This window comes from Vigna unguiculata, chromosome 9, assembly GCF_004118075.2.
Source record: "Vigna unguiculata cultivar IT97K-499-35 chromosome 9, ASM411807v1, whole genome shotgun sequence".
NCBI lineage: Eukaryota > Viridiplantae > Streptophyta > Magnoliopsida > Fabales > Fabaceae > Vigna > Vigna unguiculata.
In genome coordinates, this window is record NC_040287.1 from 37,546,540 (window position 1) to 37,618,628 (window position 72,089).

A 72,089-nucleotide genomic window follows, 5' to 3' on the forward strand; every position below is an offset into this window, starting at 1 on the left:
AAAAAAGAAACGTACAGAAGGACGGACCATCTTATGCAGTGGAGTTGGGTTGGGGAATAATCTCTTTATAAGTCAGAATCAGAATCCATCTTCCTTATCTGATTTCAGATTAGCACTTCCCAATTAACGTTATCTCTCACATCCAATTGCTCTATCTGCTGTATCAATTATAATAAACAAAGAAAACACATTTTGTTAAATTCCTCAAAACCCACCTCTAATGGGTAACTCCACCAATATTATTTTCTTTTGTTTAATTTCAATCGTGAGGTACTGTTAGGTGCTTCCACCATCCATTGATTGTCCCTTTTATGCTGAACACGAACAAATTAAAAAGGAACACGGAGTTGAATTCATTATTGAGCTACGTTGATCAAGATGGGAAATATATCGAGTTTTGTTCATCAGAAAAAAAAAAAAAGAGAGCTTAACAGTGACCTTGATATCATTTAACACTCTCAAAATAAGACGTAAGTAAATCCTATCTACCATGTTATTTGGTATCTAAAGAGCATAGCATCTCCTTGAGCTACTGACACAGATGAAAAGGAACAGTAACCGTTCAAATTTTCACAAAAGGACCTTCATCCTAATATAAAGACACATTAACTTAGGTCTTCATTATATTTGTTGTTTTTGTTCTTGGACAGCACCAGAGTGGCTTCTTGAAGATTGTCCAAGCTTCTTAAACTGTGTAATGCTGTTGGATTGTGTCAATGTCAAGTCCTTTCAGCTTCACCACTGACTCAACATGTCCTTTCAGAGTATGAAGCTCCCTGAGTCTGTAAACCAATATAAGAAATATCTCTGTAAGACATTATCACTATTTGATAATTACCACTTCATGAAGGACAACTTACATATAGCTCCTTAGGTGCTTTTATTGATGTTTTCCAATTACAATTAGAGTTTCATCTAAGTGTAATTCCTGTAATAAAGGTTTAATGCAGATTACCAAGATGAAACTCTAACTATGATTGGAGAACAAAATAAAAAAAAGTACTTGTGGAGTTATATGTTGTCTCTTCATCAATCATTTCACACACAAATTTATGCCACACAATGGCACTGTGGAAGTGGATTCAGTGTCTTACCTAGCAACCTCAGCACGTCTCTTAGCTTGTTCAGCAATCTCTGAAAGCTCCCTGTAACTGTTCTTGTCATTGAAAAGGTTGGTTGTTTCAGGTGGCTGAAGACCGTGAAGAGTTCTCTGTGCAGTTGCCCATTGTGCTTCTCTCTCTTCTTTTCCATAGTCTTTCTTTGTAGTGAAGGCAGTCTGTGATAAACAAGTTTTGAGTTTTGAAGTTTCTGGTTTAAAGATCAACAATGCCATTAGTAATAAAAATAATAATAGTAAAGATGAACATATTACCTTGTTCTCTAAAAGATTGTCCCAAGCCTTCCCACTGAGAACATAGCGGATTGCGAATTTAAGTATATCAAGTGGAACATATGTCACTAAACTGTAGAGCCAGATTACACCAGCCCAACCCCATCCCATTCCCTCAATTCTTGCAAAGCCCCAGTTAGCATATACTGCTAGAAATGTTGCCACCTATCAATCATGAAGCAAATTATTATAGCCACAGAAGAAAGCCAAAATGCCAAAATATTTTTGAACTGATCAATCACATAGTGGAGTACCATTGAATTGATTTTCATTCCGTTTCAATGCTAAGTTTAGTTAGAGATGTGGTTATTTTTTCTCTTGTGGATGTAAATATTTTCTAGCTACATGGTTTTAGTGCTTCAGTTTATATTATTTTAACAATGATGGATGTGGATGGGAAGTGAGTGACATGTGAAAGATCATGATGACCAGGTTCTTGACAAAACGCAATGACACTGCTCTTCAATCACACAATCAGAAGATAAAGTAAGAAACAACTATATGTACTAGGTGCTGATAATAGGAGATTCTAGATTACCAGCTGTGCAATCATAAAAGCACTCAGTAGGAGAAGACCAGGTCTTTCAACATAAGACCAGCTGCGGGACCTTGTGACAAAAATCAGTGCTTGACTTATAATACTGACTTGTAGGTACAGGGCTGCCATCATTTCTCCGGGGCTATTTCTTATAGACCTCACACCAAACTTGTCCTGCAATTGGGAAAATTGTGCTTATGGCTCTTACAGTTTTCTCCATTTGGTGGTGATAATATTGAGGAAAACCAAAACTATAAACTATTACCGAGAAGAAACTGGTATCCTTAATGAGCCAGAAAAATACCACTGTCATTAGTGCCAAGTAACTACCTAGCACAACACCAGTGGCAAAAATCTCCCTCAGCTTCCAGCTGTCTGGCAGTGGAGATGGTTTCACTCGATCCTTGGAAATTGTCATGATGGTACCTATGTAATAGGGGTGAATGAAATCAAATTAAACTTTTTCACAGAATAGTCTATATAAACAGCCTGAAGGTTAAATAAGGATTATCTTACCATCGTTTAGTATTGCAATAATCAACACCATGAAGGGTGCAAAATCAAATTTCCAAATCAATGCAATAAACATGAAACCAAACTGCCACAGAGAAGTAGATCACATAAATTACATGAACCACGTATATATATGTGTTTGTAAAAATGTTGACATGTTTTTTGAGTTAACATTTTCTGCACTTACCACTATACGAATGGTGATGGACACTGCATAGATCTGCCATAATCAACACTTCTGAGTTAGGTTGTTAAGATATTAAATAAAGTCAATCAATCAAATTATGCATGCAAGGAAACTAACAGTATAATTCTTCATCCTTTGGAAAATTGCCCTGCTGGTCAGCACTGCACTAATAATGACACTCAGACCAGGTTCGGTGAGGACAATGTCAGAAGCACTTCTAGCAGCATCTGTGGCATCAGCAACAGCAATTCCAATGTCTGCTTTCTTTAATGCAGGGGCATCGTTGACACCATCACCTGTCATTCCACATATATGCTTCCTCTCTTGAAGCCTCTTCACGATTTCATATTTGTGTTCTGTCATGTCATAGTGTGAAGAAAACATGAATAAAATGTTGTTTGATATGAAACATGTCACCATGAAGGTTAGTATTGTTAAAGTAAGTACTACGTAGTCCCATTTCACCAGCTTGCAACGAAGCCATGAACGTTGAACAAGAAAAAGGATGTCTAAAATGGATTAAAACAAAAAAATGTGTGACAGTGTGATGCTATCAAGTACCATGATGATTATTATCCTGGACAAGGACCTACCAGGAAATACTCCAGCAAATCCATCAGCTTTCTCAATCAATTCATCAACTGGAAGAGCTGAAACAGAAGCATCCTTGCTTTGTCCAAGCAATGAAGAAGATGGGTACATGTTTGTTCCCATCCCAAGCCTTCGGCCAGTTTCCTTGGCAATGGCAAGCTGATCACCTAGAGAACAAGAAGCCCACAAAGAGTTTCTAAGCTACATGATTCTATTTTTAGTATGAAACATGAACTACAAGAAATAATGGTCTCCCTCCAATCTTACCAGTAATCATCTTAACATTCACACCAAGGTTCAGAGCTCTTGTGATGGTTTCCGCACTGTCGTGCCTTGGAGGATCGAAAAGTGGTAGAAGACCAACAAACTGCCATGGTGCACCAGGACTATCCTTGTTTTTCTCAGGTACCTCCTGTTATGCAGAGACCATGCAAACAGCAATAGATGAAGGAGGGTAGTCAATAATTAATGGGTTGGAGAAGAGAAATGTTAAATATCAGCTTTGCTAACCTGTTTAGCAACACCTAACGAACGGAGTCCACGCTCAGCAAACTTGTCAATCACTCCATGAACCCTCTTTCTGACATCTTCTTTGCAGTTGCAGAGGTTCAATATCTAAGCCAGGAAAAAGAAGTACATTGTTCATCTAAAATGTTCACAAATGAACCAAATAGTGGTAAGGTAACAGAACACATATTTACCTGCTCAGGAGCACCTTTGCTAGATCGATGCCAATTTCCATCAGAATCAATGTAAGTTAGAGCAGTCCTCTTGTCCACAGGATTGAATGGAAGAAAGTGGACCTCCCTGATACCAGCTCGTGCCTGATAAATTCACAGTAGAAGTTAAATTAATATTTCTTTTATCTTCATTTATCCCAAATGACAGTGAGCACTGTTTTGACATATTTACCTCCTTTGGATCAGCAAGCATCCCAACAATTGCAGCATCTATAGCATCCTGATTCTCAGTCCTAGAAGCCCTGGCTGCAAGAAGGATAACATAATCCTTCTCAATACCCTTGGCAAAAACTTCAATCAGATTCTTGTCAACACTGAGCTTATTTAGGGTGAGAGTCCCAGTTTTGTCACTGCAGAGGACATCCATTCCTGCCATTTCCTCAATAGCCGTCATACGTTTTGTAATGGCACCTTGCTGTGAAAGCCTGTGAGAACCAATAGCCATAGTGACAGACAGAACAGTTGGCATGGCAATCGGAATTCCTCCGATCAAGAGAACTAACAGATTGTCAATCCCATCTCTGTACTTGCGGTGTTGTATTGGGTACATGACTATGAGCTCAATGATTATTCCAACCGCAATGGAGCAAATGCAGAAGTTACCGATTGCTGTAAGGACTTTCTGGAAGTGACCAACTTGGTTGGTGCTGTCAACCAGATGAGCAGCCTTGCCAAAAAAGGTGTGCACCCCAGTGGCAATCACCACTGCTTCTATCTCACCCTTCTTCACGGTTGATCCAGAAAACACTTCATCAGAGGGATTCTTTGTCACTGGGAGAGACTCTCCTGTCAAAGCAGACTGATCAACACTCAGAGCATCACCCTCCAGAAGACGGGCATCAGCAGGAATGATATCTCCCAGTTTGATGCTGACTATGTCTCCTGGGACCAAAATTGCAGCATCTTGTTCTGTCCATCTCCCATCTCTCAGAACCTGAATTTTTTTTTTCGGCAACAGCAAAAATTTAAGATGAGTGTAGAATTGAGAGAGTTTGAACAAGATGAAAACAAAGAAGATGAGGAAACATCTATCAATTCATTATGTTTTTCAGATTTTAAAACTTAATATGATTAACACTTAACTACCAAGCAGTTTGAAACTGTTTGACAAAACTCTGCTTAAAACCAAAAAATGACAAGGGAATCTAAGTGACCCTTGAAAATCTGAAAACACTTCATGTTGGATGCATGATATATGGTACAAATTTAGATTATTAGATTGAGGTTACCTTGGTCTTGGGAGCTAAACCAGCCATGAGTGCAGCAGCTGCATTACCAGCATTGTTTTCTTCGATGAAACTGATGGTGGAGTTAATGAACAAGAGAGCAATGATACCAACGAAATCTTGCCAATCCGGAGGCCTTCCTCCACCATTGGCCAGAGCAATGGCCATTATAGCAGCAGCTTCCATAACCCATGACAAGGGGTTCCACATGAAACCCAAAAACTTCAAAATTTTGCTTTCCTGTTCACCATACAACAATTCAGTGAGGGATGAAAACCAAACTTAACTTCTCTGTGACACAAGAACAAACATCAACAAGACAGAAAAACCTTTTTCTCTTCCAATTTGTTTGGTCCAAAAACTTGAAGCCGACTGGCTCCTTCCTCCGATGTTAGACCTGCTCTTGAACATTTCAGCTGCTCAAACACTTCCTCCACCGGAATTCGTTCCTGCAATTATGTGACACTGTCTCGTTATTTCTCCAATTATAAAGATGGTTTACTTTGCTTCAGTTTTTCAGCCTTTTAAAGCTGATTTCATGAACAATCATTTCAGAATTATATTCAGTTTTTAACAAGATTGTTCATTTTGTGACAATTATTTTGAAAGCGATGCTTAAAGATAATTTGAACTGGTTGACAACATTTAAACTCAAGAACAAATAATCAAAATTAAAAAATATAAATTCAGAATTATCAGGGGTGCACGTCATCACAATCAGAAAAAAAAAATTGAATTTTTTTGTAAGTTGCCTGCACTTGTTGAACAAGTTACCAGTGAGATTAAACGTGTTTTCTCTAAAATTAAGCATGCAACAATATTTTGATATAATACTAATTCGTATGCAAGAGAAAAAGTGCATGGAAATAGAATATGGTGATGGTGTGAGGGACACGCGTCAGAAGCTAGCTGATTCCTTTCTTTCCGTGCCACAGTAGTTGTCACTTTTTTCCGAATCAACATCTATCTCATGCTAACTATACATCCATATAAATAGAATAAAATAAAAAAAAGAGTTATTCAACTCACGTAACGTTTTTTCACTGCAATAATCTCGTATAATAAAAATACACACGTCAAAATTCAATTAAAATTTATGATAACTTTTAATAAAAAATATTAGTTCATTTATTCGTATTGTGCGTACAAACAAAGTGTTATAAACAAGGCAAGATTCGGGAACGAAAGGAACTGTTAGCGTAAAAAGAGGTTTCTGGTTCACGCGGAAAAAGGGTCCATCTTTTTCCTAAATTCACAACTCCAATAAATATTCATTTATATATATAGATATAACGTAAAACTCATTCTTAATTACAGGTAAATAAGACAAGCAAAATATTTTTTTTTTATGATCATGAAACAAACAATATATACAGTCTCTGGAAAAATCACGTAATCAAAATCAATAGAATGGTGATCATTTTGTATACTTTACTTTTGGAATTCTGACATAAAAGAAAGACTGAAAACGAGGAACATGTCATACAAGGTTGTAGTGCATGCGAGAAGAAAGTTAAAAAACATGGTGGTTGGTGCTTAACCGAAGAATGAGAAGAATGAGAATACCAGATCAACGTTCTCGTTTTTGATTTCCTCAAGGCTGATACCGCCCATGTTGGAAGGTGTGGAGTGGTGGTGTTGCAATCAGAATGGAAGAAAGAGAAGGAGAAGAAGATGTTGCAGAGGGTGCAGTGGCTTATGGGGGTGCTATATATATATATATATATATGAATGAGTAGTGAATGAATGAATGTGGTTGTGTTTGCAATGGGCAATAGGTAAAGAAGTTGTAGGTGTAAGAGATGTAGTAGTGGTGGTGGGTACCACAATCCAACACTTTTCTGCATTGACCTCCCATGTTCATTGATGCTATCAGGGGTAGGTATTTTCCTTTCAATTAACCTTATTCTACTTCCCCTTTTTCATGGAAACGTTCTTTACTTTTCCACATCACATTAATTTCCCTCTCTTCATTTCTAACACTTCTTTTTATCTTATTATCGTCTATTAAATACATAATTAATGTTTTTGGAAGTGGATTTTGTAAAGTTGAATTATGTTTGCTTAATATGATATTAGAGTCATGGATTAAAGTCTATATTCTGATCCGACTTAAGTCCGTCACGGTTTTGTCCTTAAAACACACCACAGAGGATAAGAGGAGGAAGAAATATTTAAATTGCACGCCAATATTCCTACCGCAGGTCTGACAGGCATTACTAAGATTAACCACCACGTTTCCGATATATTGTTTGCTTTAGAGGATGAAACCTTGTCGGCACCCAATAATATTTTAATTTACTTTGTTTATTTATTTATCATATAACCAAATAATATGTGCTAATTTATAATATTTTTTATTATGTAAAGTGGCATTCTAGTTTTGTTGGAAACTATTACTCACAATATATATGATTGTATTTTTAACTTATGTCTTTGTATATATATCCTTCTTACGTACCAGTTTTAATTTGTTATCTAATATGTTATGTTTATATTTACAGAAAATTTTAGATTAGAAGATGTACTTAAAAATCCCTCTTTACTAATATTTAGCAATAACATCAAAACTTAGTTTTTCTCTTAAAAAAGTAATGTTACCCTCATTTTTTTAGTAATGTTACAAGCATGTTACTTAAAACCATTTGAGAGGAAATAATAATTTCGACATACTTATACAAACCTACTATTTTTGGAACTCACATTCTTAATATTATTTTGTTATTAATATTTCTATGAACATTTATTTATTTTTAAAAATGGCATTTTTTTTTGTCACGAAATTTTAGAATCAAAGCAACATTTTTAATCCTATTTTTTCTTCAACATGATAGAATGTTTGTGACTTATATATATATATATACTATATGGATTAACAAGACATGGAATCTTTTAACTGGAAATAATTCTTTCAAATTCAAAATTATTCATCTTGAATTTGCATAATATTCTATATTTTAACCATTAAGTCAAGTGCCATTGATTATTTAACATGTGAAAATTAATTAAATAAATATTTATAAGTTAATATGCAATCACGATGACTTTAAAAAGTTTATGATGAAGTTGATTAATCAAGTATAATCTTTAAATTGTATGAAAAATGTTGTAAAATTAATGACCATTATTTAATAGTTACATATGCATAAAAAATTAATGATCAATTAATTAGGTTTGCCGACACTTGTTCCTTGATAAATGAATCCTTGTCCCTATCTATATGTTGATTTTATAACTTTCTATTAGAGTTATTCTTTTAGACTCTTGAGAAAAGGAAATCAATTGTTTTTTTTTTCTTTAAAAACTATAAACTTTTAGATATATTCTTAATTAACGATTTACAAGAATAAAGAGGAAATTATTCTATTTTAAAAGAAAAGACATAATAAATCAATATGAAGTATTAATTTTAATTTACCTAAAAAAATATATATGACTATTCTGTGCTTAAGGATCGAAAGAGTAAATTACTATAAAGCAAGGAAAGTTATGTGTATTTTTATGATAATAGTGAAAATGAAGAATAATTAAATTCTCATGCATTCACCTTAATTCTACCACTAGGGCACGCGTAAACTGGACCAATCACGTTATTGTTTTAAAATCTACGTTTTAAAAACGATTTTGATCTGTTGGTGAGAAAAAAAACTCAAAAACTTGATTATTCTGCAACATCCTTCAACAATGAACACATCATAAAAGACGTTATACATAGTTTAAGATACCATTTTTTTTTTCTTTACTAAAATTATGTAAAAATAAGTTGTCTAAAAATTGTGAAATTAAGATTATTATTTTTATATTTTTTAATAACATATGACTATCCATGTTTCTTATACATTCAAGAAAATCAAGAATGATAACAATAACTAAAATGTTGGATCGTAAGAATATTTCATGTATAAAACCTTAAAATAATAAGTTACCAAATTATTTTCAAAATCAATATTTATTTTTACTTAATGCTTGAATTTTAATATAAAATATTTTTTAAGAAAATACTATCACTACTAGAATTACATAATAAGATTAATTCCATCTTCAATTTAAAATTTTGAAATGATAAATTTATTAATATTGAAATTTCTTATTTTTATTAGACATGATATTTAAAGTTGTACTTAAATTTGATGGATGAAATTATGTAATTATGAATATTAATCAGTTGCTTAAACCGACATTCTAAACTGAAAGTTTTTTTTTTCTTGTCATTAAAGTAGATATAGATAAGAAGTTTATCCCCTATGGTTTTAAATTTATTTGAAAAAGAGAAATGAGTTTGGTTAATTGTTTGGGCATGGAATATATAGACAAAAATAGGTGTTGTCTTTTATTTGAAGAAGAAAATGGAAGCATAATTGCATTTGGAGAAAAAGTTAATGGAGGAAAATAAGTGAGAATGAAGATGAATCACGCAACACTGCAAATCATTATTACACTCTTCCACACAAAAAACCTAAATCATTGCGCAATAATCTTTTTCTTCTTTCTTAATTATTATTATTATTGTTTATCTCAAACAAATTCTTCTTTTCAATAAAACAGAACCACGTGTATGTTTCATCATTCTGCACTTTCCATGTTCTTATTCTCATAATAAAGGCTATTTTTTTCATTCACAATTTGTGTTTAGAAAATTATAAGAAGTGATGTAAGAAAATTATAAAAATCAGAAGTGAATTTTGAGTCACGTTGAATCTTAAAAGTCAGGTTATAATGTGAGATTTTGATTTTATTTTTAATAAAATGATTTTCGACAAATATTATTAATTTATATGCTAAAAATTATACTTCAAAAACATTAATTAAATGTATTTGAAATTTAAATATATAAATTGAGAGAAACATTTAAATTAATGATAATAATTAAGTGCATGGTTAGTTGAAGCAGCTTTTCAATGTAGATTAGAAATTCGCATAATTAATTTATAATTTATAAAATAGAGATTAAGAATGAGATATATTATATTTAAGTGAGGATCTAATCTAATAATGTTATATGAAAAATAAAAATTGTTACGAAAATGTAATAAATTTCAACAGAACGCGGAGAAATAGTGTAACGCAAATCGGATAGGTTGTGAAAGAAACATCCAAAGATGCAGCAACAGAACGTGACATCATTTCATTTTGTCTTTTGAGCATTTCGATGTATTTAAAAATTAAAATAGATTATATTAAAAAGAAAAAGGTAAATTTGAATATATATATATATATATATATATATATATATATATATATATATATAATAGAAAATAGATACGTTAAGAACTAATTTTATGTTTAGTGTTCTTTTTAAAAAATAACAATTGTAAATTATGCTATGTACAGTTTTTCACAATAATTACATTATAAAAATCATATTGGCTGGTATTTTTTTTTATTATTGGTTGAAATTATATATATTTTTTAATGATCATTAGTTTATATAAAAGGTAAAATATTATAACTATGATACTAAAATTAAGAGAATTAATGTTTGTTTGATATTATATCGTTGACTTAGTAGTAATAGATGCATGTCTATAGTTTCATTTAATTTGCATTTACTTACAAATTTTATTTCATTTTTAAAATTTTTTATTGAAAACCTTATATTTGTTAAATAAAAGTTAATAGCTTATTAAGTACTAACACTTTAAAGTATAAACAGAATTTTATTTTATTATTTTTAAGTCAAGAAAATGTATATCTATAATAATTAATAATAGACAATAATTTTTTATAATATTTTTATATACATTTTATTTCTTTTTACCTTTCTTATTTTTTGTTATTTTAAATTTAATTAACTTATAATTTATATCATCTTCGATTATACTAAAAATAGTCATAATAATGGAGCGAGAAAGAATGGGTTTAAATATTTTATCCTCGTTCTCGATATCTAATAGTATAAAATTGTACAAAAATAAATATTTATGATTTTTAATATTAATTTAGTAATTTTTTTATAAAAGTTAAAAACAATAATTATATCAAATATTTAATTTAAATGTTAAATTCTGAAAAAAATATATAAATATCAAATAACAATTGAATAATAACAATTGAATAAAGATAAGTATGTTAAAAATAAGTATGAAGCTACAAATCAAATAAAAGTTAATATAATATTGTAGATTATTTAGTAGATTATAGGTGCTTTAGTATTTTGAAATAGAGACAGAAACATACGAGGACAGGAATAAAACAATTCTATAAATACTCATCTTTATCTCCTTATTTAAATTAAAAAATTATGTATTATCTATACTTATATTTATACTTTATATTTATACTTAATCAATTTGTAAATTTTTTATCGATCAAGTTCATTTGACATTCCTAACGAAAAATTATGGTAAAAATAATTAATAAAAATTAAAATCTCTTTATAAGTATGTTTTTATACATTTTTATTATAATTTTCATTTTAATTATAATTATTTTTCCTTATAATAATAATTATATTAACTTTTTAATTGAATTGATTTTTTTGTTTGTTTTAGAAATGTAGATAACAAGTGTTTGTATTTGTATTTGTATTAGTATACTATAATATTCTTTATTCTTTATTTGTTTTACAAAAATATGTAAATATATAATTATATTGGCTTTTTTATGTGTTTTGAGATGATAGAGATTGAGTAATATGTTTTATATTTACATCGATGATAAAATGAATGATTATGGTGACAAATATTCAAATGACATATAGTCTTAGTTGTATTTTGTCGTGCTAAATATTGAAATCCATTCAGAAGTGAGATATATAATGACTTTACTAATGGTCATAAGTAAATTAATATAATAGGTAGTCATAAAATTAAATAAGTTCGTATAATGAATTTAATGAATAGATACAATGAATTGTCTTAATTTCATTAAGTTGTTGATGGTATATGTTAGTAGGTTTTTACATTAGTAAGATTTTTCTGGGATAAGTTTACAAATATAATATGTGTATTTGGAAAGTTGTCATAATTTTTTTTTTTTTTGAGGTAATGAATGTGTGCAAATGTGTAGTTTTTAATCCATTTGTTTAGATAAATAATGAATCTAACGATCTAATTTTTTATGATATAATTCTTTGATTCTCTTCAAATAATGAGCTTATAGAGTTTGGGAAAACAATTTTTTTCCAAATACATAATGTTAATGTGATGATAAGAGAATAAATAAAATTGTACATCTAGAAGAAGATGGGACAAAGAGTTTTCATTTAAAAAAAATAACATTTTGTACCATTCTTTTATAAATTCAATATTTTTTTTTTGTAAGATGGAATAAAGAGTTTATATTTTAAAAAACAACATCTTGTATCATTCTTTTCTAAATTCAATATCTTTTTTGGTATATATATATATATATATATATATATATATATATATATATATATATATATATATATATACCTTTTAATGATATACGATTGTCCTTTGAGTGCTATATAACAAAGAACTTTGTACTTGCACCTTGTATTCAAATGAGATTTTTTTTTATATTTAATAATAAAATAGTTGTATTTATGAATAAAAAATAAAATATGCTAAAATACATTTTACTTAGTTTGGCAAACAAGGAATATTACGCCATACATGTATTACTAAAATATTATTTTGCACGTATCTAAATAATATTGCCCTCCATTTGTAGCGGAACGCAACTAGGGAAGTACAAAACGCAATATACATTACAATAAATTTAGAGCATTTATTCTAAGTTTCCCTATTAAGTATTTACTTTTTGTTTAATTAAAAAAAAGTGACCAAGGCCTAAAATTTCCAATATATTTATTTTGGTGTAAAAAAGCGACAAATTATTTTAAGTATTTCGAAAGTGGAACGCATATATTTCTAATATCTATTTCTTGAATGGATGCATAAACCGATAAATAAAAATCACTCCTTACACTTCTGTTTAAGTTAGGCAAACACGTTAGCTTGTAATGATATTTGGATTATGTTATTTGATTTTTTTTTTAAATTGCATGATATATGCAGACATTGTTAGTTTAATTTGATTCACCAAATTTTCATATCTTCTTTTTAAAAGTGGTCATAAAAAGACTATAACAAAAAATTGACGTGCGTTTTTCTTTTCTTTTCTTTTTCGTATACCACATTTGTTGATGAACATTTTTTTAGTTCATAAATATTTAACACGATGCTGAATTTAACTAGACTTTTTACTAAGGGACAATTATACTTTTTGATTGAGTGAAGCAAAACAAAAAAAGACAGATACAAAAATAAAATAAAAGAGAAATAAAGTAAATGATAATGCGATTGTTGAGTAGACAAAAATAAAAAGAAAGAAGTTATAACTTCATATTTTATAATAATCATGTATGAAACTATAAAATTAATAAGAATATAAAACTATAAAATTAATAATAATATAAGATAAAATATGATAAAATTTATTAGGTTATTATGTTACTGAGTTTGCTGGATTGTAAAAATTTGACCTGCATAATCCATAATCTACTCGGGTCAGAGGCGGGACGGGACAAACTAGTCCACGATCCACATAAAAAAAACTTACACTTGTGTATGTTGCTTACTTCCTTCTAAACTTCTTCGTGAACATTACAAAGTCATATATAAGTGAAAAGACAAGTATTATGTATGTTTGAATGTGCTAAAATTTGAAAAATTCAACATGCACTTTAAAGTACAAATATAAATATAATAAAAATGTTGGATTATCAATTAATCATTAAGCTCTCTAAAATTTTTACTTAATTTTGTAAACTTACTAAAAATTTTCAATTGAACACCGAAAAATTTTATCATAAGAAATAAAAAAAAAATAGTGCAATATGCGAGTCAGAACCTATGCGGAACGAGCCAAACTTTTTTACCTGCAATTTCAAAACGGAAGTAACCGACAAAACTTGCATTTTATAGGTCAAGTGTGAGGTGTTCCTAATCAAGCCAGGCAGCGTGCATTACCACCCATACTTTTTTGAACATTCACTTTGTTAAACATCGGTAAGATACTTAAAATAAACTTAGTTACATACCTAATCTTCATTAAAAATAGAAACGCATTTTATAAGATTATTTGCCAACCTAAGGAGTTTATCCTTATCACTGAATGCTTATGAACGAAATAAAGAAAAAATAACGTTTTTTAATAAATGAATTTCGTTACATATGTAATGAACTTTTCCCTTCTTTTTTTTCAGCAATTATTTATTTATTTTTCATTTATAATTTAATTTATATTATAACGGATTGTCACATTCTTAGAATTTTAAATTCAAAATATTCAGTTTATTTTACGAATACATTTTATTTATTTACTTCTAGTTAAGATACATAAATGCTTGCTAATTGATTTATTCGAAGAGGAATATTTTCTTATTAACGTGACCAACCAAATTATATTTAGTTGGCTGTTAAATTTACATAAAATTATTAGAATGAAGTGACTAAGAATGCCATTTCAAACAACAATGACTTTAATCAATTTATTTAAAGACATGAGAATTATGATATTAACAAATGTTTTACCAACACCACATTACACACATAACTTTATATTTCAAGTACTATATGTCCAATCGAAAAGCTATGTTTTGTAGTTTTCATAACTCAGTTGAAACATGTCCACATGTCAAACGCATAATTAAATGGCAAATTAAGCTATAATAAGAAAATTTGGTTGACCATTGTGAGAGTAATTATCTTTGGAGTGTTAATAATGATCCTTCCACAAATCATTTATTGGCCGAAATAAAGAGCTTTCAAAACTGTGAATAGGAAGCTTTCACCATGCACTTTATTCACCGTTTCTTTCCTCTGTGCTCCATGGAATATAATATGCATTTGTGCTTCAAAGATAAAAATAAAATTGTGAATCTAGGTAATAGAATATAACCATGGTTCGTAAAAAATAAAATAAAATATATTTTTTGTCACTGTGGAAATTGAAATTATTCTCCTCTCAAAACTTTGCCCCAATTTTTAAAATACATTAATTTAGTCATTTTAATTAGATTGTTTATGTTTCTCAAATGTTTTGAAACCTCAAATAAACTTAACAATATTTGGTTAAAATAATTAAATACACATATTTTTAAAGTTTGAGAACTAAATTAAACCAAAGTTTTGAAAAGGAATTAATTCCAATTTTCACTTAAAGTTAATGGACCAAAGACATATTTAACCCAAAATAAAAGTATATGAAAATAGTATTCACGCGATCTTGACATTAAATTTATTGAAAATCTAAATTTAAGTTTTACGTTAAACAAAAATGAAAAAGTTAAATATCATACAAGAAAAACATAGATAAAATTGTTATTTTAAGATTTTTAGTTGAAAATAACATCAATTTCTTCCGTAAATTAAATCCATATATAATGAAATTATATCTCTTTGGTGATCGACTCACTAAAATTAAAGACATAAAATTTTTGGATTGAATAAGAAATTTTGAATTGTGTCTTATCATTGTTCATGTATGCAAAGTGGTCCTTGGTGATTGCATGGAAACATTACCCCCACAAAGTTCCTTAGGGTTTGTCTTTTTGACCTACCAAGTTAAATAGAAGATGGACACGGGTGGAGTATAAAGTTGAATAAAGAAAAGGGTCGGGAAAGAAAGGCAGAAATAAGAGATGCCATTAGAATAATTATTATTGGCGAAAAAGGTTGAATAAGGTGTAGTTGTGCTAAAATCTGATTGGCACACTAACCAAAAACTAATTTTGAATGTGATGAGGAGGAGCAAGTGGAGCAAAGATTCTCAATGGATTGGCTCTCAAAATTCCTGTTGGCTGGGTCAGGACGAATGTATACGATAGCAATCATTCCCAAGGACAACTACTTTATCTATGCTTCGAGCATTGTAAAATCACCACATATTTTCTTTCATTGTCACACAAGTTTAAAATTACTTCTACATGTAATCACAGTTTATTCACATTGCTTGAGACTTTAAATCTGGATTGCCATAATTAGAATTTGAGAGATTATGATTCTACAACGATAGTAACATAAAACAGAATTGAAATTGAGTTTCCAAAAGTTTAAGTGACATAATTACAATATCATGAGTAAATTACTTACATAATGATTAGGTATGATTCCTTTAAGAAATGATATCAGAGAGATATAATATTAATTAGACATAAATTCAATTTACGTGTAAAATATTGATATTAACTTCAATCCACAACATTAATCCAAAACATAAATTTTTTTGATTCATAAGTTTTATTCTTATATAATAATAAACTTTCTCACTTTTAATTGGAATTTTAACTTATATTTTGTCTACCAGAAAAGCACATAAAACATAAAAGCACAATTGTGTAGACAATGCATCCATACTCAAGTGGCAAGACATTTTTTTTTTGTGTGTGATAACTTCGAATTTTTTTCTGGTTATACGATTTTGATGGGATTGGGGAAATTACACTGAACCAACCATTTTTTTAAAGTAGTATTCTCTTCTCTTCGTATCCCCACCCTTATGCTATAGCTAGGCCGTTATATATTAGTATCTTCATAATTCATTTATTCCAGACTTTTTGGCTCCAAATATGAAGTTGCACAAAACCAAGACAACAAAGTTAGTGACTTTATACGAGGACATGACAACGCTTTAAGGAAATTTTGCATACATATTTTAACAACATAGGAGTGAACATGTATAAAGTTTTTTTTTTTTTGTGTGTTCATTGTAGTTACTGTGTTGTGAAGTGGTGATAGGATTATGATATGATATTTGATGGTGGAAGTTAGGTTTCTCACGAGAAGAGTGGTAGGAGTTGTGTGTGGAGAAGGCAAAAGAGAAGGTTGGTGGCAACAGAAGAAGAAAAGGGAATGGCACGAGAGAAATGTAAAATTTGGGAAAGTGGAAAGTATATGATGGATTCTGAAAGTTGGTTATGGAAGTAGCTAGGCCTCCATCATATATTGAGGCAGTGCCAGATTCTAGAAAGAGAAAAAAGAGAGTCCTTGGAGATGGGTTAAGTTCCATGTGAAATTGTCACATGTAAAGAGAAGGCCATTACCTTGTCAATGAAGACGTTCCTTTTTCTGTTATCCCCCAGAATCTTATCGAACGCATCTTAGTTTTACAATTGGCAATGAGAGAAAAAAAGAGTTAAAAAGAATTTTTTTGACACATTTTAGAGATCATTTACCAAAAGGGTAGATTTTTATTTGTGTGACTTGCACAATTATATAGTTGAGAGTTTATGGTAATAGTACCTAATGCTCGTATTAAGTTAAGATTGAGAGAGAATGATGAGAGGTGTAAGTTTGAAGATTGAGAATTTGACAAAGTGTAAAATGGAGGTTGATGGGGAAGAAGGACAAAGAGTACGTCTTCATAGAGGCCTCTGTTATTGGGTATCTAAATGATTATAATGTGAATTATCGTACATAAGAAAAGGACTTGCTGAATTATGGCCCTTAGACATACACTGAACTCGTCTTTGGTCTTTAACCTACTTTTTCTCAGACCCTTCCATTTTGTATCAACCGTTCATTCTCACATGATATGATGCGTATCCAATTTCACCACTGCTCTCTAGTTTCAACGATCCCAACTGGATCAAATCATGACGCTAAATCTAGGTTTTACTTATTCTGTTATTATTGTTCCATTGTGGGATGTTAGCCACACATTATTTAAACTTTCTCTTTTACAATATGGTCTAAAATCTCGAGAAGAAAATGACACGATATTTTTAAACATTTCTCTGATGTAGGTTTTCCATAGTGTCATGATAAATTCCAGCCGAATCAAGTTCCTACCCTTTCATTATAACCAATTTTAATACTGATTACTACGCTACTCTGTAAACTGCAACTATTTAATATAAACAGTGATGGATACAGTAACATTATTTAGACAACCCAACCAGTCCAACGTTTATTTGTGGTAAAGACAAAGACTGCATCAATCACAACCCCGCAGAATTTGGACCGTACGATAAAAGGCGAGAAAAATAACTTGGATGGAAGTAGTAGTAAAAGGGCTTAAAAAGGTATTTGTTAACTGTATTCGACAACGGTTTTGTTTGTGTTAGGTGAGTTCCGGTGCATGGTTAACAAATATACTAGTGCAATAAAACAAGAATATGCAGAGGAGGGCCAAAAAGAAAATACAAGGCTAGATTGACTGTTATGTGGAGCATAAGAGTTGGCCGATAATTGAGGGCATAACAAAAAAAAAAAAAGGAAAGAAAGAATATATCAATGCATGTCTAGCAGAGCCAGAATCAGCTTTCAATCATTGGTTCAGGACCAGATGGTTCAGTGTGACTTCTATTTGCTTGATGGACGGAGTTAAACAAAATGTCCTTGATGACCTACACAGAAGAAATTGATCATTGCATTTCAGAAGCAAAGTAGAGAATAATTTAATGAGGGGGGTAGCAAAGCAAGTTACCTGTGACATCAGACCATGCACCTGCTCCACAGTTATTTTGGCACTGTCACGAGTAATTTTAGCAAGAGGAGATTCTTCCTGCAAATCATGGAAATGTCGGTATCAGGTATGCAAGGAGAGAAAATTAGTGGGAGAGGGTAAAGAACGTTAACATCAACATTGAGTGGCATTCATAGATGATCATAAACAAAGTTGATACAGAGCAGCTTCAAATTATCAACAGTCAAAGACCTACTAAACATTTGCATGGTTATGGTTTTTTATCGGTTTCAATTTTCTCGTCACCAAAGTTATTAAAAAGGTATACATTAAAAAACAATCAATCACGAATTTATAATTAGCCATTGCAATTTGTCCCAGATTTTCGCTTGTGACAACTGCGTACTTTTTTCAGTATAAAAAAAAGCATTTTGAAGAATGGGATTCAATAAATGAAGAATAGTTTAGCGCCCCGCTTTTTGGCAGGGAGAATTCTCATATATGTAAACAGTTGGCCACACCACAACAGCATATATTATATATAGTTTTGGCAGTATGAATATATTCAATGGCCATATCCATCATCATGACCAAGAGGGTAATAATATACACAGAAATTTTACAAAGTGCAGGAGCATTGCTCCAACACAGAAATAACTTCCCACCATGGAAATGTGGAAATGATATGTATGTAGCACAATGATATATCATGTAAATAATCAAACATCACATAGTATTTTCCATTTAGTACATGTATGTGCGCACAAGCCCACACATATTCGTCAAGGTTAGTAATAACAGACCAGTAAATTGAGCCAACTAAATCTAAGATGTCATGGAGAATCCGATATTAAAAACTAAGCAAGCACAGTATCAGCAGTCTTCAGCAAAAAACTAATCAGGCACCTTTGAAGTCTAGTACTTCAGTAATCCCAACATTTGATTCTTTTACAAATGACTTGGCCAAACAGAAACAAGGTCACAGTGGGGACAACTGACAACCCCAGTCGGTAATGCATTAATTCAATAGTTCCAATGATTTTTTTTTTTTGGTAAAAACATCACATTTAAAGGGAAAAGTAAGAATTAAAATAAGACCGATTGTGATTCTGTTTTCTTTAGCTATATAGCTTAGCCAAACCAAAACAGGGTCCCAGTGGCAACAACCTCATTCTGAAATGCATTATCCAGTTTACAATAATACTGTTATTGTGAAAACAACACATTTGAATGGAAAAGTAAAGATCGGATATAAAAGACCAATTTTGATTCTGTTTTCTTTAGTTTTGGGGTATGGGAAGGAAAATTGACAATGGAGTGGATATAGGTTATAGGGGTTGAAACTTCCTCTTGCAAACAAAAAAGTGAAAAATACAATGAAAAATAAAGATGCCAAAGCAGAAGTTAGTCCACAAGCTCAACCATCCAACATCTAGGTCATGACTCATTGTTGTAATAAAATTGATTGATGAAAGACGGTGTCAAACAACTTTACCAGCTAAGTTGGCCAATGTCTAACAGACAGTCATTCATGAATAAAGTAAACTGATTACAAGTATGCACTTCCAAACCCCTTAAAAAGAATAAACCAACAAGGTTCATGATTATTTTAGTAGAAGGTAATGAATAAAAAATTAATTAGGATGTCATATATTATTGGTATCTATCTAAATTCTCAACCAGTTATGCTAAGTATGGAGGATCCAATAAAGCTATATCAATTTTAACACTGACATAGCTCATACATATTAATTCTGGTCAATTATATTTATTCTATTTTCTTTCTTGATGAAAAAAAAAATTATGTTGATAGGGGAACTACTACCACCATTTAGGGCTTTTTTTAATAAAAATTTAAGCAAAATTAATTTGAATTGCTGAACATAACTAGGATGTGTGTCCTCCATACTATATTTATATTGAAAGGTTTTTTCAAAGGAAAGAGTGAGAATTAATTTTCCAACACCAAAACTGGCAGGGCAATTGATCATTTATGCAAAGCCAGTAAGACCCAAAATAATAAAAAGTGAAAAAGGATGTGAGGTAAGAAAAACTCTTGCAGGTATGAACATCTTGATGCTCACATAGCACTTGAGCTACAAAACGTGTGAGAAAATCCATCCATAACATGTATGACTTTAATACTAAAATGAAATTTGGTATAATACTACAACCAAGGCATTCAAAATTGCTCTCTGGAGCGTAAGATCAAATGTGCCTACAATCTACTCCCTCTCCCATCTTAAGTCACCTCAAGGTAGTGATTTTGGTGGATCACATCGGATTGCCATTGCAGATCACAACTCAAGTAAGAATTCTGTTTCTCACAAGTGTGGGAGCAGTTGTTGTTGCAGCCCTCAACACTCCTCACTGAAGCGCCTCTCGTGGTCTCAGCATACCTTGTGGTGTCTCTCATAGCACCTACCTTTCCATATTTCTAGGTTATTTTCTTGGGTTGGGTTGCATGACCCGATTTTATGACCCAGAACTTAAGCCCAATTTTTTTCCTTCAAAACCCAGTTACTTAACCCAGTTCACCCCATTGCCTAAAAGCCATCAAGTATAACTCCCTCCGGCTAACAATTTGGAGAAATAAGGTTGGTTTGGTGGGATTTAGAAGGGAGGATTGGAGAGGTTGTAGGTTCAACTCCCCCACTAACAAAAACTAATAATTAACAATTGCCGATCAAAAGAAAAAAAAAACAAATCAATGCCTAAAAACTGCTGAGTCATGACTGCCTCTTTTCTATAAATAAAAAATGTTGCATACATGCTGCCAATGCTACTCTCCCTTTACCAAAAACAATGAATTTTGCTCTCCCTATGGCTATTTAATATCAATTCTACTCACTCCCATTCCATTCCATCTTTCTCTCTCTTTGTTTATTACCACTACTACTGATACCATAGAGAATTGTATATGTTCTGAATGTATTGTATCTAATGCAGATCACATCGTATGTATTTATACTATTTTACAGAGTCAAATATAATAAAAACACCTAATAATTAGGAATCAATCATCCTAATTTTCTAGATTATGTAACGGTTAATTTCCTACAAATCTGTAACGGCTGATTACATTCTAACACCACTGAATTGCAACATACCACTTTGCTCTTCCTTTAAAATAAACCAAATTGCATTGCACCACTGCTCACTACTAATCCTTGTCATTTTTTTTCCCCAATAATTGAAAAGACTTCAAGCTCCTTTGTACCCATGGCTCCAAAATATGATTCGAAAAATGGAATGATATAGCTTGGAAGCATAGTAATTCAGATGATGGAGTTACTAGGAAACTTCAATTCAAATACTTTTAGAAGGTAATAAAAACATGAGTTTATCAGTTGAAGCATCACTTGGCTGGTACTCACCAGGATATTGGAGCATGCAAGGGTGTTATAGTCTTATAGATGAAGTGAAGAAGGAAGTTGTGAAATTGTTATTGGTTTGCAACAAAATTTGATCAAGAAAACAAGCCTTAATAAGGAGGGGGAAAGTGCAGAAGCTGGTGACAAAAGAAAAAACAACAAAACATATAATGCTGACAGACCTAGAAATAATTTTGTTTAGTTAGCTCACAAGCCAGCATCAACACCATGTTTAAGGTGTCAGAGAGGAAGCATGCAAAGCAACTGCTAGGTTTGTCTACAACAATGATATACCTTTCAATGTGCCAAAGAGTGAACAATTCAGTGTTATGTTTGATTTGGTTTTAAGGCATGACCTTGGATTTACATCTCCATCCTATCATGAGATTAGAGTCCAATATTTGAAAGCAAGTGAAAAATACAGCACTTCCTTTACAAGTACAAAGGGATGAATGGAAGAAAACAAAATGCGCGATTATAATTGATGGCTGGTATGATAAGAAAAGAAGGACAATGATATACTTCCTAGTGAACAGCCCAAAGGATATTGTGTTCCTTCCTAAGGTCCGTAGATACATATGCTATACCCAAAACAGATGAAAAAGTCTGAGATGATGGATACCATTATTTTGAAAGATAATGCAGCAAACTACAAAGTTGTTGGTCAAATGTTGATGGCAAAGAGGAAAAGCTAATTTTCGGACACCCTGTGCTTCATTTTGTATTGACTTGATGTTAGAGGATTGTGAGAAGATCACAGTTCATGAAGAGACAATTCCAAGAAGGTATAAAAATTATGACCTTTATCTCTTCAAGAACTTCTTTAATTTCTCTATTGCAACATTTCATGGAAGGAAGAGACTGGATGAGGATGAATATTACTCTTTTTGCCACATCTTACTTGACAGTAGGGTTCCTTCATGAGAAGGAGAGTGCTTTAATTAGAATGTTTATTAGTAATGAATGTAAGTGTAGTAGGTTTGGAAGAATATCATAACTTGTTTGAAGGGTGCATTGCCTCTAATTGAAGTGCTTCAATTGGTTGGTTTAGATGAAAAATAGATCATGGTATTCATTTATGAAGCAATGTACCAAGCCAAGGAAAGATACAAAAGGCTTTCAATATTATCTAAAAAACGTATTCAATCTAACTGTCTAAATATTTATTTATTTATCAAGTTAGTGATTTTGAAACTGAAACAAAAAAATAACTCAATGTAATATATTGTGGTTAGTTATTTGCCTTTTGGAATATCATTGATGAAAGGTGGAACAAGTAACTTCATAGGCCTTTGCATGTTGCGAGTTATTCCCTTCACACTCAAATGCATTATAGTTCCGATTCAAAGCTAGTTTGGAAGTGAAAACAAACAAGGTCCAATGAAACATCCAACAAGCAAGGATGGTGAAGGATGAGGATGAACAAACTTTGATTAATGTTCAAAATGTTGGTTGTCCCTTATCTTCTAGGTCAACTAAATTGAAGACTCCAGCAGATTGGTGGAAGTCTTAAGTGATGATCATCCAAAACTCCAAAAGAAATTCATTCATGTAACGAGTTCAATATGTAGCTCCTCCTGATGTGAGCTTACTTGGAGTTCAATATATCCTAGAATAGAATTACAAATCTACTACTCGCTTATCATATTTGCCTTGCATTTGTTTATGTCCATCCACACAAAGAAGAAATAGGCTAAAGCAAAGCATAATGAATGATGTTGTTTTCATTATGCTAGAAGCAAACAAGAAAACCAGTTCAAAATAATATTGTTGATTGTTCATCTGATGAGGAGTGGATTATAGAAGCATGAGCAGAATGAAGTACCAGGTTTGGATGCAGACAACTTGGATTTGGATGAAAACTTGGATCCAGTCCAAGTTGAGGAGAATGAAATTCTACATCAGTATGATTTAGACATTACTGATTTGAATGGTGGAGATTGAACTGAAAATGGTGGCGTTAAAGGTCTTTGGACATTATGATTTTAGCTTACAAGGTTATTTGTTTCAGATAAATAATTTTGTAACTAAGATAGAATTTCTATTTGGAAATAGGATGGAGCTACTGGTTTTCTATTTTGTAACTAGGAAGGAGTTACTGGTATGTAACTAGAATGTGGTGTTTACACCTATTAATTTACTACTTTATACACACACACATACATACATACATATATATATATATATATATATATATATATATATATATATATATATATATATATATATATATATATTGTTGGCCATTTTGAACTGAAGTTCAATTATGAGTTTAAGTGAGACATGATAATTTTGTGTGTGCATATATGAATTCCACAAATAAACCGATTTACAATACATACTTCCTTTTATAATCTTGAGTGAAATCTTAATTTTGACTACCTAGCATACAACTCTTCTCTTGAATGTAGGTACAGCTGTCGAAATGGACAGTCCAACCAACCCCCACGAGGCCAATGAATCAAAAATGAGTTAGCCCCAGGCTCAGCCAAGCTGTATGTTGGGCAATTCTGTATGTTAATCACTTCAGTAGGTATCATCACACATAATTACGAGCTAGGAGGAAAACTATTTGGGATTAGGGACCTAATCTTGTGACATGGCAATGTGGCATCATGGGTGATTGAACATGGAAGCTGTTTACAAACTCATTAGCACAAGTATTGCAGTTAGTGTGGCTAATTATCCAGTATTTGTCTCAAATTTTCTCCCCTGCGGTTTAAAGACTGATAAATGAAAAAGCATGTTGTGGTACACTATATTCTAACAGCTAACAGTTAGAAACAAGCTTCAAAATTTCAACAAATTAAATTTATATCTAAATTTGCATACAGCATGAATTAGATGAGAGATAATCACCCAGAAAGAATTTCATCATCAAAAAGAGACTGTTATGAAAATTTTCAATAATCCAAATGAAACCTCAATACAATGATTCAGAACTTCTAATAAATGGATGAAGATACCGCAACTTGTATAGAAACAGTCACTCACCTCTTTCTTTCTAGGTGTCGGTGCTATTAGTGGCCCAAAGCGTGAGTGTGCCAACTGATTCTCTGCTTGTTCTAGCTTTTCAGCTGCAACAGGAATATTCCAACTTAGACACTCATACTTTCAAAACATAGCACTATCAAATACACAACATTTTAAAGAGAACTGCAGAACCATTCTAATCTACAATAAAAAATAAATCAATATATATATATATATATATATATATATATATATAGACAGACTGCAACAAAAATAGTACCTAAATCAGAGATTTGTCCAGCAACATAATCTCCATTACCCAACAGAGGAGAAGACGACAATGTATTCACCCAATACTTGTTCCACAGAAGATCCAAGAGATGTGAATCAAGAGATGACTTAAAGTAAGTAATATCCAAGGCATAATACTGCAAAAGCACACGGATGAAATTAAACAAAAACTGAAAAAAAAAAAAAAAAAAAAAGGTAATTAGAAAAAAAAATGGCAAACAGCAGCAAAAGAAGAGATACCTGTTTACAGTGGACACCAAAGTCCTCAATCTTATTGAGAGGGATAGTTTGATACTCAGAAATAGGCTCATCCGGAGGCTTATACCCTTCAGGGTAAGTCCTGAAAGCTCCAATCTCAACCTTCCCCGCCGAAACAGTCCTTGTGGGATCAATCACAACCGCCAGAAACGGCTCCTGAAACTGCTGATTCAGCATCTGCGTCGAAACATCGATCCCCGACAGCCAGCATCCATACCCAGGATGAGAGTGATACCATCCCACAACATTCTCCAATCTACCAGCCTGCAAAAAAAAAAAAAAAAAAAACAGTTCAATCAGAATAAATTCGAATTAGGGTTAGTGCTAGGGTTTAAGCGAAGGAACCTGTTTGTTTGTCTGGGAATAATCGACCATGTACTCGTACGCATCTGCCTGAGCATTAACGCGCGTTTCCGTGCCTTCAACGGGGAGAGCGAAGGCGTCCATGACGATGATGGCGTCCGCATCGGTCTTTCCCTGCATGAGGCCCATGACCTCGATAGTGCCGCCGGAGCGTGCGTGGACGACCATCTTAAGTAGCGCGAGTGCGGAGATCTTGACGCGCTTGAAGTAGTGAGGGTCATTGGCCCAGGGCTTGTCGCGCTGGAACTCGTTCTGGCCAGCCTCGTCGTAGTAGAATATAGAGTCGTCGGCGTTGGTGGCGGTTGCGGCGGAGGAGGAGGAGGCGGCTCCCGGAGTGTCCATGGGGATGATGTTGTTCTCGAGCTCCCATGTTTTCTGCGCAATCGCCGATGAAGACGACAACCCTTCCATTTCCTTGCCTTGCATTGGACCAAACCGCTTTTCTTCTCTCTTCACTATCGCACTCTCTTTTGCTGTCACTCTACACTCCAATTTACACTTCAATTGGAATTACCATGTATTGCTTCTTCTTTTCTTTTAACGTATTTTTGGCAATTGGAATCGTTTGATGCCCTCGATTTTAATTTTAAATTTTTAATTAGTTTCTATAAAATTATTCCTGATTTATGCAAATGTTTTCACTATTTTTTATAAGGTGTAAAATAAGTACTTATATTTGGTGGCCACAATTTTAGTTATGATCAACTAGGCAGTGGATCATTATTGGCTCGAGTAAATTATTAATAGATTTAAGTGAGTTGTAATTGAAATTTATGTGTTTTTTGTGGCTGTAATTAAAATTTATATGTCTTTTTTGTAATTTTGATGGTTAAAGTTCCTAAATAAGCTGAATCATTTTTATCAATGAAAAGTCGAGCTTGAGCTTTAATCAGAAATTATCTTTTTTATCTATCAGTGGGAGTGATTCAAAAACTCTTGGCTGTATCAAAAAACTTTCTCATCCTTTGTGTTACCTCTCAGTGATTATTTTCTTCCACCTTTTTTCTAATTCATCTATTTAATAATTTTTCAAGTTTCCTACCAAGTTCTAACCCTAAATATCCTAAGTTAGTCATTGTGTAAATGAGGTTCACATCACATTGTAGTATTGTTCATCTTTAATATAATTAATTTGAGATAATTTTAGTCATTTAGACCAATTTAGTCTTGACAAAGAAAGTAATTAAAGTATAAATTATATTTGTTGAAATATTACATACTAAGTTTTACTTAGATGGATGAAATACAAAAGAAAAAATTGAAAGAAAAAAGAAAAAAACAAAAAAGTGGAGTTGTTGTGAATTAGAGTGCAAAAACAAAGAAAGGAATTAAAAACTATGAATGCTTATGTGTTTTAAAACGGTAATTGCTTATGAAATAATGCTTTTCTCCTTGATTATAATATTGTTTTAAATTTTAAATTTAAAAAATATCGGTAAAAGTGTGTGTAGGTGTATAATTAATTATTTTAACATTCAAAAGCTTCAACTTAATAATTAAATAAATTCATAGTTTAATAACATTGGGGCGAATATTTACATTGTGTTGGTTACATGGATAAATGTTAAATTAATCAATTTCATCTTGTAAGAATAGATTCTTTAATTTATTTTTAACTCATGAAAGTCAAAAATGTATGTCATTAATAAATTAATTATGAGTGTGATTTAATTTAATCATTTAAGTAAATTAATATAAGTTATATATAAATGTGACTTCTACTCCTAAATGATATGAGACTTACTAGGTATACTAGAACGCAATCATACAATAGAGTAAATGGTAATTTTTTTTTTTGTTTGTATTTTAGTGTACATGGTGAACTACAAATAAATCTTTAATAAACGATTAAGTTAGTTGTACATTTTCTAAAGTTTAGTTCGATAATATCGATCTAAGTTTATACCATGAGATAAACAATCAGATAAATATAAGTTTACTATTATTTTCCTACGTAATTACGACATTATTTAAGGCATATTTACCACATTTTGTACTTTAACTTTTTAAAATTTTGATACAATCACTTCAAGCTAATTTTAGCCAAAATGGAAAAGTTAATCCACCAAAAAAATGACTTGGATGATCATCTAAAATCCAATTTGAACCACCATAGCTTACACTATGAAAAAAAAAAAAAACCCTTAATGCACTATTTTATCCACTTTTGTCCAATAAATATAAAATAAAATAATTCTAAACAAGTATTTTTTAAGGTATTTCAGAAATATGTTCCGTAACACTCATTTTGAATTTTCTTTTATATTTTGAATTGGATATTTTATTTTAATTTGTTTTATATTTCGAATTAGATATTTCAGAGGTGTAAAAATAGACTGGTACAGATATTTTTATTATATTTTTAATTTATTTTAATCCTGAAAATATAAAAATAAACTTTACAGATATTTTTATTATATTTTTAATAAGGAGTAATTTGAAAATTACAGCTTTAATGGGTGCAGAAAGTAACAACCAACCAACAAACATCATCCTCTCTACTATCATTCTCATAAACTACTGAAGAAAAAATATTATTTGTCTTACGTGGTCATTTAAGAATAAGTTATCATGTAAAACATTTTCATTGAATTTTCTGAAAATCGAACTTACTACTAGTAATTGACAAAAAATACTTTGTATCATTGAAAATAAACATTTTCCCTTTTCTTCTCGTAACGAAAAAATACTGTCTTTTTATCCACCCTCCCTCTTACCTTACGTGGAGTCAAACGATTGGTGCAGTCGCCTTTCATCAACCTCAAACTAATTCGCGCACCATATTGTTACTAAATATTATGGTTCACGGAAGGGGGGTCAAAAAGGCATGCCTGAGTAAAAAAATGTCGCTATTTAACCATTTATACAGCAAATACATTCCAATTCCTGAACCGGATTAAATCACCCCAAAAAACAGACAAAAAAAGAAGAGATTAAAGAAAAAATAAAGCTGTCTAAGGAGACGTATATACTCTTGAATATAATTAATCTCACAACAAATGTCCTGCATAATCCCTACTTTCTAAGCTAACGGTAACTTACAATTTAAGATACAAAATACAACAATGGGCATCATTTGACACCCCTGCTCCTGCTCCTTCTGCTGTTATATGTGGCGGTCACTCTTCTCCCCTTTTGCTTAGCAATGCTAGTTGGTGTCGCTGCCAAACCTGATTCTACTACACCCAGCTGGGAACTATCGTGTTGAACCTCGTACACGCTGGAACTGTTCTGCGAACCAGAAGCAACACCATCAGCGTCCCCAGTTACATCAGGCACGTCCATTGATTCACGCAATGTCTTGCAAGCCTCTTGCTCGAGAACAACCTCAGCTGTCCTTTCCTGACTTGAATCATTTGTATTGGGTTCCTTGTCCTCCAATGTTTTTGTGTTCTGTTCAATAACCTGAGCTGCATTGAAACTAGCAAACAGGAAAATGGCAGAATTAATTTAAAGTCAGTTGATGTCCCCACATATTTCAAGTCAATTACAAAAATTGTTCATTCTAAATTTCGCAATCAAGTAAGGATGGCAACAGAGAATCGAGGTTTCTTGAGTAAAAGTATAAATTAACCCATAATTTTACATTCCACTGATCAACTACAAGTAAAAGGCACCTAGGTTATATATAAATAGGTTTTACTTTAAGAAAGTTCAACATCAAAGAAAAGCCTGTGAACCATAAATTTACCTTGGTTCTGAAGAGGGGAACCCATTTGCTAATTCATCTTCTGCTCCAACCTTCTCTTTGATTACTAAGTGGTTACTATCTTGTAATCTAGAATCTGTAGCTGCATTTAAAGGAAGGATCAGCATATAAGATGAACACTAAAATTGAGAATATTGAATAAAATATTAAACTTCAGATCACAAAGGAGAAATTTATCATAATCGAACAAGGGGAAAACAACATGATCTACAAAAACATGCAAGGTCTTGTAGACTACCACCCTGATCTATGTACATACATCCTCATGACAATGAATAACATATGCATATCATACCCTAGCTAAACGGGAACTCAGAAGGGTTGCAAAACTGAACCCTTAGCATTGTGCAATGGTTCATGGTACACTGCTAAACATATTGCTTCTCGCAAATAGGATTTTAACAAGTGTGACTACAAGTTGTCAGATAACACATTAAATCAACAGAGCATGTTTTCTAATCATAAGACAACCAAAGGGACTGATTCATACCTTCTTTAGTTTCTTCAACTGAGTCTAGCTGATGACCTGGCCTATTTGTGTCATTGATGCCATTGACTTTAACCAGTCCGTCACCCCTGTTTAACATTCAAAGAAAAGCTACGATTAGAAGACAAATAATATACAGGGCCAGAATTCATACAAAAAGCTTGTCTAGATCTATGCACATGGAACTCTTGGTAACATATACATTGACAGGATTAAACTCAACATAGTTTGTCACTGTTATTGTCAGTTTGCAAGGGGTACGGTGTCTACACTCGCAAAAATTCGGTTGGTCAACAATAAAAAAGTGCGTTGACAATATAATCAAATGCTGGGAACGTCAACGAGCTTTAGTCAAGAGAGTCATCAGTTTCAAACAGTTTCGCATACTAAGTGTGATTTTTGCAATTAAGGAAAGCTAAACATTCCAAATATCAGCCTAAAGACAATGTCAAAAAGTTGAACAGATCAACAAATTTAAGGATCTTAAATGCCTTGGAGATGGGAAGCGAGAATAAGGTACTATTAGAAAGTAATGAGAAAAAACTTATACTGAATAAACAGACAAACACAACTTCATTCATAAGTGATAAGATAGAAATACTCTAACCTGTACATATCACTTGAGGACCCATCTTGTAGTCCCGAAGTAGTTACTTCTCTGCTGTCATCTTGCGTACCTATGTGGCAAGAACTTCTAGTGAGAGATGGGGGAGTAAAACTATTGTACAATGCATGAAAAAGAACATCTGCTAGTCGGGTTGCATTAACAGAAAGAACAATAACGGATTGATACATGTAAGTAATTAAATTACACTTCTCAGATCTAAAATGATAACAATTAGAGAACAATGTTTGTGTTGAATTGCCGAATTGTAACTCTCATGAACATATCAAACGCAAAAGCATTGATAATCAACAAATGTCCTTGATTTTAACAGAAATTTGACTAACAGAATAGATCTGTAATAGTCGGAAGTTTACCTTTGGTCTGCTGAACAGCAACAGACCCCTGAAGAAAAGAAAATTGAGTTAGCATAAAATAGAGCTTAACTTTAAAAAAGCTTCAATGTATTAAATGGAGGAGGGCTCTTATATAAACTCCAATTCAGATGTGCACCTGATTCTGTTCAAAATTAATGTTAACCGGATAAGACAGCACTGATTCAGGTTTGGACCCCTCCAGTTTACTCTCCAAATCTGAAGGGAAATGAAGTTAAATGAGTAAAGCATGAACATACTTTATATGTTTTATCAGTATAAACCAACAGGCTTACTACAACAGCAGAATCATACCTGGAGAGACCTGAGAACCAAATCCTCTGGCGAAGTTAGCAGATGCATCCGCCAAACTTGTAGAATTATGTACTCTCTCTGCCAAACTAGTTCCAATGTTTTCAATAGCCGAAGAGTCTACATTATTTTTATTCTCCATGCCAAGTGTAGACCAATCAATTTTTGAGGAGGGAAGTGTCCTAAGTAAATCCTCTGTTGCCCTGAATCTTACTCTTCGAATTTCATCCTGAATACTCCATGAACCAGTAGCTGCAGAATCCCTTTTCAACTGCATTTCAGGATCAGCCAAAACCAAAATCCATAAGCACAACATTTTAATATTGTAACTTAAACTATCCAAATGACGACCCAGCAATGATTGATAGAAGTAATTCGTGTAAATTCCTAGACAATTCATAATCCAGAACATAAATTTTGTTACCAAGGTACAGCTCATATCTCACATTGTGTTATAAGAAAAAAAAAAGGCAGCTAACTGGTGAAAAGGGTAAACACAGGTCCTAGATTTTCTAGAACAAATCTTAACACTAAGGTTGCTTTCAAAAGCTGAATCACGCAAATTTTAAGAAAATAAATTCTACAGACACGGTTAAGAGTTCATTCAGTAGCTTGTTAAACAACCTCTATTTTTCGGGACAAGAACACTTACATCAAGAACTTGCAATGTTTCATCCACTGAGGCAAGTTGGGGGATTGCATTAATTACGTGAGGTACGCCAAATGGTTAAAGCCCCAATACCATTGACTAACTCTACTATTTCCTTAAATTTAGGTCAGGTTTTTTCCATTTGACCAATCAATTGTCAGTTAACTTAGCAGATTTAATACCTAATATAGGAAACCTTATTAGCACCAACTCAACCTTCCAAGTGTTCCTTCCCTATCAAATAATCTTATTATCTGTGGAACTTTTTCCTATACAAGCAAACTTAGCAATATTGGGTGAACGGGGTTTACTATGCAACCATCAATGGTATGTCCAATAAGGTGACAATGTTCACATTTTAAATGATTTCTAGAATTACATGTACGTGATCATCAAGTGTTATTACTTTGTAGTATAAAAGAAGTGTTTTCCCGTACCGACAAAGTGTGTGTCTCCGTGTTTATTTTCTAAGTAATATGGAGGAGCTCAGATGATATGGAAATTGATGTAAGGTTTACTGGTGATTACAAATTTGATCACAGGTACATACTCTTGTGGCAAGCAATACAAACCCACGGTCATAAAAAATACTACCCATTTGCAAATGGTGGAAGGAGCTCATTAAAATAATGTAAGGCCCGCATTAAGTCACCCAAGATAAGCATACACAGACCCCTCGAATCATCGGGGACCAAGAAGTGTTAAGATCTTGACACATCATACAAATGTTGTGTCATTGGTATAAAGAACACAGGCCTCACTCCTAGCTTATGCACACTTCTACTTACAGAGAAAAATAAAAAATAGGCTTAAGTAAGGTGTGAATAGTTAATTTAATAACAAGCATCAATCTTTATCCATTATTCATGTTGCTTTGTAGGAATAAATTCAATAGTTATAGTAAGATGAGATTTGTAGTCCAAACCACTAACCATAACTCGATTTTGGAAACCCAAGTGGAACAGTTAGACCCATCCATCTTCTCAATTCTAACAATACATTTAGAAAAGATGGGAGAATTTGTTATAGAGATTAATGTGATGTACGAGGACATTTTTTTCTAGAGATTTGGGAAAAATAATAACACAATAGCCTGATAACAAGGGAAAGTATATTGGACCACCAAACTAATGGAGCATAACAGAACTCCTCAAACATATTTTTCAGTTTTCACAACTTCTGAAGACCACCAAACATAATGGTGCACAGCTCTGCAAAGAATAAAATAAATCCTTTCCATCTACTTTTTCAATTGTCTCATGCTCAATCTATATTAACCTTTCAAGTTTAACCATAAAAATTTTAAGTTCATGCTTTTATATTAATAAACTATGTTTAATAAAATGTAGGACCAAATTCTCTGATTAAATTTCTAGTAAAGATGAAGGTGACATATATGCAACTTCCAAAAGTAAAAACCACACATCAAATAGCACCTTGGAGGACGGTGTAGAATTGTTTCCCAATAGATATGGTGTTTCTTCTTTGAAGAGCTGAACACCAGATAGTGTTTGAGAATTAGGGTGGTCTATGGAAGGCGAAGCCCATGGAGGGCGTGTGCGCATATATGACTTGGCCACATCCACCGGTGATCCTTCATCTTTGGGATCCTGCATAACAGCCACACATACAGATAAAAACAAATCGTTAATTGTGAAATCATGTTACCATGATATACATTATGTGAAGAGAAAAGGGGAAGGAGATAGCATGTACAAAAATCAATATAGTTTCTCCACAAACAGAGTCACTAACCTGTGGTAATGCAAACAAATTCAAGCTAGGACTTCCAAAACCTATAACTGAAGTTGTATCTAATCCTGACTTTTTTCCTGCAGCCATTTTTTTGCCTCCATAATGGCAGCACTATGGAGATCAGGTGAATCTGTATTTAAGAAATAAAAATCCATGGTCAGGAAACAGTAACATGTTAAAACTGAGGTAGGTTTGTATGTAGAGAATACCACTTCCAGGAGTCTTGTTGAGTACATCTGTGGGCCTCTTATCTCCATTATCGTCATTCGCAGGATCTACAACTCTTGATCTTATTATTTTTATCAATCTATCATATTCTTCCCTGATCAATTATTAAACTGTATTAGAACCTTATTCCACACAACTAGAGGAAAGATTAAATACAGTTCAAGCAAACATTTAAAATTCAACTCTTGATCTTATAATTTTTATAAATGCAGTTCCACTCTCATGTTTATACAACATATATAGCTCAAGGTCCGAAAAATTTAGGTTTAAATACATTAATGATGTACATGATTGAAAAGAAAAATCAACATTTGAGATTTTAACAACTTCATAATGTTATCCAAGCACATGCACTTTACCACAATATCAACCATTCATTGAATCAGTTATAACTTTGCATTTCACCTTCTAAACTGTATCCCTCAATTTAGAGGAATCAAATCTATCCCTGATATATGCAGCATAGCACTCTTTAAATGATCATGTTCTGTGCCTGGCCCAGGTTAATGCTTATTTTTTGAAAGTCCCAAACTCAGGCCAAGTTAAAATCACCAAATACGTACATGATTGGATGAAAATTTGAAGTCAAACAATGTTGCCAAGTCTTACTATAAATTCAAAAATTGACCAAGGGAGAAATGTCTTCTGATTTGACCACTACCATCAGGTACTCTAGATTATCATCATGGCATACAGGTAGATAAATATGTAACAGAATCATATTAGAGGCTAAAATTACTGCTAATTTAAAATGCAACTTTATAAAAAACAATACCAAGCCCAAAAACCACCATGCATACATGTAATGCATTCTTATTTAACTACAGGAAATTACATTGTTGACAAAAAGAATATCAAGAACTTTCAACTATGCTAACACAAGGATGAAAAAATAAAAAACAAAAGAATTATCCACATGTCAAAATGTAAATTCTTCAGAACCTGGAGAATGACTCCTTCAGAATAAGCTGCTCGATGATATGCTTGTTCTTGCTGTTCCCAACAAAGGGCTGGAGCTCCTTTACAGAAAAATTGATCAGTCCTGATGTCCCATACTTTCATTGCAGATGTCAATACAAAATGTGTAATGCTATCAGATAAAACCAGGGGACTCATGAAGACAACCACACATGAAAACTGTCTCTAAATGGATGGAAACATAATCTGCAATACTGTTAAAAGCCAATGCATTTCTAAAAGTGATAATTTAATCATCAAGGTTCACTAATCATTATATTTCTTGAGGGGATAGTTGGTAAGGAGTGAAGCCTTCTAAAATTTCCAAAGGCCCATAAGTTATTGGAACAGCAAATTGTGCAAGAGATCATATTAAGAGCAATGCCATGTCTTTGCAACGTATACGTGATTGCATGCGTCAACATGCACAGCATGCATAACAAGTAAAAGAACTTCAATCTCTCAAGTGATAAGAAAACAAAGGAAAAACTAACACGAATTACAAACCATGAACACTTACTGAAAATAACTAGTTAGACGAAGAAAAAAAAAAGCCTAAATCCCAATCAAGCAAAGGATAACATAACAGAGAGTCAACTACCTTGCTCAACGCCACATCACCTTCAGACTGTTTATCATTTTCATCATCGAAAGTACCGACTTCCTCTGCAAAATTAGACACCAACCACATCGTTTAGTAGGGGGACAACAGCAACAACAATTGTCCGAGACCAAAGAACATACATAATTACTTTTTCAACAACGCTCGACTATGACCCATACACTTAAAGTTCAATTAAAACACATAACAGATTCACGCAACTTCGACAATTTTTCAAATCCAACTAAGCACTTTAAAACAGCCATAATTACAATTTACAAGGTACTACTCCCACCTCGCATACTAGATCTACCAAACCTATATCAACTACAACCAGAGTCAACGCACACAAGCTCGAAAAGTCAAAACAAAATAAATCACTACATTAACGAGATTAAAACCAAAAAGGACAGAAACCCTAGTATTTCAAGCACGGGAGTATAACCGTTCCAGAAGTTTGCATGATAACAGTAATTACCAGCGTCGGAATTGTTAGCGGATGAGGAGGGAGAGGAGGAAGCAGCAGAGGAAGAAGAAGAAGAAGAAGACGGGGAAGCATTATCGAGATCCAAAACAGAGGAGAAGATTTTCCCGGCGCCAGAAGCAATGAAACGCGAGGGAGACAATACGAAACGCGAGAGCCAGTTAGGGCTTGGAGCCTCGGCCGGGGCGGGACGGTCGTAAGGAGTACGGCTCCTCGCGGCGGCGCTCCGTCGCGTTCGGAGAATTTTGCCGCCGGATCGAGATCCGGGAGCGGAAGCCATGTAGCACTCGGAAAGTGCTTTTGTTCCGTAACAGAACTTCTAATATACAGTTCCTAAACAGCACTTTACTTCACTCTTCTCTCTTCCAATCCAAAACCTCTTTTCCCCGAAACAGAAGCCGATTGTTGCAGCGGTTACCTTCGGCTTATTGGTTTTTTTCCTTTTTTTTTTTTGTTTCTGCTTTTATTTAATATTTGTTTTTATCCTCAGTGTGTGGGCCAGGAAAAATGTTTGCCTGTGATTTTATTTAAATAAATAAAAAGCATGTGTGTTGGTGAAGGGTCCTTAATTTTTTTCCTTTGGAGACTAAAGTCCAAAGGTATCTTTGTGGGAATAAACTTTCATATCTTTCAAAATTTGCACTAAAAGAAGTAGTTTTTACTTTTATATAATTAGGATAAAAATCCATAATAATATACCTTTTATAATGTATAACTTTTTAATATTAATTATGAGTTAGATAAGAATGGTATTAATATTTCTTTTGCTATTTATAGCCTTTTAAACAACTGGATATAATTTAGAAATAAAAATATACGAGTATAGAGTAAAGGAGGTTGACAACTATAAAGATAAAATAGATGGATAAAAGAAAAAGAAAGAAAAAATGAGATAAATTATTGAATTAGTCAAATAATTAACATTTAAAATAAACGACTAAAGAAGCCATAAAAAAAAAAGGTTGTGTATTCTAGTTTACTCAATAAAAGTAAATATGGGAACAAAAAAATGCAATGATTTCAAACAAACTTGTTTAAGATTTTTTTTAGAATTATTTAAAAAAATAGATTAATGTAAATTTCCTTTCATATCAAATCACAACTCATTATGTATTATCTATGTAAAAATTTTACAAGAAAAGTTTATTTGGGCTAATAGAATCTATTGTGCTAAAAATGCATGTCTATTAATTTCAACCATCTGTAAATGTAATAAATAAATACACAAAAAGAATAACATACCATAAAATCCCAAATACCTAATAAATGCTCTCTCAGATGACGTTAAAAAAATTGAACAAAGAACAACCCCTTATTTAATGTCGGTTCATTAAGGAAGTTTTGTTTCTTCATGTCCTTGTCTTGGGTTTCAGTTACTTTAAAACAGAATCTTCAAACACATGACAATGCAAATTAAATTTGCATAAAGTAGAAATTATTGTTTATTGGGTTAATTTATAGTCCACTTATCTTCTTTCCGGACTCATTAAAAAATTACATTATCTATCCGAGTATTGTTAATTTTTATTTTATTTTAAAATACACATAATTATAATTTTAATGATTTTTTGTTTATTTTCAATTATTAAAATTAAAAAAATTCGTTAATTCAATTTTCATTCGATAAATAATGAAAATATAAGATACGGCCTTTAAAACTGAGCAATTAAATACCAATAACAAGTCCATCATCTCAAGTAACCGTATAACAGCTAAAATTAATTACATAATTTCCTCCATATAATCCTTTTTAAACTATTTTACAAATATATATATATATATATATATATAATATTTTATAAAATTTACTTTGTAAAACATGTGAAATCAGAATGGTACAAAATTTTTGATGCATAAATATAAGTAAGCTAAATTTAAAATAAGTATTAATATTATATATATATATATATATATATATATATATATATTAAAAATTACGTTTTTTCAATTATTTAAGATTTAAAAACAGTACATAAAATATTTTGTAAGAAAGAATTTCCCAAATGTAATTTTAGTATACTATATAAATTAACAATTATAAAAATAATAATAGTTTATGTCGCATTTTCTATTCTTAAATTTTATTTAAAATAACGACCGATTGTTTTCAAATTTTCAGTGTATATATAAAATTCTATATTTTTAATTATTATCTACTTATAAATAACCAAATTAAAAATACATTTTGAGAGCACTTACTAACTTGACCAAGAGCACGAAACCACGTCGTGGATGAGGTGGGTGAGATGAAAACTTAAAATAACATTATCATGCCAGAGTTATTCGCTTCGTACAACTTAAAAATGCTTCAGAACAAAAATAAAAAATGCTTCAAATTATAAAAGAAAAAAGAATGCTTTACAGATTTAACATACATAAAATAGTTTTAACTTTCTAAAAGGGTTTTTCAAACAAAAGCATACGTTGTTATTTTTAAATCTCATGCACATGACCCCTAAGGTACTTACTTTTAAGGTTCACGTGGTCACAAGATGAGAGAAGCAAAATACAGAGTATTTTTAATTTTTAGGTAACATGGAAACATCCCTACTCAAAAGTCATTCTAACACATCACAACTAAGCAGTTTTATGTACAAGCAAAAGAAATAATTGATTGTGCTACAGTTAAGAAGCACAGCAAATGCTAGCAGAATCACTTTGGTGAGTGAATAAACTAAATGGTTAATTTTGTTATGTAGTTCCCTCAACTTATCTCAGGGCAAATGCATAAGTTAACCATAATGTAACCTTTGTGAGTAGTCACAACAGCAGCTACATCAAGATCAATCACACTGGTTTCATGTTGAGTGTATCTGCTTGAAGACTGAAACAATCATTTAGTACATTAAAGGAGATGAAACAAAAAGAGCTCAAAATACCAGTGTCTCACTACCCAAACCTCTCATACTTCAAGCAAGACAGACAAATATAGTATCAGCACCCAGTATAAGGTTGTCACAAACTTTGTACGACAATAACAGACCGTGACAAACCTATGTGTATACGAGGATATGCAAATATACCCTGACAATAACAGACCGTGATATGCAAACATACCTACGTGTACATAAAGATATACAAACATACTCTTGATTTTGTTAAAACTATTACCAAATATTTGAAAAAAAATTATTTTCAAGCCTCATCTTATATTTGTCCTCCCTAATTTCGTCTCCTAATTTTTTACTTTTACTTTGAAAAATTATTGGATTGAGACTCAAATAATTTCTAATTGGTACCACTGACCTAGGATCTTAGATCTGTCACTTATAAAAGAAAGTAATGAAAGTTACTAGCAGACATAACATACCTAGTTGTTGTCATTGGAGCGAGAATGTCGTCTCCGAGATCTGCAAATTCGACAGCTTAACGTGTGTTACAATGTAAGGATATTACTTGCGTTTACTTGAGCACAACAAACATGTCAGTGTAATTTAAAACATCAAACACCACACATAAATGTTAAAGAGAAAGAGATGCAAAGAAATGTCAAAACTGAAAACAAAAAGATGGAAAAGTACTACACACCTGCGAAAACCATTGCCACCCCTCAAGGGGCCAATTGAACTAACAAAATCATCATCAATCTCCTCTAGATACTCGCCATAATCTACAGATGCTACAGAACCTTCATCAGAATTTGAAGTATCAGAGCTTAAAGGGCGATTACCCCTACTACTAGGATCACCAGCTCTTGCCCTTCTTCGGTTTCTAGAACTTCTAAAGTTATTGAAGGCATGATACAAAATACAAGAGGTCCACCAGTTACCTTCATCTCCAGGGAAGTCCTCAAACTCATCTGCACTATCATCATCCCCATATTCAATCACATAATCTCCCAAAACCACTCCACGTGGAATTTCCGAATGAATCGTGCTCAAAACATCTACGATCTCCGATGACTGCTGAAAATTTTCCCAATCAAGCTGTCTCACAGGATCAATTTTCGATGGACAAGCATGAGGGTGTTCTAGTTGAGCATGTTGTTGTAGCTCGGAGTAACTTCCAACAAATGCACATTGCTGTTCATCACAACAACGCTTCTTCTCATCAAGATGCACACGAGCTTTATCAACTATAATCCACCCAGAAACATCACCTCTGCACAAGGGACAACTCAAATTGTATTCACAATCAGATACCACTGACTCACTATTTGCATTGGACATTTGTGTTCTTTTAAAACGATCTAAACAATTTGAGTGCAATTGACTCGAGTCACATACAAAACAACGGCACCCCTTATCATAAGATGAACACTGAAGGAGCACACTATTATGAGGAACTTCCAAGCATATGGGACAGATTACATCTTCCCAACTGGTATCCAACTGAATATCCTCCATGCGAACTACCATATGTTGGACCCTTTTGACAATAATATAACAAAATCTGAAACCAAAACAGGCCATTAACATCAAATAAATATTCACTAGTGTGTTTGTATTAGTCTATTGAATGTTCCTTACTGTTCTCTTCTCAGTTATGCAGATGCAAACTTGGTAAACTAAGAAGCAATCCTTGATTTCAGATCAAACCTAAGAAAAGAAGACAAATTTTGAATTAGCTTAAAACCAACAACACATAAGTATATAGTAAACACAATTTATAAAAGTTTAAATGCAGAGAAAATATAAACCCAATAAGAATGTTACTTGTAACAGTAATATAGTGTTTGGTTAGAGGAAAACGGAAGGGATGGGAAGGGAAATTGTTAGGACTTGAGTACAAGAGGAAAACTCAATCCAAAATATCAGTTTATTGGGTGGGAGAACCTCAAGTCTTCAGTATCACATCAAATAGTTTATCTTATTCAATATAGGACCCCTTACATTGTCACCTATTGGTATTCAGTTTGGACCACAATGTAGCTCATTCCATAACCGAACTCTTAATGCAGAACAGTTTGTTAGGACTTAAGCATAAGATAGCTTAACCCAAAAGACCAATCTATTACATATGAAAATCTCAAGGCTTAAGAACCATTCAAGTAATTTATCCTGCTGAATTTGGGACTTCTAACTTAAGGTGAGTGTTTTGTATAATCAGGAATTAAGGAGCCCCTTCTCATCCCCTTCCAAACCAAACAAATATGCTATTTTCACAAGATCACTGTATCAAGAATTTCTACTTTTTGATACATACTATTAAAAAATGAACTTTAAGTCTAACTCAACCTTACAAAATCAAAATCAACTTGCAAAGTGCGATTTATACCATGTACTCTGAATTGGCCTTATCTCTATTCAACATGAAACTTCTAACACATGCAATCCTAAATGTGCACACAACTTTATCCCCACAAGCTGGAAAGGCTATTTCCAGGGATTTAATCGGTCCAAACTCAAAAATTCAGATGAAAACATGGTCAACAGGTACTTAATAAGTCAATACTAACTGACTAACAAAACCTGATCTAAAGACAAAATCCGAAAACCACAGTAGGATGTCATCTAGAGCTGATAAGCTACAACAGACATCACCCACTTCTGATAAAAACACCAATAAGAATGATACCCACATCACCGCCATGTTGAAACCAACAAATTAGTGCATAATTAACAAAAAATCCATCTCAATTAAAATAATCAGATCACCATAACATCCCCTAATTAACAGGACAAGAACAACTTGGAATTCCAACTTAACAGTAATAAGTCAAAAAAATTATCATCAGGACTGTCCATGAATATCCAAGTTGACCAATCCGAAACAAAGATTATTGCCGATAAATCATAGAACTAGGAGATTAAAATGAATGAAATGGCAGCAGAATAGTTGTATAATAGCGGGAAAAGAAAAGGTCAACTGGTTGTACCCATAACCAAGGTGGGTAAACATAAATTGAAGAGGAGACAAAAAAATGAAAGCTGAAGTGGGGTTTGAGAAGAGGTAGAAGATAACCTGATATTGATGTGTGAGCTGGGTCAAAGGGACAGAGGGTGTTAGGATCGTAGGTTATTAGGTTGGTGCGAATGCAGATTCCAAGTAGAGAAGTATAAAGGTTTGGCACATTGGACTCTGTCTTCCCTCTACAAATTCCAACAAAAAAACTTAGTAAAGGTTTTCCCCAAACATTTAAGACAATGGACATAAATGCCCTCTCTAGTCGTTTCATTAGTCAAAGGTTCGTACCGAAGACTGATCCGTCAATTTTATATCTTTTATGGATATTTTGACCTAATATTTTTAACTTACTTTTAACCTTTTTTTAATTTTCTTTTAATTATTTTTTAAATTGTTTTAGTGTTGTGATGTAATAATTGAAAAATGATTAAAATGATAGGTCGAGTGGATTGAAAAATAGGTCGATGTATTATTATTCAACTTTTATTACGTGCGTTTCGTTAATTTTTTTAACCTGACAATCCAGAGTCAAATTTATTCCAGTGTTTCATCGTTTTTTATTTTATTTTTCAAAACACATTAAATCAATTTTAGAAATATCTTTCGAAAGACACTCATCCATTTTTAGAAGATACTGACTCACTTCTATTGTAGATCAAATTTTCTAGAAATTTTGATTAAGTGCTGAAAAAAAAATTGACGGGCCACAAGGGAGATTGGGCGGGCTAGCTCACCAAATTGTAAATTCATTAAGGGGTTTCTTCCTGCACCCCCAATATTTCTTCTGCACCAAATATTCATGCTCTTCCATTTATGTCCTTGGAAAATTAAACAAAAAAAAATTAATTAGGTAGACGCAATAATTAAACAATTATGAATGGCAGAGTTAGTTGGCTGCCTGAATGAATTACCAGCAGTGTTTTATATACCCTGCATTGCAGCCCTCTTCCAGTTTCACTTACACTGCAATTCTTTCACTTTCACTGCAAAAAATTTCGTTGGTAGTTGAGGTGTGAAATTTTCAGTTGAGGGTCCACTCCTATTTTACCATTTGCTTCATTTCTTCTCAGAAAAAGAGGTACGCGCATTTAGAATAGAAGTTTATATTTGATAAGTTTATGTCTGAGATAAATGTTATTCTGCGTTTTTAATATTTCATTGTTACATTTTACGGAAGTCATTTTTATTTACGGAAGTGTGAAGTCAAGTTATTATTTTCATATACGGAAGTCGACTTCCGGAAGTGTATATGTAAAACGGAAGTCAACTTCCGGAAGACAAGTAAAATTTTACGAAAATCAAATTATTTTTTCCCTTCTACGGAAGTCGACTTCCGAAAATGTATGTGTGAAACGGAAGTCGACTTCCGGAAGTGTATGATAAAATCAGAAGTTCGTAAAATTTTTATAGTGTTACGGAAGTGGACTTCCGATCTTTTAAGTGAATTTTTCGCCCGAAAGTCAAGTTCCGAAAAGTACTTTTTTTTGTTTGGTAAGTAGTGCGGTGAGTAAATTTTTTCTACTTCCGTAGTTAGTGGTTTATCTTGCTTTTCTCTTTTTCCACTTCCGATGCTTTCCATGTTCTACCATGCTTCTTTTTTTTTCACTTTTCCACTCCACTTCCGTAGATGCTTTTAGACTAAGCTTTGTTTTTTTTTTTTTTTTCAGTTTTCCACTTCCGTATATGCTCTTAGACTAAGTTTTCCTTTTTCTTTTTTCTTTTACTTTTCTACTTCCGTAGATGCTTTTAGACTCAATGATATTTTAATTTAGTTTTATTTTGTAATTTATAATTTTGTTAGGGTTTGAATAATAACTTATGTTTTATTTATTATTTATTTATATTATTTATTTAACTTTTACTTACATGAATATTTATTTGTTGTTTATATATTTTTTATTGTTATATTTTTGTGTGTTTTAATTATTATTTGTTTAAGTTTACTATTCATTTATTGCGTGTTTGTTTTATATTTTTGAATTAATATTTTTATTTTTTATTGATTTAATTTTATTTATTTTGATTTTTTTTTATGGTTGAGTGTTTATGTATTTTTTATTTTTTTATATTTATTTAATTGTTTGAGGGATATTTTAATTTTTTTATATTTATTTTATTTTGTAAAAAGTGGTATTGATTACTAATGTTAGATTATAGGTGGTTAAAGTTATCTAAGATGGACGATCTCCCTTTAACTTTCATGGATTCACAAGTAAATTCCAGTTTCATCTCAGATTTCTCTTCTTTTATAAATGAGATGAGTGATGGAGACTATACAAATAATTTTAAGACTGATCAGATAATTTCAACACGAGATGAGTTGATTCAGTGGGTTCGAGAGATAACATTTCATCTTGGTTTTGTTGTTGTCACTATCAGATCTGACAAAGCTACTGGTAAACCTGGGAGGAAAACTTATGTATTGTTAGGCTGTGAAAGGGGTGGTAAGTATAGGAAGTATAAATCTGATGTTCAACCCAGTGTCTCTGGCACAAGAAAATGTGATTGTCCATTTAAACTCATAGGCAAACCAATTAGTAATGGAGATGGTTGGATATTGAAGGTAATGTGTGGATATCATAACCATGATGTGTCTCATACACTAGTTGGTCACCCATTTGCTGGGAGGTTAAAATTTTCAAATTAATTTGTTCATAATTATAATTATTTAAAATTATATTTACTCAATAATAAAATTAATTAAAATTAAAATTATTCAAAATCGTAAATAACTAAAATTTTAATTATTCAAAATTATAATTATTTAAAATTATATTCACTCAATAATAAAATTAATTAAAATTGAAATTATTCAAAATTATAATTATTTAAAATTATATTTACTCAATAATAAAATTAATTAAAATTAAAATTATTCAAAATCGTAAATAACCAAAATTATAATTATTCAAAATTATAATTATTTAAAATTATATTTACTCAATAATAAAATTAATTAAAATTGAAATTATTCAAAATTATAATTATTTAAAATTATATTTACTCAATAATAAAATTAATTAAAATTAAAATTATTCAAAATTATATTTACTCAATAATAAAATTAATTAAAATTAAAATTATTCAAAATCGTAAATAACCAAAATTATAATTATTCAAAATTATAATTATTTAAAATTATATTCACTCAATAATAAAATTAATTAAAATTGAAATTATTCAAAATTATAATTATTTAAAATTATATTTACTCAATAATAAAATTAATTAAAATTAAAATTATTCAAAATTATAATTATTTAAAATTATATTTACTCAATAATAAAATTAATTAAAATTAAAATTATTCAAAATCGTAAATAACCAAAATTTTAATTATTCAAAATTATAATTATTTAAAATTATATTTACTCAATAATAAAATTAATTAAAATTTAAATTATTCAAAATCGTAAAGAACTAAAATTATAATTATTCAAAATTATAATTATTTAAAATTATATTTACTCAATAATAAAAATAATTAAAATTAAAATTATTCAAAATCGTAAATAACTAAAATTTTAATTATTTAAAATTATAATTATTTATAATTATAATTATTTAAATTTATATTTACTCAATAATAAAATTAGTTAAAATTAAAATGATTCAAAATCATAAATAACTAAAATTTTAATTATTCTAAATTATAATTATTTAAATTTATAACTATTTAAATTTATATTTACTGAATAATAAAATTAATTAAAATTAAAAATATTCAAAATCATTAATAACTAAAATTTAAATTATTCTAAATTATAATTATTTAAAATTAATAATAATTAAAATTAATTAATATCAGAATTATTTACATTAAATTTAAAATTAAGTAAAAAAAATACAAACGGAACACGTGATTACGGAAGTGGAAGTCGCCTACGGAAGTCAATGTTTACGGAAGTCACTTCACGGAACTCAGTTTTAACTACGGGATTCCACTTTCGGTAATGATGGCTTACGAAAATCGACTTCCGTAAGTGGCATTTTTAAAGTTTTTGGGTGATCTGCACTTCCGAAACTGGTTCTATGAAAGTCCACTTCCGTAACTTATGGAAGTCCACTTCCGGGTTTGTGTTTTCACACATGTATACTCAAATAAAAAAATAACTATATACAATGCATCAAACATGGCAGAAACAATAAAAAAAAAAAAATATACAACACGAATACGTTTACCTGGAGATGAATGGTGGAGGGAAGAGGGAGAGCGGACAAAAAATAGAGAGGAGTGGGGCACGTTAGAGAGGAGAGTGGGGCAAATGAGAGAATGGGGGGTGTGCCGCGGCTAGGGTTTAGTAAACACAAAGTGAGGCATTAAATAGGAAAGAGAAATAGAGATTGATTGATTTAAAATTTTAAAATACTAAAAGGGTAGTTTTGGAATTTAAGAAAAGTTTGGAGGTGCAGAATAAATATTAGGGTTGTAGGGAGAAAATCCCATTCATTAAACTAAAGTGGGTTGCACTAGCTATTTTGTCACCCCTACCTTACGCACTAAATGCAGTCAATGAAAATTTTGATTATCAAAACAAAAATAAATACAAATTTAGAAGAAAAAAAATGATAAACTTTAAAAATACGAAATAATTTGATATTTAATTACACGTTTGTAAAACAATAATTACACGTTTGATATTTTAATTTTTAAAAGTTAAACATTTAGACTGTATTTAACCAAAAACAAATATTGTTATTGAGCAACAATATTAGATTAATAGTTATCTATTTATATATGTTATAAATAATTTGCGATCTGATTTGTTCTTTTTTCTTTAACTTGGTATAACTTATATGTTTTCTTCTTGTAACTCCTTTTATAAAAAAATTATAATTAATCTTGATTCTTTTCTTTTATCATTATTATATTTCTTTTCCACCTCTTTTTAGACTTCATTTTGGTTTGGATATTAAATTCAAGATTGTAATTGTAGAATGAATAATCTAACGTACCAATCTAATAGAATAAATATAATAAAATAAAATATCGTATGTTTATGGTATAAAATATAGTACACACACAATATATAAGAATCGACCATTGTAGTTATTTATAATATATTAAATGGAATATCTAAATGCACAACACAATGCCTTGAACATAAACTAAACACATATTACATTAAACTATAAATTTGTTCACAAAACAAGAAACTACAAAATACACAAAAAGAAAGATTCAACAATGAACAACAAATAATTCATGGAGCCTAACTAAACAACAACATCTTCACCAAGATCACGATCACCGAGAGTCTCCACATCTGCTCACACCAAGGATTTGGTGATTTCACAAATAGAAAAAGCCAAACAAAGAACACAGACAGAGAAAGAGTAAGCTAGTGAAAATAATTCTTAACAGTTAAATAAATAAGTTATGAAACACAAGCAACATACTTATCTTCATCTAAGCAATTAATGGACTCTCAATTTGATTATCCAGATTATGCGCTTGATATAAAATTCTAAAGGAAGTATGCACAAGGGGTTATCACCCAACCACACACAAGGTTAATCCCATTATGCCTTGGACCCAAACACGTCCCAAGACTATGATCTTCTACCACTCTCACCACATAATTCATTCAACTCTATATGAGTGTGAACGATTATCAGAGTTCAAAATACATTCATCTATCTAGACATCTCTTATATCAAGACATACACTAATCACACCATCACCAAGAATTTCCCTTAAAACTCTTTCATCATCAACATTCCACATGTTATCTCAGAATAATTATCATCTCATGCTTCACACATCAAGTACAGGTCTAAAAAAAATCCCACATCATTCATGCATAGCTTCATACATCATATTTTTAACATTAACTCAGTCAATCACAAGTTAAAGTAAGGAACTAAAATTCTGCAGCAATTATCGCTTAAGCTAGACGAGTATCGCTTAAGCTAAAATTCGGATAGAGCAAAGTGAAATTATGTTGTTCTCGCTTAAGCTACAAATTATCGTTTAAGTTAGACTGATCTCGCTTAAACTAAAAATTCTTGCTTAAGCTAGACTGATCTCGCTTAAGCTAAGAATTCTCGCTTAAGTTAGAATAGCAAATTTTGACTGATTTCAACGTCAACATGCAAAAACCCAAAATCTCAAACAACTAAACTAAAAAAACACAACCACAAACATCAAACCAACATTTTAAGCACGATTCAAAACCAAAAACATGCAAGACACTGAAAAAAATGTTTTAAAGTCCTACCTTCCCTTACCTTAGACAAAGATTAACTCAGCCAAATAAGCTCCAACAACAAAGCACCACAACACGACTACTACTTAAGGAGCTGATAACCAAGATCAAGAAAGGAACAGTGAAGCCATGACCACAAACAGAATAAGGCCAAAATTTTGGAACAAAAACAAAAGGGAAAAAGGGATGGATGTTTAGTTTAACTTACATGGAGTAGGAACGTTCAATAAGTTTGGAGGGGGTCGTAATTCCAGTCCTAGCATAACTTTTGTTTCAGGATGGAAAGAAGGAAGGTGAACTGTTTGAAAAAAAACAAAATAGGAAGTGAGTGACTAGAAGGAGGGTAACAAGTGGACTGACCATGACCCTTTAATAATATCAGACCCAAAACGTTTTTACGACATAAAGTGGATCTTACAAATAATAGATTATTTTTTTAAAAAAATCATGTGTTGTATCACTTGAATTATATAAGGCATTTTTAATTTATCAATATTGACTTTAATAATGTTTAAATAATAATTATTTTTCATAAATATAGAATTTTCCGAGATAGTTTCGTAAATGTAAAATCAATCTTAGTATATAATTCTGTCTCAAGTTGCATCTGAATACATTATTCGTCCATCATGAATTTATTTTTCACCTTTAAAATTTAATACTCCTTAGCTAACCAAAACATCTACAAGTTTCAAGATATTAATAACGTAATCTTATGCAGTTGTTGCTATACAAAAAAAAAAAAAAAACTTTTTTTCTTGATAAATCAACTTTCATCACGTGTCCTCTGATGCCACAATTGAAGCATTTCTAATTCTTTCTTTCTTCAAACTTTTAACTTTCCACCAAGTATTCTTTATTATTTCACGCAGATTTTTTTTTTCTCAATTATAGTTTCTCAAATGATATAATTCGTCACTATTATTAGACTCAAATGGGTTTGAAGTCTCTAATAATCACCAATTATTTGTTTCAAGTGCCCAACAATTACTTTTTCTTTTCCAAATTGTGTATCTAATAAATATAACAGTTTAGTTTAAGTCCGTGAAAAATACATTTCTTATTATATTTAATCCTTAATATTATATTGATTTTTTAACTGATCCCATCTTTTTTTTTTCTTTTAGCCCCTGAAATTATTTTGTCATAATAACAAATATGTTTTTCCTTAACCCCTAAAATTATTATTATTATTATTTAAGTAATTGTTTAAGCCTAATAAATTTAGAAGTAACTGAGAACATATATTTGTATTATGCTTTCATATATAATGCTTCAATGTATTGTTTTTTATTTTTCCAAGAAATAAAATTTTCGTTAAGTTATACAATATCCAAAAGTAAATATTCTACTAGAAGTAGAGTCTATCCAACAACATTTGAATAACATACATTTTTAGTATAATTATTTTGTCCATAATATGCATATAGAGATTAAGAGATTTATCAAACTAACTGAAGAAAAGAAAAAAATGTATAAGACGAATATTTGTAAAATAGTTCGATTTTTCAACTAACTATCTACAATTATAAGTTTAAAAGTGCTTCTCTAATTAAGTAAGAATTTAATATTGGAATCCACAAAGTATCAACCGACTTTAAATTTATTAACTCAATATCGAATAACGTTTTCTAATGAAAAAACCACTTGTATGGACTTTAACCATTATATAATATTATTTGAACTAATAAGCAATTTTAGATGTCATTGGATGACACGAAAATATTTAAAATATTTAATATTTTAGGATCATTATATATATCCGTTGAATATATGTAATATATATAAATTACTGGTTCTTGAATATCCGCAGCAACATCCACAATATAGATTTGCCTTTACAGCTTAAACTTTCATCGGATAAGATAATGTATATTGTGCAAATATTTTTTGTCCGGAGAAAGTTATGCATGTACATGCATATAAATTTTGGTCGGGTATTGTGATGCTATGTATTTTATTGTGATCCGGTTCAATTGATTTCTCTCACGGAACAATTAATATTACCTACAATAACTTTTTTTTAGACAGGAATCGAACTTGTGATCTTGACTTTGAAACCAATTGTTAGGATGAAGCGCTTTTATGTCAAAAGTTATAGTTATTAGACCGCAACTCTTTTTACTTCAGAGTGTAATACAAGTCTAAGTGTCATGATTCAATTGTAACCTGACCTGCTTGACCTCTATCATAAGACAATTGATACTACCTGTAACACTGTGTTTATATATTTATCCTATAACTTTTATCCACACTTCAATTCAAACAGCACATTGTAGCAAATGAAAACATTCTACTTTTCAACATGTCAAAGTGAGCCAACCCGGCTCACACGGGTTGGCTCACCACAGCCAGGTTGAAAATGAGTGAACCCAACCCGGCTCACTTTTCTGTGAGCCAGAAATTTTGTAACCCGGCTCAACCCACCACGGGTTGGTGGGTTAAGTGGGTTGGCTCACCAACCCACCTAATTTTTGTTTTAGTATTCAAATATTTAAATAAATTTTTAAGTAACCCATGAGATGACAATCATAGTTAAATCAAGAACCAATGTTTTGATCATGCTCATCACCAATATATGAAGAATTATTTCCAAGAAAGTATCCATTAGTCTAAGAAAGCATGACTAATATTAAAAATTTTTTGTCATGCTATTCAACAAAATATAAATAAAAAAACTATACATTTTTTTCATGCTAATTTAGAAAAAAAATTGTTTATAAGACGGTTACTTGAATAATTTACTATAAAAATTATAGTTAAAGATTAAAGTATCAACATATATATATATATATATATATATATAAAAAACTTGACAATCAAATTAATTAAACATTCAAACTATTCAAATATAATTAAGTAATATTCTAGTATTTAAAAATATGAAATTATGAACAAATATAATAGGAGTAGTAAATAATTATTAAAAAATTTAAAAAAAAATTTAAAAAAATTTTAAAAAAAAATTAAAAAATTTTAAAAAAAAATTAAAAAATTTAAAAAAATTGTAAAAAAATGTTGGTGGGTTAAGTGGGTCAACCCACCTTCAACCCGGCTCGAACCCGTTTAACCCGTGGGTTAAGTGAGCCGGGTTGAGTTCAACCCACCTTTGAAAAAGTTAAATTTTTCTCAATCCAACCCAGCTCGAACCCGTGGTAAGTCGGGTTGACTCACGGATTAAAACCCATTTTGACATCTCTAATAATAAACCAAGAATCTACGAAACCACACGAGATAAACACCCCCAAATTTAGAATTATAACCACAACCTTAGAACCAACACTGAATTAACAAAGAAATGAAATGGTGAAGAACAAGAAACACTATCCTTAAATAGAACACAACAGTGGAAAATTTGGAATACTCTTTGTTTGGGGCTTGGACAAAAGTTGGTTGGCCTAAACAACAAAGACATAATGTGAGTCTCTGATCCTTCTCTTTCGGACACTTCAAACCAACATTACTGTGGCAAATGTGACCGACAACATGGTACAACACCGCATCAAATCATTAACATAATTAACAGCACAATGGTGACTTTTCTTGTCTTCTTTTTTCCTATTAACATCATGCAACTAAAAGCAAATATCGTACAATAAGTCAAGTTCATCAATCTCAATTTATTGGGTTGTTTACAAAGTTAACTTTGGACCATTTTACATTTCCTTTCTTCTAACGTAAAACTCTTCAGTGTTTACACCAAATTAAGTTGAATCAGATTGACAATAGTCTAAAACACTTTGCCAGCTTTAAATTTAACCAAAAAAAGAACATGATTCCTAGTTTTGTGTTATTATGAGATATAAAAGGAAGTCACTCATTTAATTCCTTTTTTCTTGTAGGTTAACAATGAAATTAAAAATTAAATAAGGTATCGTTTGACCCAATGCACTAGTATTTTTCTGAATATTAGTATTCTGAAACGGATATATCATCTATAAAAGAAATTGCTTTTAATGACGTCATATAAAAAAAATTAATATTTCTTTTCTTACATTTTCATGTTTCGAATATCATATCCTATTTATTTTTTATATGATACAATGCTTATAGCGACGAATTTAAGATCCTATAATTAGTGGGAATAATAAAAATTATTTGAGTTTCCATTTAGTAATATTTTAAAATGAAAGTAAAAAATTAGGAGATAAAATTAGAGGGCAGAGAGAGGTGAAGGAACAAATATATAAGATTAGAATGAACAAAACATTTCTTTTTAAATATTTGATAATAATTTTAATAAAATTAGGGGATGTTTTTCTTTGAATATTTGATAATAGTTTTAATAAAATTAGAGGATACACGAGTATACATTCATGCACACGTAAGTCTTCTAAGTGTTTACATATATCATATGTGGATAGTTCAGACAGATAATGTCTAGTATGTTCATTCGTACTTTTTTTTCTTTTATTGTGGTTTATTTATTTAAAAGATAAATAAAGTTAAAATAAATACATTTATTCACAATTTTTATTTATATAATTTAATTTTCCTTTGTTTAATTTTTAAAACAAAATAAAGTAATTTAACTTTGTTTCCTTCATATAATGTATGGAATAATCAAGAATTATAACCTTTATTACTTAAAATATCTTATACTAACTTGTCTTCTAACTACTTTGTCAGTGATTTTTTGACTTTCTAAAAGTTTTATTTTTCAATTTTATATTAAATATAAATAAAACTCACAATGCATATATGCTGTTATTATGTAAATTAGGAAATTGAATAAATGTATGGAATTCACCATCCTTTGTTTTTATTTTTATATTTCATTTTAATTTTAAAAGTACATTCCCTAATTTTGTTTTCGGAAATATCTTCCCCAATAGTAAATAAGCATAATACTTCTTTACCATGCGACATATAATTAATTTCGTTACCGCGATTCTGTTATTATAATTAAATATATTATTATTTGCATAAATGAAAAATATATTTGTGTTACTTTTTAATTGATGTTATAAAATATACTAAGAAAAATAACTTAAACAATTTTAAAGTCTTTGAAAATAGAAGCATAGATGAGGAAAGTATGGGAAATTAGAATAAAAATTAAAAAGTAAAAAAAAAAATTAAATCTAACTTAATTTTATAGAACCAGTTTATAATAAGATAAGGTGTATGCTTTAATTTATATACTCAACACAATACTTCTAACATAGTGTTAATAATCCCACTCTCTCAGAATGTAAATGAAAATTAGTATTTTTTTTTTATTTTGTTTTGGATATATTAGATTTTCAATTGAAGATGATAAAAATGTGCATCTAAATTATTTTCCTTGTCGTGGGTTTTTTGTAGGGACTAACAAAACAGGGTGGTAATATTACTCACATATTTACATTACAAAATTAGAGAAAAAAAAAACTTGCTAAATTTGAACAGAAAAAAAAATCCAGATAAAATAGAACCATTTCGTTTTCATATATGACTCAATGAAACGTGGCACAGCCCAAACTGATAGTGACAATGGCCCACGTGCAATCCCTTCACGTGAATTGTGACCTCTCACTTTCTCCCATAAAAACGCATGAATTATTTTTTTTCCAAAATTATAAGATTGATTATTTTTATAAACAAAATATGTTGATTAGTAATAAAAGAAATATACATTAAAAAAATAGGATTGGTTCACAAATATTTGTTAATAAATTTAGTCACAGTTACTAAATAGATATTTTAAATTAAAAAAACAAATTTATTTATATTAATATTTATTAAATGATTTCATATGAATTATATAAGTTTATATTTTGATTTTTTTAAATGATTATATTTAAAATTTAAAAATAATAAAATATAAAATATTTAGAAGCATCTACAAGTATTGCATGTATAAAAAATCTTGTTGATATCCTAATAACAATATAGTAGTGGAACATTTTTTTCTAGACGATATGATAACGATAAGTACGTCCAACAATGTTTCATTTATTATTTTATTATTACTACATCCTAATTCTTTATCACTCACAATAACTAAAATGTTTTTAAGCTGTATTTTATTTAGATAAATATTAATATTAAAGACTTTAAATTATTTATTTTTAATTTTCAATATTGTTTTTTTATCTTACCCTAGGTATTAATCCACCGTCTAGGAAATATACCAGATGACAATTATAAGGAGAAGGTAAATGCAAGAGGGCTGTGATATATACATGTACGTGTTTGCCTATTAATTATTTTAATTAAATAGTTGTCACTTAAATTTTAATATGTATGATATATAAAACATACAAAACAAAATAAATATATATATATATAGTTTGATTCTTATTTGTTGATTTTTATTATTTATTTTCTAACATGACTGATTATACGTCAAAAAATAAAAAATGAAAGTGAAAAATAATATCAAACCAACTCTATGTCAAGATTCTCCATATTTTAAAGCCCACCAAATATGAGAAAAAACAAGGAAAAGTAGATCAACACCGAGCAGTTGAAGAGGAAGCAAGCACGTAAGTGGAAACCATGCAAGTTGAGTATAGTGAGAGAAAAACTTAAATTTTCTATTAGGTTTTTTCTGATGGATATTTCCAATATACTAATGTACATTCATTTTGACATAAACATATTAAAAATTCATAAAGGTGTCATAAAAGAAAAAAAAAACCACAAACTAGGGAAAAATCCTCTCATAATAAGAATAATAGATCATTATTAAGATAGATGTTATTACGTTTAGTATTTAATAATGACGATATATATTACATATGTAAATTCTTAGGGATGAAAAGAAGAATAGAATTTGTTGTAGGAAGAAAAAAACAATAAGAATGAAGGGTACGTAATGGAGAGAAGTGAGTGGGTCAGTTATCCCTTACATGGAAGACATTAGGGTTCTTGATGACTATATCATACATATAAACAGAGGTGAACTTGGAGAAGTCCTTGGGAAGGGAAATTAGGTCAGTGGAAGAATGCTTGTGAAATTGGTACAGTTGAAGGTCTCTTCCATAGTACCTTTCCCACCCTAAATTACTCAGAATTTGCTCCAATGAACCGTACGAAGACACCACTTCACCACTTGCCAAGTGAACCAAAACCTTTTTCTTCATTCTGCATCTCTCTGCTTCACCATTCTCCATTAAACGAAACCCTTCTTTCTTGAATACCCATACCCCAGACATTTTTTCAGAGACAACCTAAGTGGACAAAACAAAGGTGGAAATCACTATATATATATATATACACATGTTGTTTCTGTCAAAGGATATATTATTAATTAGCAGTGTTGGACCACCACCCAACTTTCTAAGATATCAGTAAATAAATAATGTATTTTTTTTATTTAAAATTTAGGTAAATGGTTCTTGATAATTTGTTTAAGATAGGGTCTTTAGAAGTTGTAAACCCTCAAACATGTCCATTTTGTGATGGGAAAACAACAACAAACAGTATACCAGAGAATGCAGCGGATCACCAAAAGCACAAATAAAGGCACCAAGATTTTTAACGTGGAAAACCCTCAAATCAAAGGATAAAAATCACGAGTCGTCCAGACCAAAGAAATAGCTTCACTATGATCAACAAGAGTACAAAAGAGTCTCAATCAATAGCACAAATTAGTGCCAACACCCAATCAAATAACAAAGCAACAAAGCTTTCAAATAGAAAAGAACAAGAGAGGAAAACCTCTACAAATCACTTGCGAAATTAATATCTCCCAACTCAGACCTCGCATCAAAGATCCGACCGGTCAGAATGAAGAGCAATGAGTTCTGAACCTGCTGTAAAAATTTCAGCCCGATCCAACGGTGAACGAATTCGAAACGCCGATTCTAATGTGACAGTTCTGTGAAAAACGTGAACAAAATTTTTCCTCTACCTCTCCCTCTATGTGTTAGGGCTTTCAGTGTGTTCTGACTCTATTGTTCTGTCTCTCTCTTTATTTTATAGCCCATCTCCACTAAGTTAAGTGAGACATTAACTTTTCAAGTTTTGTATCTTTTCTTCACACAGGAAGGAAATCCAATACCTAACATTTTGATATCCTTATATAATAAAAAGATTGTGATTCATTACTCTCTGTTGTACATAAAAGCATAGAAGAATGATAAAAAGGCATCAAAGAAAGAAAAGTTGACAAAAATAAAAGCAACAGAAAAATGCAATAATTCCTCGTGTGTTGGAGCCATTGCTGGCTGATAGAGGCTGCTTTGTTTTTTTTGTTTCTTAATAAATGCTAGGTTTTTCTGTTATGTACTCAATATTCAGAGTAATTATAGCCACTAATTAATTAAAGATCTCACATTTCCTTTTGCGGCTCACAATAATACTCAACTTTTAAATGCACCAGGAACTATTAAATTATATATTGAGGGTCGAAAGCCGCCACCAATACGAATTGATATTAAACTAAAAATAAAGGATATTTTAGAAGGATAGAATATATATTTTAACTTTGAATAGGAGTGGATAATTAAAAAAATTGTATATGGGTTTATGGGCCTTGATCCTTATATGATGCTCTACTTTCTCAATTTTAGTCAATGTGGAACTTAGACTCACACTTGAATTCTTAACAAGGAGTGAAAAGCACGAGCAGAATAACTTAAACTGGGAAAAGAATCATACAAATAAACAGATGGAATATATGATGATAAATATAGAGACATAATTTAATTAGTAAATAAATGAACGAAAATTCAGACCAAACTAAGAATACGGAAAAATCGTTGTTAAATGGGTTCTTGACTATATATAATATTACTTGTTTAGGCACATATCTGATTTAAGTGTTAGAGTATCAATGAAAGGAGAAACCATAGTGTAGGAGTATTCCCAGTGAACATGTGTTGCATGTGTTGCGCTTGTGATGGATAATGAAAGTAAGTATCCAATATCCAACATAAGACCCTGCAGAGAACAAACAGTTAAAAGAAATAAAAATAAAAATTGAAAGTTTCATCCAAATTCCACAAATTAATACGTGACATATACATACATATGATGTTAACATCAATTTTAAAAAGATAACCAAATTAAAATTATTTAAATAATTGAAAAACTCAATTAAACAAAAAACTAATAAAATGACTAAATGAACCAAATCAAAAAAGTTAGAAAACTAAATATGTTAAGATGTAAATTAACTACAAATAAATAAATAAAAATGTATAATTACTTATATCTCAAAATAATGCAAGAGATATAAAATTCTTAGTAGTAGAAAATAAATTATTTATCCACCATCAAGAATAGGATAAGTTTACTACATGTAATGTAATATATATATATATATATATATATATATATATATATATATATATATATATATATATATATATATATATATATATATATATATAACAAGTTAATATTATACTTATTTTGAAGAGAGTTTGGATAATCAACTTATGTGGAAAGGAATTAAGCATGTTAACTCACTAGGTAGAAAAAAAAAATCATGGCTTCACTAAAGATAGATTAATGCGTCAAAGTATCGAGCAACTTAATATTTTATGAGATAAGCTTTAAGTAAGTAGGTGCATGAACTACATTCATGAGGATGCTAGTTTTTTGTAAAGGATGCTTAATAAGAAAGTGTCTTCCATAGTGTTGAATATATTTTAACTATATATGATATACGAATACGATATAATATACATTCATAAAATGATAGATGCTAATTTTTTGTAAAGCATGCTTAATTAATAAGAAAGTGCTTAATTAATAAGAAAGTGCATCTATGACCTAAGATTTAATAACTATAAAGTATAAATACGATATGAGTATTATATACAACATATATTCTATATAGAAATTTATTTTATCTTAAAAAATATAAGATACGAAACATTTTTATGTAGCAATTTATTTTATATTCAAAATATATAATATTATTATACTTTATTTCAAATCATATTACAGTTGAAAAATTATTAATAAATATAAATATGCTAAATATATTAAACTCAATATAAGAATTAAAAATGACAAACTATACTCTTAAAAGAAATATTCAAAATTATTTTTACGTTGGTTGTTAATATTAAAAAGGATAAAATGATTTTTTTAATAATAAGTTAATGAAAACCTGATTGATAAATTTATCTATGTTTACGTGGTTGTTATTGGGTTCTTAATATTAAAGATAATAATGTTAAAAAAACAAAATAATAATCTAATATATTAAAAAGGGGCTGAACTAATATTAATGCAACATGTGATATTAATGAAGTAAAGAAAAGTGATACAACACGAAACCAAACGAATTTGAATTTGCGTTATGAAGCATTAAATTTTTAACAAATTGAAAGGTATCCATATCAGATTCGTCTTGAATATGGATACCCACACTACTACCTCCATGTGTCCGTGCATTAGAACTTCTTGACAATGTATCAATTCATATTATTTATCGGAGATGTTGGTTAGGAGTGGAAATAACATTCTATTCCTTAATCTGTGATGTTAATAATGTAATGATATATGATATAATATAAGTTGGATTATATGGTATTGTCTTCTACTACTGAATATTAAAAATAAACTGTATTAATATTTTAAATATTTTTTAAAATATTTTAAAACGTTAGAATTAATGATAAACAGAAATACAAAAACACAACAAAAAAAATTCAAATCCAACATAATACATCTACTTGCATATTTATTATTAATTACTATGGTCATATATATATATATATATATATATATATATATATATATATATATATATATATATATATATATATATATATATATATATAATACGGAAATGAAAGATATTAGAGATAATAATATATATATATATATATTAAAAAATTAATGAATATTTATCGATGAACATAAAATCATTAATAATTATAAACAAATTTTGTTATTTATCAATAAAAATTATTAACGATCATACTCACAGGTTTTTAATCATTGACAAATTAGATATATAAATAATTTTTTGCTATTACCAACATATTATACATGTATCAATAATACACATTTTTTTTTTATAGTGAAGTATAATTACCCATTGTATTATATAAATATACAAGATTCCAAACTAAAATTAATAAAAGATAATATTTTATATATGAAATAAAATATTTTGAACAATAATCATTGTTTTGTTTATAAATTTAAAATTCTCAACTACTTTGAACAATAATCATTGTATTAAAAAAAATAGTATGGATTAATAAACCCCAAAAAAATAACTTTATAAACTCGTTTCCTCAAGTAATAATACAAAGAAAAAAAAAGGAATTAAAATTTGAGAATTGGAAAGCAAATTCGTTCTTAAACAAATAATGTCATAATTATCATGTGATAATTAAGTATATTTTTTGTATCTAGCATCTCTTTCCTTTAGATAATTAGAGTAGATTGGTCCATGGTTTGTTAGGCAATGACAGTTAGTAGAGTGACAGGGCTATTCCTTCAATTTTCTTTCACCACTCAAACCTCATCATCATAGGCATTCCCATGCATCAAACCAATGTTTTTGTTGTTTCTCATACCAGACACAAAAACTTCATTTTTCCTTAAAACGATGTGTTACCCACATGCCATCACGTGGTCTTTGCGTGCTTCATGGTCCACCCGACAGCCACAACATTACTAATCTCTTGTCAAATCTGCCATTATTTCTCTTTGGATGTTTGTGTTTGTACTATTGTCTCCTTCCTAAATTTAACGGTTTTTCAAATATCCTTAGTCCATTAAACGGAATTTTAAGTAAATGGATTCTCATCCGTTCGGAAACAACAAATCGAATAGATGTTTTGATTGTAAGTTTAGTAATGTTTGGTTTCTTGAGGGAGGATTATTGATGAGATATATTACTAATGAGATCTGAGTTAAATTTACACATAAAAAATTTATATCACTCTTAACTAAAATTTTTAAGATAATATGATTACGGGTATTTATTTTTATATGATATTCAACTTTCTTATTTTTACTCAATGAGACTTAAATTCACACTTGAATTTTTAACAAATAAAAATCAACTTGATGAATGTTGAAATAAATGTTGGTTTATAAAAGGGATTAGAGTTTTATCTCTAACCATCAGATTCTTTCATAGGTAAGAAATAAAAAATGTATGAGAGGAGAAAGAAAAAACAAAAATTAGATAGAAAATTGGTTGGAGAACATAGAAATGGAAAGATACATTACTATAACTCTCTTATAAATCAATGTTAGTAATATATTATGTTTAATTGTGTAAAAATCTTAAATCTTAAAAATGTTAATGTAATTTTTTTTGAAATGAATTAAGTACTTATAAAAGCTACATATTAACTAAGAGTTACTTCATTTCTATCTATTTTATAACTTATACTCAAACTTAGATTCTCAATAAATATATATTTAGGTTAATTGATCTTTGCACCAATTTTAATACATTTATTCATTTGTTACATGAAATTAACTGATGTGTAAATTAAAAAAATAAATAAAGTAAAAAGTTATATGGAACAAGAATTATAAATTAGTTCATGTGTAAAATAGTATTAACTTTATTAAGAAAACATTTTTTTTTGTTTTTTTTCTTAGAATTACGTATGAAACTTTCATAAACAAGTTCTAATTTTATTGTCAAAAAATTGATTTTTTGCATATTGTAATTTTTATTTCTGTAACTTTTACACATAATTTTTATTTTTGTTAATTGTTATTGTCTATGACTTTGTTCCCATTTTAATTTTTAAAAAGGTACAATTACTTATTTAGTCTCCTAATTTTTTTGGTTTGATTAAATTTGGTCCTCTTATATTATTGGTTGGTTCAATTTAGTCTCCCAATTATTTAAAAAGGTTCAATTTGGTCATCTCCGTTAGGTTAGAGTTAACATCATATGCGTACAAGACATATGACGAACATGTATCAAGTCGTTGATTTTTTTTTAATTTTTGTTTTTAAAAATTTATAAACTGTCACGTGTCAGGTTATCATCATGCCATGTGGCAGTTTACAATCGTGAGACGTGGCAGTGGTAATAGTTGTTTTCAATTTAGTTATTTATTTAAATTTTATGTTCAATTTAGTACCATTAAAAAAAAATTGATTAACAACCAATTTTAGTGATAGAAAATTGTTAGTCACTACAAAGACGTAACTTATATATCAATTGACAAAATAAAAAATTATTGATTACTAGAGTAGTCACTATTATAAATAAAAAATTATTACTGATTTATAAATTGGTTTATAAAATTTAGTTATTAAAATTTTGGCTACCAAAGATATTAGTTTATAAATTGATCACTAAATATTAACTTCCAAGATTTTGACAACTGAATTAATTAATTTATAAATTAATCTTAATTAATTAGTGACCAATTTGACAACCAATTATAATTTTTGATTTATAATAATAACTAATAATTTTTTAGTCTGTAAATTAGTATCTAAATTGATCACTATAATTACTAATAATTTGTTGTCACTTAAATTGATTATTATTTAAGAATTTTCTTTATACAAATGAATATATTAAATACACCTCTCTACCAACTTAATTAGATTTATTCACATTTTTTATATCATCATAAAATATTTGTCTCAAAGATAGGTTCGTGAAAAAAGATAATGATATTGCAATTTATTAATTGAAATATGGCCCTCTCAATGAATGTGATAGTGTTGGGTTTATCCACACATGGTTTCCATTAATATAAATGCTCGATTGCGAAAGCTAGGGTTTATTACTTGAATGGTGGTCCTAAACTTTCCAAAATTAATAAATCAGAATAGTAAACCAAAACATGCTTAAAGATCCCTCTATAGTCCTTTTCGCCTTCCACCAATTCCTCTAATCAACTTTTATTTGAAAGGAAATAAAGAATAAATGTATAGGAAATAAATTAAAAGTATTCTATTTAAAATAAATAAATCAAACATGTAAAAATAGAATAAAATAAATAATAAATTCTATTCATGTTCACTTTAGTTTTAACTTAAAAAACACTGGTCTACTAAACACTCAAACTAAGGAACAAGTAAAAACGATAAAGTTTTTTTTTTACCTCCATATATAAATATTCTCCTGCCCCAATATAAAGAAAATTTCATTTTCCCTTTCCACATTATGTAAATCAAATGTAAAAAATATTCACACATTGTAATCTAAAAGTAAAAAATGTCTTCCAAATTTTGTAATCTAAAAATTAAAAATAATTTTTGGATTAAATCCAGAAATCATGTCTTTCCTTAAAAAAAATTAAATTAAATCTGAAAATAAATAATAACTTTCAAATTATACAATCAAAAATTTAAAAATAAAAAAAAAGTTTTTAAATTGTTCAATCTGAAAGTTATTAACTTTTAAATTATACATTTCAAAAGTTATTTTGATTTTAGATTATATATAACGTAAGTAAATCGCGTATTTTAGAAAAAAAAAATTATTTCCAAAATAACTTCCGAATGGTTGAAAAGGGTAAAAATGGAACTTTCTTTATATGGAGTGTAAAGGAATTTTATGAAAATGCAGAAAAAACAAAAGTGCCTAATAACAGTAGTGTTGGATGTCTACGAAGAGAACAAAGAGAATGAAAAAAAAATAGAGTAACAATATATGTCATTAAGGAGATTTTGGACTTTTCATCACTCATACGGTTACACATGGAAATTATAGGGTACAAAAAGAAATGCATTCTTTGCTTAAAGACCTCTTTATCTTGAAACAACTCTTTATTTTCTTTGTGGTTCATATAAAAATATGTTTTTCCCTAATTGAATTGATCAATAGTTTTAGCAACAGTTATTACAACAATGATATGATAAATCATCTTGCACACCTCTGAAGTTGTAAATTGGTTCCAGATCGTATATTTAACTATTAATTTCCCATTTTAATAATAAGGTTAGATTGGTTTATTAAGTTTAATCAAGGGAAGGTACTCCGAAGACGTTTTTAGTTAGAGTAATTATAAATATGGTATAAATACATATTTGGTATCCAAATTTTTTTGGTATCCAAATTTTTTTAGAAAGTTCAATTTGGTACCCGAATTTTAGGAATGTTCAATTTGGTAACCCAATTTTTTAAAGAGATTCAATTTGGTCATCTCCGTTAGGTTGGAGTTAACACCGTGTCCGTACAGGACACGTGTCAAGCCATTAAATTTTTATTTTTATTTTTATTTTTTTTTTCAAAAAAAATAATTTTTTTTTCAAAAATTTAAAAACTGCCACGTGTCAGTTATCATCGTGCCACGTGGCAGCTTACAATCATGACATGTGGCAGTGTAATAGTTATTTTCAATTTAGTACCCTAATTTAAATTTTTGGTTCAATTTAGTACCCAAATTTTTTTAAATGATCCAATTTCGTCCTTGCCTATTTGAGACCAAATTAGTAAATAAGCTTAATTATAACTTATATAAACATGTTAAAATAATTGTTTTGAATTTATACATCAAATCACTACACCTAAATATTTAAATTATTTTAATCATGACAAGTGTAAAAAATTTCATGTATAAAAAATTACAAAGGTTAAAATGTAAAAAATAAAATAATTTAAGTATTTAGGTGAAATGATTTGATGTATATATTAGAAAAAGTTATTATAACATGTATATATAGGTTGTAATTAAGCTTATTTACTAAATAAAAATTTCATCACGGTATTAACTCCAACTTAACGGAAATGACCAAATTGAATCTCTTTAGAAAATTGGGGTACCAAATTGAACATTCTTAAAGTTCGGGTACCAAATTGAACTTTCCGAAAAAGTTTGAGTACCAAATGTGTATTTATACCTATAAATATTAACCTTTCGATTGGAGGAGTAAAACACACCATATATTCGTTATGATTCATATAAGTACATGATTCAAATACAATTAAATGAATTTGAATGAAAATCCAAAAATTAAGATAAATTCTTTTCAATAATTTCTTAGTAACGTAAATTGAAATTATTATGAATTTCATTTCACAACACTTTTTTTGCCCATCTTTAATTTACAAACAAATATTATCTTTTTATAAAATAAAATTTAGATTATTATAAATTAAATTTCACAAGGATTTTTTGCGCATCTTTAATCTACAAACAAATATAATCTTTTTATAAAATAAAATTGTGGTCATTTATACACAACTAGTAATTTCTTAAAGTTAATTAATACCTTATTTGTTTGCACGTGTGAGTAATAATAACAATGATTTTGAACTTAAGACTGCATACAAATTAACTATTCAAATGTGATGCAGGTGGTTTCTTTCTATAAGATAATCATTAATTAAATTTAAAAATAACGGGTAATAAACACTTTTTAAAATAATTACAAACGATAACTTTTTTATTAAAACAAATCAAGTAAAAAAGTGCATAAAAACATTTTTTTTCTAATTAGCAATCACTAATCTTAATTAAATAATTAAGAAAAAAAGTGGAATTTTATACACAATAATTATAGTTGTGTAATACGCATAAAAAAGTTTTAGTTGCAAACTATTAGAGTCGTTTATTTAAATATCTTAAACTTATTTATTTAACTAAAAAAACAAAATTAAGTGTATTTAACAATAATTTCAGTCAGATACATTAAATTTCAAAGAATTTTTACATTCGCAGTTCAATAATTGTTTTCTTTGTAACGTTTTCTCTGGAAATCATTAGCATTTGCCACATTCAAAATAATTTATGTTTACCATGAAGAAATATTAATTAAACAAACGCAATAATAATTTAAACAGCAAGCACAAGTATAACAGAAGATAGATAGAGAGAAAGAGAGAGAGAGAAAATAATGAATGATGTTGTTTCAATTGAATTAATCCGAATTCCACGAACACAAGCCAATAGAGTAATTTCGTTAAACAAAAACAAAAGATCCCTGTTGTATATCGTGATCGGTGATACACAACACCAATGCAATGGTTTTTTGTTTAACAAAATGATAAATTCCCGAAACGCCGTCGTTTACAGGCCAAGGATGAAAGCGGCGGAAGCGGAAGCGGCACCGAGGAGACCCATGCAGAGACGTGAAGCGTCGCTGCTTTGACCGGGAGCGAGAGCCGAAGGAGACGCTGCCTTTTCTCCGGCGCCAAGAGGAACCTTAACGTCGGAGAACAAATTCTCAATTCCAGGTACAAGAATGGGCTCGTTGAGCTCAATAGCGACAAACTCTTCGGGGTTATTCGCCACGGTTTGCACAAGTGCGGAAGTGAAGACTGTGCCGGGAGGAGAGGCGGCGGATCCCATGACCAACTCGCCTTCGTTCACTTGCTGAACGAGGACGTATCCCTGTTTGTCCTTGGCAAGACCGGAGGATTGGAAGAGAGTCTCGATGGGAATTTGACTTCCAACGTCATCGAAAATCCTCCTCTGGTCGTAGTACCCGATGAGGACGTGCGTGCTGACGGTGGCCTTCAAAAATGCCGGTGACTTTCCGGCGAGGGAAGCCATGGCCTTGTTGCTGAGGGGGAGAACGGTGACGGATTTCAGGGCGTTTATTTTGTCAACCAGATTGGCCTCGGTGAGGGCTTTGTTGAACTGCTCGTACTTAGGATTGTTCAGCGCCTGCAGCACATCCAACCCTTGGATGCTTGTGCCGAGGGCCAGAAGAAGAGCCACTGCAATGTTAGGTTTTACAAGGAGGGAGTTTCACTGGAGAGAGTGGGTTTCATTGGGGAGAACAACACTAATGGACATTCTCCCCCTCCAGCGGAAGCATTCCCAACCACGAGTACCCCTTCTCGTATCGCCGTTTATCTTAACGGGACACGCTTACCTGGAAGTCTTGCCAGGAAGACTTTTGATACAGGGACCATACTGTACTCGTCTGAGCCGGTTTCAACTATCGGCTCTGATACCACTTGTTAGGTTTTACAAGGAGGGGGTTTCACTGGGGAGAACAACACCAATGAGATCTGAGCCTAACCACATAAGACACTGACACCACTCTCAACCCAAAACCTTAAGGCAATGAGTTTATGGGCCTTGATCCTTATATGGTGCTCTACTTTCTCAATTCTGGTTAATGTGGGACTTAGACTCACACTTGAATTCCTAACATTCTCGAGACCTAAGGTTAAATTTTGTAAAAATTGTGTTGTCGAGACCGACTCGACCAAATTTTGGTCGAGGTCAACTTGATTGAATTCGACAGAATTTTGATCAGGACCAACTTGATTGAATTTGACATAATTTTAATTGGGACCGACTCAAGCGAATATGACCAAATTTCTATTAAAATAGACTTGGTCGAATATCACCAAATTTGGGTCAGGTCCGACTTAACCATATTTCGGTTGGAACCGACGCTATGGCCCCAAATTTTGGTTAGAATTTTTTTTATCAACATTGATTAAAATATAGGTTAAAAATTATTTATAAAAGTTTTTTTATAATTAATATTAGCGAAATCTTTTTTCTTACCGATAACAACCAATAATTTTATTAATATTAATAGAATTGTTTTTTTAATTGATTTGTAACTAGTATTTTTTTAATTATTATTTATATGAATTATTTTGTTGTTGATATTGTTAAAATTATTTCTAAACAATATATACTTTATCGTTATGAATAAAATTATTTTTAGTTAATATTAAACATATATTTTTAATAAAAGAACGTAATGATTATTTTCAATGAATGTTTATAAAGTTAAAATAATTTTTTTTTATGTTTAGTAATAATTGAAATAGTCCATACAAATAAAAAAAAGTTTTGATTAAAATGATCTTATTTATACAAAATTTTTTAAAAATGAACTAATTTAAAATAAAAATAATTGAAATATAATGTATTTTAATTTTCTAAACGTTATAAAATCCTTTTTCCAAACATTGTTTGTGGTCTCGCTGTAAAAGGAAATATTAATTTCGAGCTATTTAAAGATATATAAGAATCTATTTGGCTCACTCTTTTTTTTCTTGGACTGAGCAAACAAATGTAGAAAATCCTTAGGCCACTGAGTTTCAACATCTTCTCAATACTAGTCTTCCTCATCAAACTTCACTTAAATATCCAAAAATCTAGAGTTAAGAATTATTAGTAAAAAAAAAAACTATTTAAATATGAAGTTAACATATTTTTAATAAGAAAATCAATTACTGGAATACAACTGCAATTTTAACATAGTGAAGTGATGAACATTGTCGGCATATTTGAAGAATAGTACAATTTACTTAAATCATATCACTAATCAGTAACAATAAACAATTTAAAAAAATGTATTATTCGAATATTTGAATGAAATAGAGTGTGATTTATTAACATAAAACGACAACTAAGTAAATATTAAAAATCAGCCAGTTAATTAGATATGTAAAATATATATATATATATATATATATATATATATATATATATATATATGTAATTTCTTCATATATGTATTATATTTATTTTAGTCCGATCCTTAGAAATTGATTTGATTCATTTTTGTTGGAAGGTTTTAGACCTTCGTGCCCACCGTTTACACGCAGTGTAGTTCTTTTCTTTATATACTGTGTACACCCTTTAAATAAATAATAAAAAAATAGAATATACATAATATGTTTTAGCTTATACGTGATAGTTACTGTTACAGCTATCACACTTTTAAATATTGTGTTAATTACTATTAAAAATACTTTCACAAAATAGAAAACATACTATATTTTCAGCCTGAAAGTACAACTTATCTGAAATAATACCTTGGTTCCATCTAATGTACACAGTCATTTTCAATTTCATAAATTCGAAAAGATTAATCAATTTTAAGCGTGCAAAACATTTAGTAGAATGAAGATTAAAAAGAAGACACAGTTTCCTTAACCAGGTCCTACTTTGGGAATATCATAATGCTCAGTGAGGTTGGCCAGATATTGATTGAACTCATGAATTCTATCTCGATGAGACTTGTTTGCCATTTTTGCTAGTCTTTGAAGCTCAAGTTTCTGTGTCTGATGCAGAAATCGCCTTTCTGCTGGAGTAAGATGATCATCAAAAGATACACTCTCTCTGCTGTCTTCATGATGATCCATCGACATGTTTCCACCAAAGATATCTAAAATCAAAAGTAAAATATAAATTAACAAAAGAAATTGTAAAACAGGTATGACTGTAGTGGAACAAGCGTTAATGTCAAACACTTAAACATGCTTACACAATCAGCTCAATCCTTCTTTTTTTTCAAGTACTATTTGCTCAATCTATAATCTCTCCCGGTCTCTCTTCTAAAGCTACAAAAACAACCTTATAAAAAACAATCTTATAACTCTTCTAAACCTACAAAAACAACCTTACAAAAAACAATCTTATAACTCATAAGTGTTAGTAAGGAAAATTAAACGCACAACCTCACTCTCACTTTCCCTTTCAACTTTATCACTAAGTTATCTCATAACTCGGATCAATCTATCATGATGAATCCATTCACATGTTCAACATGTAAGTAAAAAGATGTAAGCATAAGCAATATAAACCTAAAGAAAATGTGTAAGACAGATTAAAATTTTGACCATATTTCCATGTTTCTTTGCCCTTTGAGATCTTTAGCAGTCTGCATCACTCCATCCTGAGACAAGAACACATTTTCAATAACCAAAACTATTGAACAGAGGAGTCAACATTCGATCAAATGAGACAGCAATATCAAGTGACTTGCAAAAATAAATATTTTAAGCCACACCACAACAATGTTTCTTAAAATCATTATTGAATAATTTTTTACCCAAAGGAACTGGTTATGGTTATATTTGATTACAAAACCAATCAATTATACACATGATCAATTGTTGAAGAAACAATATCACTTTTGCAACGTTCACCGACTAGACAAAGTAACTCTAATTGTTTCCTGAATGTTTTCTAACAACTTTAATACACAGCTCCTCTACAAATATAAATTAACACACTTCCTTAAGAGATAAAACAAAATAATTTCCTTTGCCAAAAAGAAACTCAATGCTAGAATAATGATAATTGCACAGTTTTATCAAAGCTGAAAAGAAAGGGAAGAACATTAAGCTCACCAGAACTAGTTTGGGAGAAATTACGGTATCTCTTGTCTCGTTTCTTCTTCTTTTTAATCCCACAAGCTTTTACATCCAACGCTTTTCCCTTCAGCTTCAATTTCCCACCCACGACGTTGTCGTACTCTGACATCTAGCTTTTCACAATCTTCCAGATACAGAACCGGCGTTAATTTCTTAGTAGAACTCCTTTTTACGATTAAAAATCAACGAACATTACGAATTCATTCCTTCTATTCTATAACAATTAAGAGTCAAAGAACATTACGAATTGAATGCAACCAGTAGAAATTGGTGATCAAGAAAGTTCTCACCGGTATAAATAATTGAATGAAAAAAAGCAACGTTGGCGAATTTTCTGGAAACAAGTCGAACGTTCCTCCTTTTTGTTTGGGCTAGTTCAAATAGCTCGATCTCTATTTGATTTCGGCTTTTATTTTCTGCACCCCACAACTTCTTAGCACACCCGTACAAATGTCAAAAAACTATTTCACCTTACTTTCAAAGTATATGCTTTGGAAGTTTCCTTCGGCTTCTCATTAAAGGGCTTTGTTACTCCTTCCCTTTTCACTCTTGACTTTTTCGACTTGTTCTTCTTGCACCCCACCAATACTATATGCACTCCTATACTTAATAAAAAGATTAAAATACTTTCTCCACTATACACACCGTCGTTTTCGCAGTCGTTAGAAAAGAAAAGAGAGGGAAAATGTTGCATGAGAAGAAGAAGAAAAGGAGAGAAAGAATGCAGTATGAAAAAACTCCTTATCAAAAACTTATTCTGAAAATATATTATACATGTTTTGAAAATATTATTTCAAAAATTCTATTTTGAAAAACCTATTCTAAAATTAATTTCATTTCATGTGCTCTAGAAACCCTGCAGAAATTTTACTTCGAATGCTGTTTATAAAACTCCATTTAAGAGTCAGTTGTATTCGGAAAATTCCAAAAATTTTATTCTAAAAAATTCCCAAAATAGATAATTCGAAAATAACTTTTATAAAAAGTAGAATGTCATATTGAAAGTTGGGGTGCGCAAAGAAATCATAGGTGCAGGAAGAAAAAGCCTTCAGTCTTCTCCGATTCTTCTCGCTCATCCAAAAATAAAAAGTTGGAGTCAGTAGATCCATAGGCTAACAACCGGCCACGTCACACCAAACTCGAGACGCCACGTGTCACACTTTCAACTGCTTGATTACTCCCACCCTCAGCAAAAGCGCGACTAACGTTGTACATGGCCATTCTCCACTGCACCCCACTTCCATTTCTTTCCCTCAGAAGCACCCTCTATTCCTCTAAGTGCACGTTAACCTCAACACTCACACACCCAACAGCAACAAAAACAAGAAACCCGTTGTTCCTGGCGATGAACACGCTCGCCAAATCCGAACCCGTGTCGTCTTCAGGCTCTTCCTCGTCAACTTACGAGGTGCCGGAGCTAGATGCTAACGACATGGACCGCGTTGCAGAAAACACGTTTCGTAGGTACACGTGGAACACCAAGAGGAGTGGCAAAGGAACGGCCATTGTGTGGTTCAGGAATGATCTCAGAGTTTTGGATAACGAGGCTCTCTACAAGGCATGGCTTTCCTCCGAAACCGTTTTACCTGTCTACTGCGTTGACCCTCGACTCTTTGCCACTACTTATCATTTCGGCTTTCCCAAAACCGGTGGTATAGTTATATATAACTCGTATTCAAATTCATTTGCACCTTTACTTCTGCACCAAATTTAGATGCAGTTCTTTTAGCACAGAGTGAAATGCAATATCTTATGTATTTTTGGTGTTTACTTTTTCTAATCTAACTTCTTAGGTGATTTTAATTTGTGCAGCATTGAGAGCGCAATTTCTCCTTGAATGTTTGGTGGACTTGAGGAAGAATTTGATGAAAAAAGGGCTTAATTTGCTTGTACAACAAGGGAAGCCTGAGGAGATTCTTCCTTCTCTTGCCAAAGCATTTCAAGCTCACACAGTAAGTCTATGAATTTCAAGCCTGATTTCGAATTCATGGAATTTCATGGTTTAAGCTATACGGCTCATTGATGAATGTGAAGCTATCAGGTGTATGCACAGAAAGAAACGTGCAGTGAGGAGGTGAATGTTGAAAGATTAGTCATGGAAGGTCTTAAACAAGTTGGAACATCATCAGAAGAATCCAGTGGTGTCACAGTTTCAAAAAACATCCTTAAATTGCAATTAGTTTGGGGTACCACTATGTACCATCTTGATGACCTCCCTTTTGATGCCACTTCTTTGCCAGATATGTATACTCAATTTCGCAAGGCACGAGATTTTGAATCTGTGTTTGTTTTCACTGCTACATATGCTTTCTAATGGGATTCGAATTTTGCAGATTATTGAAGCCAAATGTACCATACGCTCATGCATCAAACTACCACCATCGCTAGGACCACCTCCCTTAATTGAGGATTGGGGATGCCTTCCTTCATTAGAGCAGCTTGGACTTGGCTCACAGAATGTATGTTGTTCCATATTTATTGGTAGATACCTTTCAAGAATGATGAGATGATGAACTTTTTCATTCCTTTATTTTCATCCTCAAAATTTAGGTTATCAAGGGAATGAAGTTTGTGGGGGGTGAAACTGCAGGATTGAGCAGAGTATATGAATACTTCTGGAAGAAGGTTGGTAATCTCAAATTCACAATTTAGATTCTATTTAGGTAACTATGTCACTGTTGGTGCTGTATATGGGTATTCTGTAAAATGTGACCTTAAATATGATGTTGGGGACATTAATTCCAGCCCTTGTTTGGTTATCTAATGCATTCTTAAGATTTTTCATATGTAGGATTTTCTGAAGGTTTATAAAGAGACCAGGAATGGGATGTTAGGGCCTGATTATTCTACCAAATTCTCACCGTGGCTTGCCTCAGGAAGTTTGTCTCCTCGTTTCATATATGAAGAGGTTAAAGCTTGCGTTGATCTCTGTTTTTTGCATTGTGTAACAACTAAGAAATGAGAATGCATGAGTTAACAAAGTTCAGTCTGTTCTTTATAGGTAAAGAGATATGAGAACGAAAGACTAGCAAATAGTTCTACCTACTGGTAAGTGGTAACATTGCATCTTTCTTGTTAATGTACATC

General features: G+C 30.7%; 8 protein-coding genes across 16 annotated transcripts in view; 1 reads left to right on the forward strand and 7 right to left on the reverse strand.

Annotated features, from left to right (window-relative positions):
• Positions 1-347: 347 nt before the first annotated feature.
• Positions 348-7,011, reverse strand: LOC114164691 (plasma membrane ATPase 4-like). Of its 2 annotated transcripts, XR_003599584.1 has the most exons (17): positions 6,752-7,011; positions 5,515-5,634; positions 5,189-5,425; positions 4,132-4,893; positions 3,921-4,043; positions 3,730-3,834; positions 3,487-3,631; positions 3,222-3,386; positions 2,746-2,984; positions 2,629-2,661; positions 2,445-2,526; positions 2,194-2,354; positions 1,929-2,102; positions 1,373-1,555; positions 1,095-1,276; positions 861-928; positions 348-782 (listed from the first exon to the last, which is right to left on the reverse strand). XR_003599584.1 is itself a non-coding variant. In XM_028049436.1 (16 exons), the coding sequence occupies exons 1-16, from the start codon at positions 6,797-6,799 to the stop codon at positions 686-688; spliced, it is 2,856 nt and encodes a 951-aa protein (XP_027905237.1). In that variant the 5' UTR covers positions 6,800-7,011; the 3' UTR covers positions 348-685. The 2 variants fall into 2 exon arrangements, 1 of the variants encoding a protein (XP_027905237.1); XM_028049436.1 differs by lacking the exon at positions 861-928.
• An 11,145-nt stretch (positions 7,012-18,156) lies between these two features.
• Positions 18,157-26,339, reverse strand: LOC114164577 (COP9 signalosome complex subunit 5a-like). The gene is made up of 6 exons (XM_028049296.1): positions 25,804-26,339; positions 25,441-25,722; positions 25,190-25,337; positions 24,931-25,013; positions 18,584-18,661; positions 18,157-18,503 (listed from the first exon to the last, which is right to left on the reverse strand). Exons 1-6 carry the CDS (start codon positions 26,245-26,247, stop codon positions 18,414-18,416), a joined length of 1,125 nt encoding a protein of 374 aa, XP_027905097.1. The 5' UTR covers positions 26,248-26,339; the 3' UTR covers positions 18,157-18,413.
• A 2,318-nt stretch (positions 26,340-28,657) lies between these two features.
• LOC114163710 (protein KAKU4) lies at positions 28,658-36,426 on the reverse strand. The gene is made up of 13 exons (XM_028048005.1): positions 35,976-36,426; positions 35,498-35,562; positions 34,882-34,958; positions 33,921-34,033; positions 33,774-33,841; positions 33,393-33,566; positions 31,311-31,578; positions 31,135-31,214; positions 30,999-31,026; positions 30,625-30,694; positions 30,021-30,106; positions 29,513-29,612; positions 28,658-29,242 (listed from the first exon to the last, which is right to left on the reverse strand). The coding sequence occupies exons 1-13, from the start codon at positions 36,259-36,261 to the stop codon at positions 28,894-28,896; spliced, it is 1,764 nt and encodes a 587-aa protein (XP_027903806.1). The 5' UTR covers positions 36,262-36,426; the 3' UTR covers positions 28,658-28,893.
• Positions 36,427-38,384: 1,958 nt separating this feature from the next.
• On the reverse strand, positions 38,385-42,062 carry LOC114164296. 4 transcript variants are annotated; one of them, XM_028048908.1, is made up of 6 exons: positions 41,886-42,062; positions 40,451-40,519; positions 39,751-40,373; positions 39,510-39,609; positions 39,292-39,331; positions 38,385-38,805 (listed from the first exon to the last, which is right to left on the reverse strand). In XM_028048908.1, exons 3-5 carry the CDS (start codon positions 40,337-40,339, stop codon positions 39,292-39,294), a joined length of 729 nt encoding a protein of 242 aa, XP_027904709.1. In that variant the 5' UTR covers positions 40,340-40,373; positions 40,451-40,519; positions 41,886-42,062; the 3' UTR covers positions 38,385-38,805. The 4 variants fall into 4 exon arrangements, with proteins under 4 accessions (XP_027904709.1, XP_027904710.1, XP_027904707.1 ...); XM_028048909.1 differs by having other exon boundaries at positions 39,510-39,591; positions 41,886-42,061; XM_028048906.1 differs by having other exon boundaries at positions 39,510-40,373; positions 41,886-42,061.
• A 12,639-nt stretch (positions 42,063-54,701) lies between these two features.
• On the reverse strand, positions 54,702-55,188 carry LOC114164848 (flowering-promoting factor 1-like protein 1). The gene has a single exon (XM_028049621.1). The coding sequence runs from the start codon at positions 55,177-55,179 to the stop codon at positions 54,859-54,861; it is 321 nt and encodes a 106-aa protein (XP_027905422.1). The 5' UTR covers positions 55,180-55,188; the 3' UTR covers positions 54,702-54,858.
• Positions 55,189-64,781: 9,593 nt separating this feature from the next.
• Positions 64,782-65,786, reverse strand: LOC114163711 (fasciclin-like arabinogalactan protein 14). Its single transcript, XM_028048006.1, has 2 exons — positions 65,747-65,786; positions 64,782-65,588 (listed from the first exon to the last, which is right to left on the reverse strand). The coding sequence occupies exons 1-2, from the start codon at positions 65,784-65,786 to the stop codon at positions 64,936-64,938; spliced, it is 693 nt and encodes a 230-aa protein (XP_027903807.1). The 3' UTR covers positions 64,782-64,935.
• Positions 65,787-67,663: 1,877 nt separating this feature from the next.
• LOC114196039 (protein FAM32A-like) overlaps positions 67,664-72,089 on the reverse strand; it is a 5,415-nt gene continuing 989 nt past the window's right edge. The window contains exons 1-3 of one of the 5 annotated variants that reach the window (XR_003606611.1): positions 68,979-69,286; positions 68,430-68,521; positions 67,664-68,011 (exon numbers count right to left, since the gene is read on the reverse strand). Coding sequence is in view for 3 of the 5 variants with exons in the window: in XM_028086536.1 (XP_027942337.1) it covers positions 67,776-68,011; positions 68,979-69,111 (369 nt within the window). In the remaining 2 variants the exon portion in view is untranslated. The other 4 variants (XM_028086536.1, XM_028086538.1, XR_003606612.1 and 1 more) reach the window with 4 other exon arrangements.
• LOC114196038 (cryptochrome DASH, chloroplastic/mitochondrial) overlaps positions 70,207-72,089 on the forward strand; it is a 4,580-nt gene continuing 2,697 nt past the window's right edge. The window contains exons 1-7 of the mRNA XM_028086535.1: positions 70,207-70,654; positions 70,815-70,954; positions 71,044-71,265; positions 71,336-71,461; positions 71,553-71,627; positions 71,794-71,910; positions 72,004-72,050. Coding sequence (XP_027942336.1) covers positions 70,216-70,654; positions 70,815-70,954; positions 71,044-71,265; positions 71,336-71,461; positions 71,553-71,627; positions 71,794-71,910; positions 72,004-72,050 — 1,166 coding nt within the window. The 5' untranslated portion in view covers positions 70,207-70,215. The remainder of the gene's footprint in view (positions 70,655-70,814; positions 70,955-71,043; positions 71,266-71,335; positions 71,462-71,552; positions 71,628-71,793; positions 71,911-72,003; positions 72,051-72,089) is intronic.

Excerpts from the sequence above, each read along its gene's own strand:
- LOC114164691 (XM_028049436.1), bottom strand. The coding sequence starts at position 6,799 with ATGGGCGGTATCAGCCTTGAGGAAATCAAAAACGAGAACGTTGATCTG. Across the intron at positions 3,387-3,486 it reads GAATGTTAAGATGATTACTG|GTGATCAGCTTGCCATTGCC; the intron begins GTAAGATTGGAG and ends CTTGTTCTCTAG. Across the intron at positions 2,103-2,193 it reads AGGATACCAGTTTCTTCTCG|GACAAGTTTGGTGTGAGGTC; the intron begins GTAATAGTTTAT and ends TCCCAATTGCAG.
- LOC114164577 (XM_028049296.1), bottom strand. The coding sequence starts at position 26,247 with ATGCAAGGCAAGGAAATGGAAGGGTTGTCGTCTTCATCGGCGATTGCG. Across the intron at positions 18,662-24,930 it reads CGACACCTAGAAAGAAAGAG|GAAGAATCTCCTCTTGCTAA; the intron begins GTGAGTGACTGT and ends CATGATTTGCAG. Across the intron at positions 18,504-18,583 it reads TGCATGGTCTGATGTCACAG|GTCATCAAGGACATTTTGTT; the intron begins GTAACTTGCTTT and ends TCTTCTGTGTAG.
- LOC114163710 (XM_028048005.1), bottom strand. The coding sequence starts at position 36,261 with ATGGCTTCCGCTCCCGGATCTCGATCCGGCGGCAAAATTCTCCGAACG. Across the intron at positions 34,034-34,881 it reads CTGAAGGAGTCATTCTCCAG|GGAAGAATATGATAGATTGA; the intron begins GTTCTGAAGAAT and ends ATAATTGATCAG. Across the intron at positions 29,243-29,512 it reads TTCCCCTCTTCAGAACCAAG|TTTCAATGCAGCTCAGGTTA; the intron begins GTAAATTTATGG and ends CCTGTTTGCTAG.
- LOC114164296 (XM_028048906.1), bottom strand. The coding sequence starts at position 40,339 with ATGGTAGTTCGCATGGAGGATATTCAGTTGGATACCAGTTGGGAAGAT. Across the intron at positions 39,332-39,509 it reads GGTGGCAATGGTTTTCGCAG|ATCTCGGAGACGACATTCTC; the intron begins GTGTGTAGTACT and ends TCGAATTTGCAG.
- LOC114164848 (XM_028049621.1), bottom strand. The coding sequence starts at position 55,179 with ATGTCTGGGGTATGGGTATTCAAGAAAGAAGGGTTTCGTTTAATGGAG.
- LOC114163711 (XM_028048006.1), bottom strand. The coding sequence starts at position 65,786 with ATGGTCCCTGTATCAAAAGTCTTCCTGGCAAGACTTCCAG. Across the intron at positions 65,589-65,746 it reads CTTCCTGGCAAGACTTCCAG|TGGCTCTTCTTCTGGCCCTC; the intron begins GTAAGCGTGTCC and ends CTAACATTGCAG.